This window comes from Apteryx rowi, unplaced genomic scaffold (genome assembly GCF_003343035.1).
Source record: "Apteryx rowi isolate R43461 unplaced genomic scaffold, aptRow1 scaffold_130, whole genome shotgun sequence".
Classification (NCBI taxonomy): domain Eukaryota; kingdom Metazoa; phylum Chordata; class Aves; order Apterygiformes; family Apterygidae; genus Apteryx; species Apteryx rowi.
In genome coordinates, this window is record NW_020447531.1 from 1,581,097 (window position 1) to 1,652,607 (window position 71,511).

Consider the following 71,511-nt stretch of genomic DNA (forward strand, 5'->3'; position numbering starts at 1 on the left):
TAGTACAATCACTTTTCCTTTTTGTGGTCAGGAAGCAGTTTCATGTGTTCTCAGTGGAAAGCAGGAGAGGTACTTTTCCTTTATTCTATCCAAAATTACTGGGTCCTCAGGAGTTTCAGAGATCAACACCCTCTGATAAACCCTACAGAGATTGTACAACTACCCCTAATTCCTCAACACTTCAAAAATTAGCACAAATAAACCATTCTGAGCTACACACTCACAACCTTGAGGGAGTATAAATTTGTCTATTAATAAAAGTCTGCTACTGTGAAGTCATTGTTGACAAAATAATATATACAAAATAATATATACAATATGAATAAACCCAGAACAGTCTTCTAGTGAAATTAAGTCTCAGTGGGGTTTGGCCATTTATAAGCAATGGTATTGACTGAATTAACAGATAATCCCAATTAGAAAAAAATATTTTCTTTTGTGGCACAGCACATCTTGAAAGGCTACTATTGAGCAAGTTGGCAAATAAATGAAAGAAACCTCCTGGAACAGTAAGTCTTTTCTAAAGAACAACTCACTAGGTATGAAATCGATCTCTATTGTGTCTTGTCAGTGCAAGTTCCCCCACATCTTAAATCCCTTTTAAGGTCCTACAGAACATCAGCATCACTATATACAGTGACTAGTGGAGCAAACTGACCCAAATAAGTAGTCCACAAACTGGGGCATGCTGAGAGGTACTAATTGTGAACCTGAAGATTCAGGAGCCCTTACAAAAGTGCACAAGGAATAGGTTTCAGATAGAAAGTCACCAGAATTTAAATGCCTACTGTGAGCCAGGTCAGCTTAAGCCTCCAGTTTAGTCAATGGAGACCTAGTCAATACAGTTAGTGAAGCCTAGAGAGAATTCAGCTGATCCTAAACTAAATAAACAAAAGGGACATTAACTTTCCTAAGTAGAGGTGCATCTAGAGCCATTTTAGTTGCTCTAGGATATCCAGGACAGCACCAGGAGTGGCTGGACACAGAACATGCAGAACATTTGTGCCTTTCAAGGGCAGCAAAAGGTTGCCAGATGAAATATCCTGGGACATCTAAACAGTCACTAGACATCTGATTAGGCAACTGAATCCCATCTGTACTAGCTAGTCAGTCAAACAGCCTGTTGAGTGTATGGACTAGACAGCTAGTGCACATATGCATTTACTCCTAAATTTGGGTAGATACCAAAATCCCACACATTGCATCAGTATCCATGGTTCCTACCTGTGAGACTGATGGCCGCACACTTCTGACTGCCTGAGGACACAGGGACACTGAAAACAGAGGCAAGGCTAATCTTAGGAGCAGTTACTTGTTGAACACCATACAACGATGACCACCAGAGAAGGTAAATATTGTAAGCGCTGACTAACTGGTAGTGACATTTCACTGGTTTAAACTTATGCGATGTTACTAGTCACACTGTCTTATCTATTTTTTCATTTCAAGCCAAAAAGCAACCACAGATCCCCAAGTCTATGACAAGAAGGCACTAATAGTCCATTTTCAGAAATAGGTGGGGGGGTTGCCAGTAAAAGTGTGATATAGATAGCAAAACAAATTGGGAATAGGATAAAGAATGACCATGGGAAGAAGCCAGTTTCTGGTTTATTTGCTAGGCTATTGTTAACTCAGACCAGCGAGCCCTATAGTAGCACAACACTTCTCCCATCTGCAAGTCAGGAGGAAAGGCTATTTCATGCTCACATTGCTGACCCAGACCTCTGGTCAAAAGAGAGTGATATTGATGCTCTCTGGAACAAGTTTATCTGACTCTTAATCAGAAAGCCATTAGCCTGACACAAGGGTCAAAGCAACAAGTATAAAATGCCCTGATATAGGAGGGATCCATGTGATTTCCAGAAAAGGCTTGGAAAAAGAGCATCTGTGGCGCTTCCTCTAATTATTTTTATTACCATGTTGGACTTCAAAACACAGCTTAGGAAAAGAAATGGCAAGGTAAAACTTTGACCCCATTGAAATCAAAGGCAATTTTATTACTGACTTCAATAGGACAAAAACTGACTTTACCCTAAGTTTAAAAAAGTGCCTGCTTGTTCTGAGCATCCAAGTGTTGCAAGATAGAGAGGGATTTCAGCGGGACTGAGAAGTCTCCCTCTGACTTTCTGTGCAATGCAGAGGCTGTCAAATCAAAAATTTTGTTTAGTTGTTTCCTTCTGGGCACACTCCCCTGGGATCTCTCAGGGCCCTGACTGCATTAATAGTCCTTAACTGTACCGAACAGCCTCACCTGGGACCCCCACCCACACCTCCTGCCCTTGGGCCCAGGAGCCCCATTTGAACCGGGGCACCTAGACCTGGCCTACGTTGTGGGCGTTCTTGTGGCTGTCCTGTTTCCTGCTGTTCTGGGTTATTGACTGGGTTTCCTGGATAGACCTTGGACTTTTGTTTAGGTAACTTTGTCTCCAGTCCTACTTCCAGCCCTGTATCCTAGATGGACATCAGACCTATGCTGTAGCCTTGTCTCTGGTCTTGTCTCCTCTTGTTCCTGACTGGTCTCTCTGGATAGACTTTGGACGTAAATCATTATCTTGCTTTGTCGGGGACTGTCAGTTAAAGTTGTCATCATCACCAACTTGACCCTGCTCAGGTCCTATAGGCTTGAGCTCTGCTTGGGAAGATCACTGCCAGTGCTGTGGTCACCCTCAGGTCCTGGCTCATCCTCCCTTGTGGAGCAGATCTGCTCCTGCCATTCCCTGGCAAAGTCCCCAGAACATGAATCACACAATTGAAGCAATGCCACTGAAGGTGGAAACACCACACTGGTAAGAAATCTGACATTCAAGATGGAAAATACAGTAAAGAAAAAATATTGTTAATTTTTTTCCTGATCTTTCTGTGTTTCATTACTGTTTCATAAACTGTGCCATGGTCAGTGGAATCTTGTTTTATTCCAGAGTCAGAGAGAAGATGGAAGCTATAGGCTTCTTTTCATATACAGTTGCTAAACTAGTGACCACTATATATTCTATATAGTGCATGTGAAAAATAACTGCTAGCTGGAAGCCTTTGATGACAATAAATTCATTTTAAATATTGAGTCGTATTGTTGGCGACCTTCCCTACTTAGAGCAATATATCTTCTTTGCGTTACTTAGGTCATTGTAATAACAAAGTAATTATCCCTAGGAAAATATAGAGGTTTGGGGGAAAGAAATAAACTTTTCAGGAAATGACTGCAGTAGCAAGCAAATATGTTCCTAGTCCAAGCTTTTTTGCTATCTGTTTTATGATTTAAAGGGATTTTAAAACCATATGTGGATGGAGGGTTGGAAGAGGGTAGGTCAGGGAACTGATTATTGCCTACAGAGATGCTTCATCATTCTTGTAGGCTAAAAACTACAAGTCTAGGTCAGGAGACTCCAATTTTTTTCAACTTCAATGCTCTTTAAATCACCAAATTGTCAGTGGGTGGTGTCAGTCCCACCATTCCATGGGCTATATCTGCATTTAGAGGCTTGTGCTGTGTTTCTGTATATGTAGTAGCCTACATCTGCCCACCATCTTCCTGCACATCCATGTTGGTGATTTGAAGACACTCTCACTCAAAAAAGTCTTTGCCTCACTTTAAGGCAGCATTTCTAGATAGGGTTCTGCTAAAGGTGGCTCAGTTTTTCAGAATTTCTTCAGTGCCAGCCCATAGTTCCCAGGGCTTATGTCTTCCCCTTGCTTCCTTTATGCATACTAGATCACCATTTAATTTACTAATTAACGACTTTTTCTGGTCAGCTTCTCCAAGTGGCCCTAGAAAATGCCTAAACAGTGCATGGCTCCCAGCTCTGATAAACACCTCCAGGTTCTGACTCATATTTGGTGTGAATATAGGAGGGAGTCTAGTTTAGAAGAAAACCCAAATACAGAACTTCTGGGTAATCCCCCAGGGAGGTTCATTGTGGTGGGGATGAAACAGATGGCTGTTTATTTCCAGGAGTGCCTTAAAAACCTACCATAAGATGAAGGATGACAGCTTGCTCCTAACATGATGAGTTTGACCAAAGTCATTGCCATGAACTCTGCAATGGAGACTCCAGTTCTGAATGACAGGTAAGAGCAGGCAGGAACAATATGATTTTCTTAATGGAGAAAAATGAGACAAGTGTAGCAGTGATGGAGATCCCATAGCAGAATGAGCAGAGTTAAGGAACAAACTCTGTCAGAAGAGGGCATGTAGCCTGTTCTGGGTTGTGCCACTTGCCAATGTCCTTGTTGTTACAGCCTGTTCTGAACAGGTCTAGGGGACAGCCTGAAGAGGAAACAGCATCACTTCCAGTGTGGCAACAGAGGATGAAGGACACTGCTGTCTGACTAAAACAATTATTGTTACAGAGGATGCTACAGAAAAGGGAAAGGTTTTCACTTTTGTGGAAGGCATAACTTCTCCATTCACCATTACTACAACCACATGTGATCAGGGTGTGCCATAAGATGAAGTTACACACATAACAAATGACAGCAGTGGCCTATTTTTGAAGGAGGGCAAGAGTAGTTATCACTGCTCTACTCTGCTGCTCTCTTAAATTTCTCTTTCTCTAGTAAAATACCAAGCGTTAGATTCAGGGGTGTCAGTTCAGCAACTGGAACTGAAGCATTCAAACCGTTGCTTTAAAAAAGACTTGTCTCCATTTGTTGTATATTTTGTTTTGCCATTCTTACATTGACAGTGTGGTAGGTGATTACCTGTCTTAAGTATCCTTAAAGCTGTTAGTGTGCTAGTAGCAATCCATTCTTATTAAAAGTTTAAAGGAATCATTAACAAATTACAACTGCATGCTTATTAAGATGTAGATCTCTGCATATGCAGTTTCTGGTCACAATGTAACACTGTAACAGCATATCAAAGATTATGGGATATAAATTTCAAGAGCTATATCATATGAGAAAGTCCACTACAGATGGCAGTACTTCTTCTCCAGGTCCTGTTCTTCTATACCATACACTTATGCAGGGAGCTGGCAGTAAGGATCTTCTAGACCGGTGGTGAGGAACTGGAGCAAACTCCTGACACAACTCTGTCTTTATTTTTAAGAACTCTAAGAACTTTTTTTCTGTGATTTTTGCCAAGTGGCTGTTTAAATCCACACAAGCTCTTAACAGGAAATACATCCTATGACAAGAGGTTTCACAGCATATAAAAATCTCTCCTTTTGTTTTGAAAATGGCATTTCTGTTTTAACTGATGTCTCCTACTTCTCATATCAGAAGAGATAGCAAATAATTACTCCCTCTTTGTCCTTTCCATATCAATAATTTCATAGACCTGCAGTATATCACCTTTCAGTTCACTCTTTTCTAGTCTGAAAAATTTTCGACCTATTTTGTCCTCTTTTGTAAGAAAGTTTTGGTATAGCTTTGATCATGGTGTCTTCATTTGAGTATCTTTTGTAATCATACTATATTCTTTTTTTGAGATGGGGAAATAAGAACTGTAGACAGTACTTGAGGTGGGAATATCGTGGAGTTGTAGAATGACACAGTATTTCTGCAAAAAGCAGTTCCTTCACAAAATGTTGAGAAATAAAATGATATCCCAGTCTGGAGTTCAAGTGCAGTTCTTCTGGCTTGAAGAGAGGCCAGGCCTACAGTTCATGTACCAAGGCAGGTGATTTATTTAGTGGAACAAGGAATTTTAAACAACTTAAAGTGGCGTCATTTAAATCATTATCCCATTCAGTCAAACAACAACTGATCAACTGTGATCAGAGGGAAGTCAAGTATTGGATAACAGGGCATCAAAATATTCTTCTCTCATAATTTAGGTAAATCCAAATCATTCAGCCCTTACTTATGTATCTAATTTTTACTGCTTATCTATGGATATGCTCAAGAATATAAACAAAAGACATGTGCATTTCCTTATTTCACACTCTAACCTGGATAAGTAATATCAATGCCACTTCTTTTACATTTGGTAACTTTTCTGCAAATTGTTAACATTCTAGTTTCTACTAGCTAAGGAAATGACCTAACATTTTTCAGACTAACACTAGTTAAATGAATATTCTGATTTACACTGGATAGGATGGGGTGAGGAAACATGCCATTACCTGTGTTGTAAATTTTTGTGGATAAAAAGGGAAATTCTATCTCTGGCACTGTTATCCTCCCATCTTTGCATGGAAAAAAAAATCCCTGGCAGTTAGAGGAGTAGGGAGTAGAATGGAGTGATACAAAATGTTGCTAAAAAAATTGAACTGTGAGCTGATTTTTTCCCTTTATTACATTCCTATCTTTAATAATCGCTTAGGCAGATAAGTCTCCAAAATGGAGAATACTTTCTTCTCAAACTGAACTTCTGACATTATTACCATGCAAGGAAATCATGTCATGCCCTGATGCCTATTTGAAAGAGATTGCAAACTCTTCTTAGTAATTCAGCTAAGAATGTGTTTCGAATGGAAACTGTCATTATCTAGGCACTGTTTTCATTTGGAAAACAATCAGCTTTATAATGAATGCTAGAACTTCTGATTAATAGTTTATGCATGAGGTAGATTAGTTGGTAGGCAACAGAGCAAGGATGACAAGGAAGGATTAGGAAAATGAAAAGCAGCCCCTCGTTTATGGTTGCTTATGCAGTAAACAATACTGCCCCTCCCAGCACAGCAACAACCATCTGTTTTCATAATATATGTGAATATTTTTGTGGTATTTTCGCTATCTTTGTTAGTATCGCGTTTGCTGTGTTGTTATACCAGAAGACAGCATTGCCAGAGCCACTCTCTTTGCAGGCAACTATACTGTCTGGAGCAACAGGCTTAGAATAACCAAGATAAAACAAACACAGATCACACCAAACATAAACTAGGCTATAAGAACATACAGTCAAGTTATAAAGAAGCAAGGCCAATGACTTTGGAGTCCTGAAGCTGCTGGCCTAAATCAGTCTGTTCATGTGGACTGGTAAAGCACTGTGGAGATATTTCAGCTATTTTAGCCACTTCTAAACAGTACTGTGTCAAAGCTAACAAGCTCTGTGGGCCCAAGTGGCTGGCTAAGCAGCTCTCCGCAGTTCGCTTCTCAGTGCCTCCCTCCACCTCCCTTTGCAAGGGATTTAGTGCTGGTCCCAGTCCCCTTGCCTTTGCAGCAGTTAGTCTGCAACTTGTACGGACCCCCACAAACAACAAAGATGTGACTATATAACCTTATTGTATATATGGTAAGTTACAGTATTGGCAATCTTAGGAGGGTCCTTTGGTATTAGAACAATACTTAAGCTACAATTTTTCACAAACAGCATAAATGAGGAAGACTACATCAGGCACTTCTATAAATATTTAGGTGTTGAAAGCCTTGTACATGCTACAGTTCTTTCTGGCAGTTGGGTCCATGTTATGTTTTTCAGTTTTAGCTAGAAACACTAAGTACTGTGGCCTGCTCAAGGGTCACAATGCTAGGACTTGCAGGCTTCTCATGTTGTGCTTCCTTTTTCAGGTTCTCCCAACTCAAAATTCCAAATCTTGACTATATCATATGATTTGTGACACTTACCATGTGACAATCTCTGGCAATAATTAAATGGAGAAAAAACTGTGTTTCTTACCTTGTTTTCCCTGGCTAGTCAAGATGTGTGTGATTATATTATATGACCAGAATGAAGTTTTTCAAATATTTTTAAATGCTGCTTTTCTATGGTTACATAAATTCCCCAAATGCCACCCCATTATAGGTGCTACAGCAACATTCATGGTTCAGAAGTCATGTTGCTGTCTGAAAACGCACTTGTTACCAGTAACGCTCAGAGACTGTCACCTCCAAAATTAGATTGTTTTACATGCTCCTATTTTTATTTGCTGACCCTGCAGTTGACTTGGTGCCACTTCTGTTTGTCCAGGTGTAGTATATGAACTTCTGAATGTCACAGGTGAGTTTTGTATCTGTTCAGATGAGTCACAAATTCAAGCACTCTTGCAAGTAGACCTAAGAATGGCTGACAGCACTAACTAGCATGTCCCAAAACAGTATGTGTTCTCCTCTCATCTTCACTTGCTGGTGCCCCAAATGACTCATCTGGATAGAAAGAAGAGAAATCATAACAGCGAGGAACAAAATTGTCGGGGCACATGTACAGCAATGGCATTTCAGTAGGCATTGGAAGAATGAGAGAGCATGTAGAGGTACAAAGGGGAAGGATAGGACCTGGGAAAAAAGATGACGAATATGAGGAAGCCGTGATATAGCAGAAGGGCAGAAAAGGCAGAACTACAAAATACCCTGGATAGGAAGGATGGGTGGAAAAGGCACTGCTGTGGTAAAATCCATGGAGCCCTACAAAGTCCCTGGAAAAGGTGGTGTATGGCATCTGGTGTAAAGAAAGGTGGTCTATAGGCCACAGCTCCTTATCTGGAAGAAGAGAGGAGGCTGCATTTCCTTATGTGTTGATGGAACAGTGGCACACTGAGGAAAAAATAGAGGCAGGAAAGTAGCCCCTGTAATAATCAGACCCCCAGAGTCAAGAAAACCATGCAACACTCAAATTATCTGTATTCAGATAAACTGCAGGGGTGAGGTGTAGTGGAAGGTAGCCACTGTTCCAGGTACTGCCTTTCCCTGCACCAGCACAACTGAGTGCCTCTTTGCAGGCATGAGCTGGGTATCATGGGACTGAGCAGAAGGGGCTCTAGGCTGGGACTAACCTGCCTCTCCTTCCTCTATCCCCCCTCCTCATCACCCCTTGGGCTATATCCCAGATCCTGTTGTCTTGTCCTCCCCATGCATGGATTTTCATGGCTGTTATACAGAGGTGCTTATCAGTAAAAACAGCAAGCAAAGAAGCATCAGGCAGACCTTCATAGCAAACGAAGGAATGCGAGTGGGCAAAGGGACAAGGTATGGGCAAGTCTCTTTGGAAATTATTTTCTAACTGCTTGCAATTTCAGGATGTACTACAATAAAAGGTGACCAAGGTGAGTGCTTTCTGTCTTCCCAACGCTACTCTCTGACTGCTAGATGATAGAACAGCGGTTAATTATACTAGCTGAGAACGTGCTTTCAGAGCTACCTAGTAGGAAGTGATAATTATTATTAATGAATTCCTATGGCCTCTAAGGCCCATTGGTGGAGATTTCAGTATTCTAAAATTTGTGAAACGGGCTTTTTTTTAACACCTATCAAGTTCTTGAGATTAGCTGCAGTAAACTACATCAGTAACCATGTTTTCTCCCTAATCTGCTACTAAGAAAACCAATTATTTTTAATAAAAATTCATATGGAGATCTTCAATAATGTGGAATTTTTGGCTCACTGTATGACTGCCTGATACATACTTAAGACACCACTGGCACAATATTTTTGGGACTTTCGTGGGTAGCAAATAAATCATTGCTTTTGACAATCACCTATTTGCACTTTTTATTGATAGATGAAAGCTGGAAGTGGAAAACTAGTATTTTACTGGGATTCTGTTGCTTTCCTCCTGTGTGGTTGAGCTGAGCAGATTCTGAAAATGTTTCGTTCCATCTTTTCTCGAGACACCCAAGTGTAAGCAGCCATTAAGCAACAAACAAAAGGGGTCACCCATTTCACATGTGGAGTTTGTTAACTGCTGAACCTCAGAAGCCCAGCCCTGTTCAGTGGGCAAAGAACAGTTAGTGCCCAGGCTTGTGATTTATTCATTTCTATTCTTCCATGCACAATCCCTCATTAGCAAAAAAATAATTTTTTTTGTGTTTTGTTTTTTCTTTCTGACTGAGAAAGGCCACACCCAGCCACTCCAATTATATTGCTAACTACATACATGTAAATATTATTTCTTTGGCTTGGAGAGCATAAAATAGAGAGGGTTTTTCTGGTTTTCATTTGTTTTTTCAAAGAGAGGCATAAATTAGCTACTGATAGCTACATCTGTTGCTCAAGTCTGATTAAAATTAAAGGCATTAAATCACTAATTATAATTTGATATTCATTTTTTCACACAATAGTTATTCTTGTTTGAAACTACCATGCTCATTTCTATTTTTACAAAACTCACCAGTGTTTAACAGACAACAGTAGAAATGGACACAAAACCTGAAAAATAACTTTGCTTATATTATGTTTTTTAAAAAGCTGTTGATTGTGGTAAGTGGTTGCCAAAGAACAAGCTCATTAGCCTATGCAAATTCTGACGGCATCATTTAAGAAGATGTTTTTAAGGGACTTTTTTCCATATTATGTGGCCTCGCTTGTTTTCCCTTGTGTTTATGTAACTGTGCCATTCAGCCTTGCTAGCTATAAGGTCACACTCAGTTAAGACCATGTCAGCAATGCCACAACTGAGAAACCAAGGAGAATTCTCTTGGGATAAGTTCCTTTCTCTCACTTTTCTTCTCAGCTGAGAAGGGTAATTATAGGGTAATATCAGCAATTTGTGCCTAAAACTACGTGCCTAAGCAAAACCCACAAGTTGATATGTATTTACCTTTAAAATACGWGAGATGGTTGCTTTCTTCACTGATGGTGCATTTCATATTCTGTTCAGAAATGGTCCAAAGGCTTTACTAAGGCAATCTGAAATGCTAAATGCAACCCATTACGCAGGAGAAGCCAAAGAGATTCAAAGGAGCTCAGCATCTCAGGAAAAATCTATATCTATAGGAGAAGCAAGATGTACTCCCATCATTCAGTTTTAAACTTTTAAATGGTTAAAATAGCCAACTAATATCCTTTTGCTCCCAAAACAGATAATTTGAAGAGAGACTATTGTTGACAATTTACTAAGGTTTTGTGATATGTCATAGAATTACTATACAAAAAGTGAGGTATGTCACCTAGTTTTACCTACCTAAATGATATCCTGTCAAAGCAAGCTGTCTACATTCCCTCTGTAGTCAGTGGGAAAGGTCACTTCAAGAGGGAGATTCATCCCATCCTGAATAAGTGGCAAGATAGACAGGATGACTGTCCTCTGGGAGTGATTTTTCTCTCCATTGACTATACAGGACCCTAGACAATTAAATCAAATTGGATGTGAAATTATCTATGGCAGAAAAGCAGTGAGATAAATCCCAGCATACAAGTAAGGGCACCAAAATCGCTGAGATAACGCTGCCACACACTTGCAATAATGGCAAAGCACAGCTTGGTGGCACAGCTGTATGAGGCATTGTTCGGTTGCTTTGGAGTACTGACAAAAGCAGCTGACGTGAGTAGGACTTAACCTTTTAAATCTAACTTTAGGAATGACTTTAGCCCGGCAAATCCCAGTCCAAAACAACTTGGAAGAGATCTATAATATGCAGTCTTTCTGCACTCAGTTGTACCTATTGTATGACACTATTTCCCAGAGTCCAGATTACAAAAATACACATTCTTGTCACTCTGCTCTTTCATCCAACTCAAGCAGTATAACAAAAACCTGATGGTTTACAAAGCTGTCAACAGAACATAATCTTGGTCACAACAGTGGCATGTATCTCTACACAGCATAACATAAACCAAGCAAACGCAGTACTTCTATCAGCTGAATCGTGCAGTATTCACTAAAAATGTCCATCATCTTGGGGGACATAGCTTTTGGAAAACTCCCAGACTTTGCATTATATGATGGTCCCACTATTCCTCTACCTTCAATCCCACATTACCCTTACTCTTCTTACAGTGGTCACTCCAGACACAGCTGTGACCTGAGCTGCCCCACAGGGCCCTGCTGCTGGCAGCCAATATTGTCTAAGCATCTCCCCCTACTCAAGTTCAAAAATCCATGATGTGTTCTGGAAAAATTATTTCTTTGTCATCTTTACAAGAAAACTGGTACTTTACAGGCATGTCAGCTATAGTAAACCAAAACTTGAATGGTTGCTAATATAGCTATAGCTGAGTTATAAAAAGCCAGTGATGTTTGCCTGAAGCCTCTCACACTTTTACATGAAGATCTAGCCAAATTATGATGACTAACCAGAACAGGTACCTCACCCTGTTATTTGCCATCAAAGAGCGTGAGTGGTTTTCTAGACTTTGGGCTGAATACTCATGGAAACTAATCTCTGTGAAGGAGGCAAGGCCCAAAAGAAGGCCGGAGGTGAACTTCATCTTTCAGTGAAAACTAAACACCCAGATGGGGAAGAACTGACAAGACAATGCTTCTGCACAAAAATTTGTGTTACAGTGCATTGAACATGAGCCACTAAATGTCACGATGTTGTAAAAAAAGACAAATGCTGTAATTATGATACAAAAATAGGAGTATAGCCTGTGGGCATAAGAAGTAATCCATCTGATATAATCATCAGCAGCAAAGCCTCAGCTATAGTACTGTATAAAATTACCAGTGCTGCACTTCAAGGAGGACATGGATCAACTCAAAGAGAAAGCAGCAATACTAATTGGCAGTCTCGAAGGCAGGACATACATGGAATGATTTAGTGGCTTGGTGTGCTTAGTCCACAGTGAAGACTGAGAACATGGTAACGATCATCAAATATGTAAAATGCTGCTTCCCAGAAGAAGGAACTCACCTGCTCTACAAGGCAGAGAGGACAAGAAGGGGCTCAGACTGCAGCAAGGAGGGTATACATAGGAGCTTCCTGACAGACAACACTATGAAGATCTGGGAGAGATTACCTGGGACACTGGGTTTTTCAGAACAAGTTAGAAAATTTCTGCCAGGAATGGCCCTGTTATAGGACAAACAAACTACAAAATGATGTCTGGGGTCCCTTTCTGCCCTATTATAGTACAACAGACATCAGGCTTCACCTAATGTGTAGAGTTCACTATGTCAGAGCAAAAAACTCCAGCTTGCTCTGTTCGTATTTACTATGCCTTCCTCTCCATCTTCATACTGGTTTCTTTGCAAGTGACCTTCAAACATGTAACTTTACCATTTTATTTCTTTATCACAGCACCCAGAAATTGTCCAGGGACATTAAACCCTTGATTTTCAGCAGTTGACCTACTCCCCACAGAATCAGAGAGGTAAACTTCTCTTTTCCAAGACATCTGTAGGCCCACATTGAAAAACGTGTTTAATGAGAGAGACTGAAGATCATTTTTAAGTGCTGAGCAGACAAAGCACAACAAAACTTTACAGCCAACTTCTTGTTGCATTCCAATTCTAATATTATGTATTGTTCTATGTATCATCATTCTAGTCACCTGGACAAAGTGCCAGTACTTACTAACAATAATAGTAACAATGATTAAGACCTTGTATTGAGATTTTTTTCTGAGGCATGAATGTGCACTTGAAACTCTTCCCATTCATTCCCATTAAGCTTTATCATTTACAGACATTTTTGCTGTGAAAAATAAAAATAATGTGCTGAAAATAGAAACATATAGAGAAACTAGATGCAACATACAATCATAGTAAGGTTTGTAGAGTTTGTAGTTTCAACGAGTATTAGCAGGTTAAGGTAAGCTTAAGGCATCGCTCGCTATCCCTGACATGCTGGTCTATGTTTCACTAAGCTAATGAATATAAGAACCTCACAGTGGGAATCTTCACTGTGACTTATATTTGTTATGATATATTATCCAATTGGAGGTGCAAATACTTTTTTTTTTTCTGGTGAAGATGGGTCCCAAAGGGTCATCCATGCTTCTTTCAAATATTGACTGTACAGTCCATCTACTTTGCTCTTCTTTTATTAAAAATCTGTAAAATGAAACTAAAGTGCTAGGAATTACAGAAGAGCACAATGAAGTAGAACAGGAAAATTCTTCAGTGAGAATAAATGACAACCACCTGTACTTCTTCAGGTTAAGTTTAAGATAAGTTGCTTAACCTCTTGAAGCTTATCTTCCTTTAGAAGAATATACACACACTGAAAAATTTGGGTAGGTAAGCCTTCAAGCTGTATGCATGCTTCTACACTTCATAATAAAAGTGAGAGATCTTGGTTCTGAAAGTGCCTTTGAGATGTAAGACTCCATGCTGGAAAAGAGAGCTGGTACTTTAAAGTCTAAATATACAAAGGTAAATGCCTGGGCTTGGGGATTTTAGAAAGAAATATATATGGTACCGCTAACAAGCAAGAGGTGGAACTCAGCACTCTGAAGGGTTAAAGTGAACTTAATCTTCCACTGATCACCCTCTGGTACTGTGTCTTCATAAATTTCCTCCGTTTATGGAGTGTTTTTGATGGCAGGCAATTCTTTGTTGAAAGTTAAGTGCTCTTTTATATGAATAAATAAAGAAGGCTTTGGTTTGAATGAATACATTATTTTGACAAATGTTTATTGGAAACCCAATTACGGCTTCATAAATCAGTGCTATCTGTGGTACATCAGGTGAGCTCACCAATGCCATCAAATGGCACATTGAATATTAGTAGAATAATTAAAACAATTCTGTAGAATGTTGTCCCTCTTACCCAGGTCCGACGGTAGTCAAAACAGGAAGAAATTGTTTCTTATTTTTATTTAACTTATTAAAATACTTCTTGTAAGATGTAATGGACATACTTAACAAATAAAGAAAAAAACCATTTGTTTTCAATTTGCAGTTAGATTAAAATGACAAGGTCAGGCACAATGCATGAACTGAGTGGCAGCTGAATTTTAAGAGTAGGCCAGGAACAAAAAGGATATGTATAAAATCTATTGTTTGAACTTTACACCTAGGTGAAGTGGGTGTTTGTTTGTTTTGTTTGACGTGGCCATTGGTGATGTGAAATGTGTCTGTAGTCAATGCATGTGCTTCCTTGTCTTTCATGCTCCCTGCTACAATGATTCTAAGTTAAAAAGAGCAAATGAATGAGAAGCCATTTTCATAACTATGAAAATGAAGAGAATCAAGTGAAAATCTTGAACTCAAGGTTAAGAAGAAAGGGAAGATATTAGAGTTGAAAATAAATAAATAAAAACCTGCAGGGGGCAAGCTAGTATTTTTAATGGGAATTTGCTTCTCTTGAAGGCCCTCTGATGATAGCAAAATGGAGAAGTTCACAGTATCAGTGGTAGGATACTGAAGATCTGATTAAACTTTATGAAAAAAAACCTGCATGTCTTCCCAAAGGACCAGTTCCCAGTTTCAGGATATGGCTAAATTTATATCCACCAGGACATATAAATAGGGATTGAAACTTAAGTAATTAGGTTTTGTGTGTATTTGTATTGGCGTGATATAAATAGTCACATAGATGCCTCTCTTACCCACTTAAGTATAATATCTGTATTTTCAGAGACACAGAAAAGGAAACAACGAGACATAAGAAGAATGCAAAAGGAGAATCACAAAATGCAACACAACAGACAGTTTTTCTCCCACAAAAGACAAGGAGCGTTAGAGTTAGCCAGAGAAATGGCAATAAAATACTTTTTTGTTGGAATTTGTCACTTCACTGAAATTAAAAGAAAAAAAAGTCACAAAGACAAATTTGGTTTGTTTCGCCAGAAACTAACCTTCCTCCAGAGCAAGTCAGGCTCTAGACTTCTGGCATCTGGCAGGCAGGCAGACACGCTGGAGGCCCCAGGGCCGAAACTCCGACACGCAGCCTTCTCAGAAGCTCATGTTTCCCCAGAGATCTGTTTCTCAGATAATGTAAAAAGATTGAGGTCTTCTTCCAAATAAGAATTAGACCAAATTTTGTAATTTTCTGCAAGATAGAAATAATATTCTCCCTTTTCCAGCCTACCTTGTCCTAGTCCCTTCTCAGGTTTTCAGTTAAATGAACTGTAAAAATGTGCAAAGTAATTAAGTGATTTTAGTCTTCACGGTTTAGGATCTTTTTTGTTTCTTGGTGTGTGTGGCAAACTAAGAGTAAATTCAGCCTAAAATCAGGCAGGCATTTTTCTGCCAAAGGCCCCATCACCAGCAATAAGTACTGTGTAGCTAAAGGAAGCAGAACTTGGACAACCACAGTGGGCAAAGCAGGATGCTCTTTCTCCTTTAAAAGTACCTATGCTGCCTTTGCAGGGCAAACAACGTAATCCCTTTTTCAGAGTAGCTAGAAATACAGGTGTTGTTTTATGTACTCATTTTAGGACAGCTATTGCTTGAGTCTCAGGGACTGTGCTATTCTATGTCTCAACTTCAGGTCCCACATCCTCATTACCCACAAGTGGAAATGAAGGGTTTTCCTGTCATCCTAGTAAATTATTTACTATGATGTTTTTTCATGCATATCCTCGGAAAGACAGAGCATTCAGTCCAAACTATGCTCCAGAAATTAATTTTCTTGGAAGGGGTTATGGAGATGAAACTGGTTGGCCTAGTAAAGAGAGCTGTGGAAACAATTTGTTTGATAATGCAACAAGAAACTTCACTGAGCTAGGATGAGGCTGGAAGTAAACAAGTAAAACGTAGTCTGCAGTCCGTGGACTTGACACAGGGCACAGGAAACAGCTCTGCTGCAGCCTGAGTATCAACCAAAGCATCAACCCTGCCCCCAAAGTTTCAGGGATGTCTGCTGTCAATCAGTAATGCTAACAGTTTTCATTACTGGCAAAGTAACTTATCTCTCATCTCTTTTGTCAAACTCTGTTTCCTCCCCTTGCCTGTGGCTATTCTAAATGCAAATGTGAGTTATTGGAAGGCGAAAGGTGGGGGGAAAAAGAGGCCTATTTTTTATAACTCAGATTTAAAATCCAGCAGCTCTAAAAGACTTCCCCTTAGCCTTTATTTCTGAAAAAGTTGTGGTTATGAACATTATTTCCTTGTACAGCATTTATTGTTGTTGACTGAGCATTTGAAAACTGGACTGAAAAGTTGTTTACTTTCACTCTGCCTTCTGCCAAAAAAATCTTGTGGGACAGGCTCGCTCTTCCGTCATTTCCCAGCCCTACCCAGCACTGGCCCTGCTAGAGCAATGTATCAGAACGGCTGCTTCTCTTTTCTCTAGGGACAAAGGCAAAAGAAGCTATACCGCAGCATACCTCACATATCTTCCCATTTCAGTGGAAATCTGCATTTAAAGTATTACATCTTAGAACTCAAAGGAGCAGAAAGCTTCCAGGGAGACTGTTCTTCCTCTATATGCGACACTCCTGTTGCTACCAATAAATCACTGAGATTGCTATTACAATCCGGAACAACAAGGTGGCATCACCCCTAAATGCAAAAAGGTGTGTGAAAGATTAGCAGAATAGAAACARTAAAGGAGTCATTAAAGCACCTAGAAGATAAAATGATTGCAATATCTCCCCAAATTTCCTTGTTGCAAGATGGTGATTGAGCCATAAATCAAAGCTATTCTTCTTCAGGGGATATTTAAGAAGGCAATAAGGATTGTAGCTACAGTCATCTAAAGAAGAACTGTAGCTCTTACACTAATGGGGTGAAACAGAGATAAGAGGTCACCGTCCCTGCTTATTGCGCTCCTCTTTCCATCCAGCAGGCAGAGAAAAGCAAGCCTTGTTTTGAGCAGAATCAACATAAATAAATAGAATATGTTATTGATGCTAGCTTTCATTTGCTTCACTTTTAGCTTCTCCTATGTTTTATTTGCATTGCTAAAAACTAAAACAGTGAATTGGGTTGGATGGATAGCTTACATTGCTCATTTTTCAAAAGTAACATTGACCAACATATAGAGAAATACTCATGTTAAAAAGGCTTTATACAACGTTACAGAAAACAACAATTATTCAGAGTCAGTAACTCTGGACCATTTACTTACTATTAACATTTACCTGTTACTTAGTGAAAATACTTAGTGAAAATACACAAGAAGCAACAACAGAAAAACAGACAGTCTAGCAAATATTTGCTTTGAAGTCTACACAAAAATCTATACTGTTCATTGCATTATGAAATTTTGAAATCTACCAGCTTCCACTCTGTCTTTTTCTCCTGTCACTCCATCAGCTTCATCTGAACATGTCTGTTGTCTGCAATAAACAGTGGGATGAAAATGCCTATAATAAACAATAAGAAAAATAATACCTAACACCAGACTGAGAATAGTTAAGAGGCCCACAATTGTAAAATATATTTCCTTGGTAACAAAAGGTTTCCAAAACAAATATACAAACAAAATACCTAGAGTTACAAGGGTGTGAGTAGCATAATAAATAGAAATGCAAACTTTTGTTTTTCTTCCCTTTATGTTAAAGAAGGTAAAAATTAGAATGATTCCAACAACAGTTCTATACAGATATTCCATCACCTTAGATTTGCAAAATGTTGTGTGTTGTTTCAAAGTCCAGCAGAAGCCACAGCTCCAAAGAAGTATCAGCAGAAATACAGAACTTCTGACACTTAGAAGAGTGATCAGTGAAATACTGAGCATCCAAGAAGTGATTGTAAGCAGTTTATAGAAGAGATATACTAACTTGGGTAGCACATGAAATTCATCTTTATCAGGCAGAGATTTTCGTAATGATATCTGATAATCAACTGTTGAAAAGGAGATGCCACAAAAAGACATGAAAATGGCAGCATCTAAACAAAACACAAGTATAAATATTAGTTCTAAGAAAAAGAAATTTATTTTACATTAAAATTTCTGAATGAAGGTTTGGACAACTTCCTCCTTTCTTTACACTTTCTTTATACTGTCTTTATATTTCCTTCATGTTCTTGGACAAGTAATCTTGGTTCAGATGCCTAAATCTAGGCATCTAGTGCCATCTGGGATGCCTATGTTATTCTGCCTGGCCTCCAGCTGCTGCTGGTCTTGCCAAAGTTGTGTGTCATATTTGCCAGCTCTATGCAGATGACTTGGAAACCCCAAGGTGTTGCAAATAGCCCATAAATACTTAGGTTCAGCAGGTGATATTGAGTCCAGGCTGTCTATAACGTAGAAATCCCTGTAAGAGATTCCCTTAGCGTGGTCATATTTAAGGGTCATCTGACTGTTTTATCTGAGTACATGTTAACTCCGTTGCTATGAAGAGACAGTAAACAACAATGCAAATCTCTGCGCTTGGTTTGATGAATTCCAGCCCATGAGTAAGCCAATGTATTGCCAATTCTGCTGCTGGTTTTAGGGCTGGAAATAGTATAGTTGCTGTCCAGCTTCTGAGAGTTGAACCAATATCCCTTCCTTGTACTGCATTCTACAATGTTGAATTATCCTTAGTTTTTTTACAACTCTCCCCATCATCTTTAAAATGTGGATGATGGTAGTCACAAGGCTGCTTTAAATATATTACAGATTTCAAGATGCTCAGTTGGTAGTTTAAAAAGAAACAGTAAGCCAACACACACAAAACAGACTGCTCTGAAATTGATACACTAATCATATTCAATAACTTATTTTCAAATGAGGTATCATTATGTTTATATTAAATATTATGACTTGCTACAGTGAAGCCTTAGCAAAACAGATATCTACTAGACAAAAATTATAACTAAATACACAGTAATCATACAGTGGAGTGTGACTTTAAAATGTTATTCAATAACATGAATTATCTATTTAAATAAGATACTCAGCTTCCAAAGTAAAGAGAAAGAAAGACTCACATTGACAGAAACTGTTTGTGTCATGTTCCATGAGGATGTAAATCTGGACAAAGAGCTGAGGTGTGGTCTCGAGAAAAGTCTTGAATACCTTGAGCATGCTAATATCAGTCATTATATCAATGGCTTGTTTATGAATGAAATTGGGACAGTCTGTTTCGGATACATCTCTACTGCTGTTTTGTTTAAATGCAGCCTGGCAGCCATATTTCAAAGCAAACCAATACCTATAGAAAAGGAAACTTGATTAGACAGTATTTTTGAAAAGTACAACTCCAAAAAATGATAGAGACTGAAGATCTTTCCCATTTTGTTCTCCATTCATATTTTATCTTTGAATGGAATCCAGCACCTTCTACTGAGATAAAATTTAATCTGATATGTGTCTGGTATCAGTGATATCAGATGATCTTTTAAGCCCCATGATACCAATGCAATATAAAAACTACTAGAACAGAATGAGGTTTGCCTGAATAAGATTACAAGCTTTATTTTGTTAAGTTCTTATTTATTTAAAAATACTACATATCTGAAAATTCCCTTTGCATCTTTTCTCATCTTCTCTTTAAAAGAGAAGGTATTTTATATTATTCATAAGTACACAGAGTACCCTTCTTAAGGGTATTAATGAATATCCAGCTATGAACATCCAACTCTATATCAGCATAATATAGATCCATAACACCCAAGGATAGTATCCGATGAACGGCAAATGTACAACAGGCTTTTTGCAAAAAAATATCCCTCAAGAGTTATTTTTGCTAAATAGGAAGACTTTTAATTCAGAAAATGACTCTCAAGACACATGGATTTCCTAGAATGACAGATTCTATTATCTGAGTGGTTTTACATGAACAAGGCATTTGACTTGGAAAACTAGCACGCATGAATGACTCTTTTAGAACCAGTCTATTTTCAAGACTAAATGAGCATTTCCCCTAAAAGAGCAGTAATGGAAAGATACACAGAATTAGTCATGAGTGATGCACATTCTGTGCGGTAAAGAACCTTTTCAAGATATCTCTAATGCCACTCTTAGAGATAAATAAAATCTAGCTTTTATTTCCATTTTCAAGGCCTTTGCTTTTCAGGCAAAGCACCTCTGCAGGGAGAGAACACTAAGTTTTAATCAAAAACCATTTTGATAATTAAGGAAGGAACAAATTCTGTTTAGCAAAATAGGATGGTGGCTACAACCTGATGTAAGACCAGAACTCCAGCTGGGGGGAATTACAGTAGTTCCCTTCTCCGTGATACAATCACCCTGTGGCAAATGATCATTCATGCTTTGGAAGCCAAGGGAGCAAGGTAATGCTCCTTTCTATAGTAGATGAAATGAGGCAATTCCAGCAGAACAGGTTCTCACAACTAATGATCTCTTTCCAGTTGAACTGTTCAGCAGCAAACAAAGAATCTAAGTAGCTGAGTAAATATGCATGTAAATCTTATTTACATGAAGCAAAAGCAGTGTTCTCTTCTGCTGGTTATTTGATTTCAGTTGGTTAGTAACACTGTGCAGATTGTAGACTGAGTCATGTAACTGGGTAGCCCTGTAACAGGAACTGCCATTGCTAGTGAAAGGCCATAAGCTTTGAACCGACTTTGCAAGGCCAAAGGACTGAGACTTGTCAGGCTTGCTCTGAAGTTTTTGTGACTTGCCTGCAACTTTGCTTTACTTGGTTTAGCTAAGCCACGCTTTTTTGTAGAAAAACTAGTCAATTTTTCTAATTGACCAGGTGGCTAATTTGTTTTAATGTTGTTTATTTTTGAATGGTACAACTAGACAGTAACAGTACAACTGGCAGCAGTAACAATCAGTTATTCTATGTAGAATGACATGTTTACGACAATGAAATAATGATGTACTAGAGACATAAAGGCCTGGTAGCATATCAGAGGCCTTGAAAAGTAGAGACACAGGACACAGTGTAGTGGAGTACATTCATGGGATAAGAGGTGGCTTGGCACTGGAGACCCCATGGCTATAAACTACATGGTCTGTTAAAGAAATGCAGACCTGGAGCTGGACAATACTGGTTTTAGGGGCAAAAAAAGAGAAAAACAAATGGTATCTAACATTTGTAAAAGGCACCATGTATAGTAAATTCGGATGTAACATGAAGTTGCAGATCAACGAACAGAGAGCAAAGTGTAAAAGTGTGTTAGCAAACATACAGAAAGGACCGCAAGCAGGGTGTGAGGAAGAAGAAATCATCAACATGAACTCCCAGCAAAAGACTCCAGATGCTAATAACACCCGTAGCAACCCACCACCAACACCAGAATGAAGCCACTGGCCTTAGGACCCAGAGGAGCAGAGGAGTGGTGAGCATAGCACCCGGAAAAGGGGTAGAAGCTAAGAAGTGTGTGTATAACAATGTTAACTGTATCATTATTACCAACACTTTTTCTGTATAGAAATATTCTTTCTTTTTCTGTATTAATGAGATCTGGACTAATAATGATTCTTGGATTAGACTATTAAGATTTCAATTATATTACCAATAAATTCTTGGCTTTATATGTAAGGTATGTTTGCCCATAAACAAGATTTTGAGCATAACCAGCCTTCAGTCATCACCTTCAAGCTTTGACTTATTCTGTTCCCAGATCTTTTGAACTTCCAATATCCTTCTCCAGTGAACCCATTTTGACTATATACAGCAGGAAAGGACAGCAAAAGCAGTCCTTCTCAAGAAAATTCTCTGTTATTCTGCCCACATTTCTGGCATTATAAACATTGCTGAATGTCTTCCCCCTTGACAGAAGAATTTAGTCATTCGGTCTATGAAGATGGCATTGTTCATTCAGAGCTACTTTTACAAGAAAGCAAGCAGAACACCACAGACCATCACTAGGTTATGTTAGGCTGTCCTGCAAGTCTGCTAATGTGCAGGCTGAGAAAGGCAAGGTCCCATGTCACTCTCTAAGGCCACTCTCTAAGGCTGCATCTAAGGTGATTTCAAGGTGCATGCTGAAGTGTCACAGTTTCCTGGTTCCCCAGCTGTCCACAGGATTGATGCACTACAGAAACCATAAAATCCAGGTGCTTGCATTTCCTTTACATGGAAACAAGGGGGCAGGAGATCATTAGACATCCAGATTTCATCCCACTGCTCATCCATGGCATTGGAACACAGTCTCCTGCAGCTTGCAATGGAAGTTCAGAAGTATTCCTGGTCCCCCCAGGTGCTAAAGTTTAACCTTCACCATCTTTAAAGACCAAATTCTTTGACCACAGAGGACACAGTATAAAGGGTTCTTCAGTAGCCACAAGTGACGATTTGCAGATCCTTTGCTAAGGGCATGTTAGAGGAATCATGACTTATTCCCCTATTCCCATGTTAGCCATGTGTTCTCCATACAAGGGATAACTCCCCAGGCTTGAAACGCGGAAGCATCAGTTGTAGGTGTGGAACAGCAATGCTACCATGCAGGGACCTTAGGGAAAGATCCTTTGCCCTTCTCCTTACAGAGGTTCATAGACTGCAGCTCTGCCTTTTAGGCCGTACATTGATTCTGTAAGTTGGCTGTAGCTTCATTATTTATTCTCAAAGGAGACTGTTTTCTTGTTTTATGTTGTTCTGTATTTATCTTACTATTTTCTGAGTAATCTCCCATAAGTAAGGAACTAAACTGTTTGGCAAAGCATCTATAGCTTTTTCAGTTTATAAAACAATTAGGAGTCCAAAACATCTGGTTCTTGCATCCAGGGTGTAAACATCTGGAGAATTTGCAGTGTTTTCAAGAAAAAAATATTAGAGTAGACCAATCTGTTACTTGTCCATACATTCATTCAACAAAGTCTGTGTTTGTTCAAGCAGCAAGAAGTGGAAACCAGCTGTACAAATTTCAAGCTCCAGAGCTCACAGCTGAGAAGGCAGATGATAAGTAAGGCAAACACCAGACATGTTGTAAAAGGAATATTTCAGTTGGATGCACACTTGATATCATATCAAAAACATACTGCTTCTAAACCTAGTATGTTACACTGTGTTTATATTGTTATAAGATGGTGTGCTAGTATTTTTCATTACTTGTAGCTACTTCAGTTAATCCACTTCTGACTTTGCATACTGTATAAAATACATTTTTTTCTAGAACAGTCTGAATGCTTCAGTTGCTCTTTGACTAAATCTGCATTACATGATGATAGTTAAGTGAGGTGGCATTCCCTGAGCTCCACAGCCTGTGTCGCTTACTGTAGCTAACTATGACAGACCTTTCCTCTTTTAAGAGCATTTTGAGCTTGTGCTACCATTCTAATCAGCCCATTGGCATGCAGTATTAGGACATTTTAGGAAGGGCCTATAACAGATTTTTAGGCTTAGCTTAGACAATTGCATTCACAGCCAAGAGGAAAGTTTAGTCTGTACTAAAGGATAGGTCAGACTCAAATTTTCTTATTTATCATGCCCACGGCTCACTTGAACACTGCGCCTGCTCTGAACCTATTATAATTATAGTAAAGTAGTAATATATATGTTACCATAATAGCTCACTGTTTTAATCTCATAAACAGAAAAAATTGCTTTTAAAAAGCAATTGGAATAAAAACTGCATTAATTAAAAATATTTGATTAGTTATGTATTTTAGGTAAATGTACATCTTAAACTGAAGGTGAAAGGGGTATGATAGTGTGTCATTAATACAGGCAAATATACGGTTGCCATTTGCTTTATGTTAATTCTCTTTAGAGCATGATGGGAGAAACTATCAGTTGGGGAACAGTCTTCCTGTACTCCCACAAGGTTTACAGCCATGCTTTCCTTTAGAGCTGAAAGCCTACTTCTAAGGGAGATCTTAACTGTTAAGGTTCTTCTTGTATTAGGAAGGAGATAGGGCTACCAAGTGGTATCTGTGAGCACTTTACAGGTGGAAAAGGAAACACACAGAGCGAAGGTCAGCACACTATCAGCAGTCTGCTTCTCACAGCCTGAAGTGGGCACTAGCTGTGTAAATGGGAATACACAAGACAAAAATGAAGATATAAGTAAGAGAAAATATCTTTGTTGTTACACCATTGCTCTGCATACTTTATCATACATGTAATGACTTTGTCGAAGAATGTCTCTGTCAGTCACTGTCATGGGTTCCTAAAGGAAAAGAGTTACAAACCAGAATTTTGTTTGCAGGTAGCAGGAATATCAAATCCCACCCAGATGTAGATGTGATGGACCCACTCAAGAAGTACAGAAAGAGGGTCTAAAGCACCTAGCCTTCTTATGCTGGAATACCCCCTGTTCCAGTGGGGAAGAATGGGAAGTTGAGTAATATTTCACTGTGCCCATCTTCTGCCTCGCATTGGAGAGGACATGGATGATGCAGCGCTCCTTGTGGGAATGCAGAAATACTAGTATACATTATCAATCTATATTGCCTTGTTTCTAGCCATTACATCTGCTTGTTCTTTATCTGCAGAAAATTTTTGTGTTGTTAAAATCCAAGAGCTTGGTCATACCCTACTTAAAAGAAAAAAAAAATGTTTAAGAGCAGAAATCCCTGCTCATTCCACTCAAAGAGTATGGTTATATCACCACATAAGGTATTAAGTCTAGCCTAGAAACAGGGTAAATTATATAACACTGAACTCAAAACTGCTGTGGTTAGACAGCCTCTGGTCCCTGAACCAGCTCATTTAAACATAGCTCAGGGGTCTCCTTGTTCTTGAGACATTTCTACAGCTTCATCATGTTTGCTCCTATCCTCACGTAAAATTGGGAAGGCTTTGGTTCTCTCTTTGTGACTGGAAATTCACAAATGTCACAGCTATTTGGTTTAGTTGTTTCATGGCTCCGCGGCCTTCACATTTCACAGGCAAGCCTTCTTGTCAGTGCTTCCATGTTATTTTCTTCCTCTTCAGATTTTCATTGAGGACTTTCTACTGCAATCCCAATACTACAGTACACATCCCATCATCAGACTACACTAACAAAGATTTGAGTGCTAGCTAGAAATTCACAGGTCCAAATTTCACCATATGAGTTCAGGGAAAAGCAAAAAAAAGAGTTTCAAAGAACAGAGCTGGACAAACAATACTTAAATTCAGAACCACACAGACTCTTATGTCAAAGCTGCAGGGAGGATGAGAGAGACACCTGGCAGCAACAATCACCCCCTCTAAATTCTAGTCACACCATCACAGTTAATATAAGCATTATATAAATCCTTAATCAAACAATTCTTCTCTGCTGCATGTTAAACCTAATTTCTACGGATCAAAAGGCTTGGATTAAGCCCATGAAACTGATGTGGCTAAGGCAATACCTGAGGACAGTAAATTTGTATTAAGAAAACATGAACAAGTACATATTATTATGTAACCTCTAACTCATTTAAGGTAGCATTATAAACCTCCCACTTTTCATTAACTCTCTGTCCATCACTGACTTGATATCTTAAATACCTTCCTAATATTTTCTCTTGTGGAGCTTCTTGGTATATGCATAAATTGCTAGAGGCTTGTTACCACCTTTGGTCCTCACTTTTTGATCCATCCTCAGTTTGGGTGTGACTTACCAGGTGCTAAGTCTGTAGCATTACCAACTAAATATCATCTACTTTGAACATCATCTATCTTGGCTCTGAATTTTCTCATCACCTTTTAAAACAACAAAAAAAGAAATAATCCCAGGTTCAATAGAACACTCACATTTACTCTGGTATCTCATAGATTTAGAATTCAGCTTCACAAATATGTAAAAAATCTTTTTTGTCTCCACTTGTTCAAAGAGGCAGAGCATCTTGATCTTAATTTTAAGCATCAAGGGACACAATAGCAGCTGCCAATATCACAATGGTAGCTTGGCAGTATGGCCTTCTATATTTATTACTTAGCACTGATAGTGTGAGAACCCAACCAGACTGAGTCCCATTGTGCTATGCACTGTACAAGCATAACACAAAAAAGTTCCCTGTCTCAAAGACAGAGGTATAAAAGATATATGAGAGATGAAAGAAATTGGAAAGGTATATGTATTCACATCTTATAATTTCAGGCATCCTAAGTTCACTGGTTAAGTCAGCATTTACTGGCTAGACCCCTAGTTCTCTCTACAGTGAGTGGAGGAGATAGGCTCCTGCCACAAATGACAGGCCCTCTCCCCAAATGAGACAGGCTCATTCCAGTCATTATGACCTGACTCCTGATGAAGTTTGTCTTTATCCATTGATTAAAGAGAGAAACCTGGGAGAGTCTTTGTCTAAGTCAGCTGAATAAATTAGATGACTAAGAGGGAGGACAGGAGGGAAGTGTACACCAAAGAAACCACAAGTGATACAAGCAAGAAAACAAATATAATAGGAGATATGTAATAGCTAATCCCAAATCGCAGATGTCACCTTGCTGTTATCAGTTTATAGTTTATAGTACATATTACCACACTGATGAATTTTGAGGAGTGGCTCAAAGAACTTTGTAGCTTGCGTATATCAACTGGAAGCTTTTGCCCAGCGTAAATGGCCACACAGAAAATACCATTTGTGCTATAGAGAACAGGTGACCAAGACTGCAACACCAACAGAGCAAAGAGCAACATTATCTTTACTAGATAACAAGCCACTCAGAGAAGGTGAGGCTCATTGTGGGAAGAAAGCTTTGAAAATTATAGAAATTCACAGTTTGAGGTATTTATTGGAAAGAATGAGAGTTAAAGTAAGTGAGAGAAATTTTTACATTGGCGTAAATATATCTTTCATCACTGTTCATTGATTAGTATAGGAAGTTAAAGGAGGCATTTTAAATAAGAACTTTTATTAAGTGACTCTGAATTCTACATTTGCTCATTTTTCTTGCCCATTATATACTCAAAACAATTAAAATTCAGGTCCACAGGACTTTTCAGCAAAATCTGAGTTTTAAATGTTTTAAAAAGTTTTAAATGGAAGTAAAAACTTAGCACAAATGTTCTCTGTAATGATGATGATAATTTTAAACCAAAGCCACCATGGAAGCTAAAGAAAAAATGTTAAACATACAGTATGGTAAACTATTCCTGGACATATTCTTTTCAGCAAAAAAAGGTTCCTGCCACCATTAACCCAGTCCCTGCAGTAAGTATTGCTGCAGACATTCTTACTAACTATTCAACTATTCATTTCATCTCAGTCTTGGTGTTTCTTCTATACAAATACAGTTAGACTCTCAGGTCCACAAATTACTGCTTACTTTAGCTGTCTCACCTACTTAGAATAACCAAATGAATTCTCTTAAAATCATTTTAGAAACTTATTTTTCTTTATTAATTGCAACAGTATTTACCTGTAAAGCAAGCATTTTTATTAAATACACCCTATCAAAGAGCGATGAATCAAATAAGGATAGGGTGTGATAGACAAAAATTATTACTGATAGGCAAAATGAAAGAAGAGCTACATTTTCATCAAAACCTGACATAATGTACCCCTGGTATAAGCAGACACAAATCCATTCACCTCTGTAGACGAGTAATTGTTGATGCCAGGGGTGGATTTGTCCCTGAAGCCATGTTAACATAACAAACTGGCACTGAAATTTCCCAAAAAGGCCAGTTAAAGCAATATGATTTCTCATTTAAAATTAAAAAAAATTGTGCTTACCTTATGAAAATTCCACAGTGAAAGAAATGAACTAGAAAGATCCATTTCAGCTTCTCAGGATCAGGATTTTCCCAGTCATTTTTAAACCACTCATAACTGAATAGCTGAGTTACTACTGATGAAAGACCTCTAAAACACAGAATTAATATACCCCAAGAATATTGTCCCTCACAGAAATATTTACTAGCTACCCAGAAATCCACTCCAATATCAACTACTTGAATTATAATTCCACCAACTAAAAAAATAAAATCCTGCTTAGTAAATTTCATCATGCATTAGATTGTCACTATTTTCATTCTGTCCTCATTTCACATGAAGAAAAGACAGAATAAATCTAAATACTTTCTTATAATGTAGTCTTTTTCCTAATGATACCACCTCTTCACACTGCTTCATACAAAGGAAAGCTGGAGTATGCATTTTAATTATGACAAGCAGAATCAAAATAAAGGGATTTCAATTTTTCTGTGTTCTTGGTTTAAATACTAAACTAACTTCATTGGTACATCTATTCCAGAAAGCATAAATGTAAGCTGCCTTTTAAATTGGTGGAGTCATTCTTCCTAGCTGCTGGCTCCTAAAAAAAGAACAAGAAGAAGAAAAAGAAAGATCATAAGTAACACTAATGATTTTTTTTAAATATCATACAGCAATTTGCATGATCACTTAAACAAGGAAGTATAAAAGAATGTAGGACATACTGGGGATATCTGTGAACAGTCGATCCAGGGAAAAGCTACACCTCTGAACCTGCAGGTCACTCACTCTCCTAACCACAGTGATTCTGAACCTTAGTAAGCAGCAGCTGAGATAATTGTTAATAGATGAAATTCTAAGAAACAAGCTCACCTACCAGCTTTTAAAACTCCAATTATGGGAAAAAAACATCAAGTCCTTCCCAGAGCCTTCTTAACTTCTGAGATATTCTTCCTTACTGTGTACAAAAGGTTGAGAAAACTGTCTTGAATACACATGATTATATTAGAGTACACATCATTATAGTTTCCAACTGTGTGATTGGGTTTGTGTCCGCGCATCTAGTGGTTTCATCATTTGTTCATATGCAAGGACAACAGTGATGAATAGGATTATGGCTCTCCCCGTTAGAGATGTGTAATGAACTAAGCATGCCTCAGTTTATATCTTTTTGAGAAATGTCTCTCTAACTACATGAGGAGTAGCTACACACAGATTACCTAACCACACTATCATCTACTGCATATGGAATTCATTCATAGTCAGAACTATGTTTAGATTGCCTAACACTGTAAAGATTCTTTGGATCTATTTAAGTAGTCCTTATATTTCTTTGTATCTTTGATATTTGCCCGGGGAAACAGAAAAGCTATAAGGAACTACATTCTTTGCCTCATTCAGTTCCATCTCTGCTAAGCTATAAACATTAAAATTGCAACATCCCTTTGCATTTCGTAGGAAAAGATCGCTGGCAGCAATCCAAAATAATGGAATGCAAGGATATGCCAAAGTCCCAAGTTCACACTACCACCAAGCAGTAGCAGACAATACCCTGAGAATAGCTGCGGCCAGGGAATGCCAGGCAGGGGGAAGGGCATGCTGAGGCAGCTCTGGTTTGGATTTTTGTGAATTTAGGCACACAGCCACCAAGAGCTGAAGTGAGACGATTGGTTGATATCACATGAACTCTCTGAAAGGTAACGACTATTCTTAGCTCACGTTGACTGGGCTATTCTATATTGTGACCTAGCTACAAATTCAAAAAGAGAATCTAAACTCTTAATTTCTATTGAAGACAGTGGGAAACTAACAGCCTAAATAGGAGCTGGGCATCTTAACACTATTTTTTTGGATCTAGGCCTTCGCTATTTCTAGCTTCTTCTTCTATCTCCGACTTAGGTTTCATGTCCAGGCCCAGACGAGGTCAGCAAAATCTGGTGATCTCATGACTGGGATAGCTGGAATCCTTTCATTGTCCTTTCCTACCATCCCCGAAAGAATACCACTATCTCATTCAAATCACTAACGCAATTTATATGCAATTTACAGTCAGTTTCAGGGAAGTGGACTTTGGTACACACTCCAGCATAAACTGAACTTTGTGTTTACAAATGTTTCATAATCCGGAAACTTGTGTAAGAACAAACTTAAGAGTATATTAGTAGGGTTCATTCGGGAGAATTCCAAAAAACTGTGTTTAGTCTGTATAAGAACATGTCATTCTCCAACTTGATGTACCACTTTTGTCAGGCTTTATCCTATTTGTGACAAGAAAATTATGCATGGTTTTTAGAACAGAGAATGAAAAAAACTAAGTTCACTATCTGACCACTACAGGAAACATAACAGCAAAGGTAAGTGAATGATTGGATCCAAAGAGAAAGTTCTCTGGATAGGCAATGTATGACTGAAACATGCCAATACACCAAGATTCACATTTAATGAGTAATACTGTATCGGATATTTAAGTGGCAAAGAGTAGTGTCTAATTTTTCACTTGAAATGAATAAATAGGGTACTTTGACTTCTCCCTGCTTACAACCTCCCCATCGTTTTTTTATCTAAGCACTTCACAAACATGAATTAATTTATCTTTGAATTAATTATCTTTTAAGCTTCTCTAATAAGCAAGGAAGTTTTACAGGCAATGTCCAGACTGCTCTGAAAAAAACAGTATGAAGAGTAGCTATCAGCTAGGTTAGTTCTACTTTCTACATATACCCTGTCTAGACAGCCGCCACGCAGGCAGTCCGCAGACCTGTCTGGACATACCTGGTGGTATATGAAGCCATCAGGTATGCTGAGAGACATGAGCAGCTACATGTTATCAAGCAGGCTTTCTGTCACCCATGCCATCTTGCTCACAGTACCATAATTATCTTGAAGAGTGAATCCAGTTTTGAAAGAACCTTGCAGTGGCTATTAAGGCAAAGGTTTTCTATTTTGCTCATGGTAACCTAAAAAGTCTATCAAAGACTCACAAATCTGTATCCCGGATACTCTAGTTCAGAGTCTTTTTTCCAAGACCAAGCACAAATGCCTGTTGGCAGGTGCACATGAAATATCTGTTGAAGATTTCAGCCCTTAATAGCCACTCTATTTTATTCATAATATCATTCCAAAGAGCAGCATGTTCACATACACCAGGTGGGATACAAGTAGGTGCTGCTGGGAGAGAATGACTTGCATCACACAGAATTATCTGGTCCCTGGTTTTATTAAAAGTACAAGGTTTAATATAACAGGAGTGAGAAAAGTACAGTGTCTATCAGGCATCATAAATACGTCTTCTCTAACAATTAAGATACTTTTACAGAGTCATTTTGCAATAAAGTAGAAACAGGAAAATGTTATTAACTAAGCCTTCACTTCTCATGATACTTTTCAAATGCTATTACAAAATACAGACTTACCTTGATACCTGCTGGGGATAAATACAGATTTTTCATTAAAAAATTTGTGTAGTTTTGCTTATTTGCTGGTTTCCCATACTTGGCTTTGCAAAACTTACAATCTAAGAAAAGTCAAAGAGCTTACCAGCATAACAAACTGAAACTAAAATCATATGCTAACCACATGACACAGTTAATAATTTGCTGCTTGTCAAGAACTGTCATTCTTTTGAATATGCTATTAAAAAAATCTATTCTAAAGATTCTGTTTAGAAGTCTCTGTCTATAGTTATTACATATAAAGTAAAAAAAAAATTACCACTTTGCCTCTGTAGGAGTGTGTATCTGTGTATGTGTATTTGAACCTACAATTTAGTTTCTTAGACCTGTTGAGCAAAAGCCAATAAATATTTATGGAAACATATATATGTGTGTGTTTATATATATGTGTGTGTGTGTGTGTGTGTGTGTGTATTGTGTGTGTGTATGTATATGTATATTTATATCTGAAAGATTTATGAACAACAATTTTTATGGCTATAGTTGAAAACTGTAGTAAAAGGCACTTTAAAATATATATAAAAAGCTTTTTATACAATGATATGTGAAGAGACAACATGCGTCCAGGTACTTTAGATAGACAAGTGATTAAAATTGTTTTCCACTGGTAAAACTGTAGGTGTTTGCACAGTCTGTTCCAACTGTGCCATCAGCACTCAACACACAACTTTTATGCTATTGAGGAAACCCAGAGCATGTTTAAAAGAGCTGCAGGGTACAATGAAGAGGTGCCAGGATTGAGTCTCTATGACTGCGCTGCACAGGATGATGTATGACCTTCGCTAGAGTAGTTTAGCTTTTCTAGCTCTTATGACAGGAGATAGAGTCCATAGGATCATGATTGCCTTTTCTTGTGTTCCCTCCCCCTTAACAGGTTAGAAATATCTCAGTCCTAAGCAGGTCTCACAATGCCTGAAATATCAGTATTCTCATGTCACCACTTAAAGAATGGAATCAACTGATCAAGTCAATCTTCCAAGGCTAGAAGAAACAGTGGCTGAATCCAGAGCAGGACTCAGGAGTTCCTGGTTCAATAGCACACGATTATCCCTGGACCACAACACATTAGGACATCAGTGGGGCCAATGAAATATCTATAAAGATGAAAAGATGCAGCAGAGGCCTTGCTGCCTCTTTTAAGTGCCTGTGATGATTCAAAGGCCCAGTGCATGCATGGTCAACATGCACGCCAACAAGCTCTTTGTAATGGCTCTGGTGTAATGAATGTACTAATTTAAAATGTAGTTGTATTTTATTGCTCCACAATAAAATCCTGATGACTTCAGAAAAGTAGCAGCTCAATAATTACAGTGATACCTGTAAAAACAACCACATTAATACAAGCACTCTGTTGGTGTATAGATTTTGTGGACAATATTTCCTTCAACATTGGACTAAGCTACTGTGCACTTTTGAATCAAATTAAAAGTCTGGTATCATCACAAACCTATGTAAACTTTACCAAGAAAGACAAAAATGAATGCATCATGCTTGTCCTCTTTTGTGTTCCCTTGACTCAATGTTCTACTCGCATAAATTCACTGGAGTGCACTGGTCCACTGATTCTTCATAACCTCCACTTCACTGGGAACTCGATGGATGAGATTTTAAAAGTGGCCAAGTTCAGCTGTGGACAAGACAAGACTGCGCCAAACTGACTGTGGACTAGACTATCTACATTTAGCAGCTTTTACCAAGACTATTCCTCTCTCCATGGATCTTGGACAGATCTGAAAAGCAGCTGCCTCCCCATACAGCTTAGACTTTTTTTAATCCTGAAAAATCTCCAGTGGTCTTAGTCAATTATTAATATCATTCCTTTATCTACTAAAGGATTTTGGTATTTTGGATGTGCATTCTCCCTGAATAATAAAAATATACATAATTTAGCAGCATAGCAATAAATATATGATGAGTTTGGTATACAGTTTTAAATTCTTATAGCTCCACCTCAGCTTTTTAAAATTTCTAAATGAGGCTTTGCAAGCTATTTGCCCAAATGGTAACTAAACTCCTCTGGCTTTAAGTGAAGGCATCTTAAATCAGCCGAGTCACGAACTCACTGCTGTAACTTTTGTTATTATTACTCAAACAACACAAACTCTACAGTACAGAGAGAGAAGGTTTGCGTATCTGATTGTTGGACCGTAAACCAAGGAACTCATGAACTAAATTACTGGCTGGGTGATTTATTTGTTTTCTAGCTAGACTTGGCACTGAAGAAAACACATCCTTATATTGTGACAAAAGTCCTGTGGTGTTCAGCACACTCTTGCTATTTGCTTCCAAATGGAGTAGGAAGGACCCTTTTTCTCTGCTTGATTAGTGCTAACAGGACACTGGATCTATCTTTGGAGTAGTTGACTTATTCCAGGCATTGGGAATTAAGGTCCTCACTAGGACTAGCATAGAAATAAATAGAATGAAAACACTGATCTGAACAATCCCAAGATTTCTGAAGGTATATTGTATAATTCTCTCTTTATGTTTGATACCCAAGCTTTGCAGTCAACGAATGGGGGGTTTTTTGCCATTGATATTAATGGAAGTTACAGAAGAAAATGTATGGCTTGAATGACTTTACCTCAGTGTAATAGCTTCCGCTCCTTCTTCATGAACTACTCCAATATACTTGCACAAGCTGTCAGCAGTATGCTACCACTGCTGCTACGTGATACCCAGAACCCCAGAACCCCCAGTCATGTCGAATGAGCCCAGAAGTGAAACTCACATGGAATATTTACACTCTGAACAGCATTAATATAGAGAGACTTTTAGGAAAATCTCCTACAAGCCAGCCACCTGTGACACCCTTTTACATCCTCTACTCAAGCTGATGTAAAGATGTGTTGCTTACTGAGGTAGGATTCTACCATGCAGCCTAAGTTCCCTCTGTGAAATCTGCTTTCATTCATTTTGGTTTAAGGTCTTTTTACTTATCTCTGTAGCAGGTAACAAGGGTAAAAAAAATAAAAGGACTGAAAGAAAACTTCTGCAAGTCGCAAGAAATATATGCATATCTTTTAAAAAATGTTTTATAGATAGCAGCAAGAATGCGTATTAAAGTAACAACAGGAAAACCTACCAAACAAAAACGTCTCAATGATACTTTCACAGAGCAGTGTCTATGAAAATGATACAAGTATCTGAAGAAACTTTCTATGTAAAATTCAATGGAGGCTATCTAATTATCACAGAATTACATTTTTGCACTTAGATAATAATAGGCTATTATTAAGCCACAGTGGAAAGGCATTTACCCTCAACAATTTATGCCTATTAACTCCTGTCTTATAAGAGAAAGAACAAACTTTTTAAACTGATGGGCTTATGCAGGAAATGAAGATGAGTATCTTAATGAAAGAAAGAACCTGTAATTAGTTCTCCAAAGGCACCCACTGCTACCATCTACAGACGAAAAGGATTCACAGCTCCTACCTAATATTAGAAAATGCATTATTTTTACTACAACACAGCAATAATAGTAGTAATTATTCTCTGAGGAACAAGACTACAGTTCCCCAAACAATTCTTAATTTAGACAAGCACAAACTGGTGATGTTAAATACAACTGGCACTTTATGTCATAAGCTTCTAAAATTAGAGTTATTAACAGCATTTAAATCTTCAGGCAAATCATGAGAGTTTTTAGAAATCTTGTCTAAAATTACAGAATAATCATAGAAACAGTAAACCTCTGAAATACACAACTTGCCTTTGTATAGGTAGGTACTTTTTTTTTAACCGCACAGCAGCTAAACTTTGCCTAGGGACTGAAGGTGGGTTGAACGTACCACATATGCACTACAAAAATCAGCATAATAGGGTACTTCCTTACTGAGTAATTCCAAGTCTATTCACAGTTTCTTATAAAACAGTAGACAGGAGAATGATATGGAAAGAGACTGCTTACTGCTTACTCTAGCAGCATACATGTGCACAAAAAAGCTTCTTTCCTTTGACCTGAAACATCCTTTTCCTGTTTATCTGTAGTTCCTGCTTTGATAAGCTTGGAAATAAAAAATAAATGTAATGTTTTGGCAGAAATAACAATTCGGATAAATCAAAGAAATTGGCTTGAAGGCCTAAGCGTAGGGATGGACCACATCTGTACGATCGTCCAATTTTTGTCTGTGGCTTTTCTGATGCTTGACAATTAATGTCTGCAGTCAAAGTCTATGCCCAGGAACAGATTTTTTGATTGCTGTCATGTAGGCCTGTCTCTTGTGCACCACAGAGGAAACTGTTTGGCTGAATGGGTGACTGCAAGGCAGTGCATACTGTTTGTGAAGCTGAAGGGTTCGCACTTTCTGTGTGCTAACACATAGGTAAATTAGCATGGATTAAGCAGCCCAGAGGCAAAGCGTGCTGTTGGTCCCTGGATAGCTGAGATGCAGTGCCTGCTCTCTGACCAACCAGGCAGCTGAAAGGCGCCAGCTGTTCTCTGACCTTGGAGGACAGTTGCAGACCTTGAGCTGTGCGTTGACACTTGCAACATGTGTGGCATGGCCAGGCAGGTGGCAGGGCCATCTTCTGAGCCGCCTCCCTGCCTAGTGCCATCCTCTGCTTTACCACAGACCCGCAAGCCAAACAATGCAGGGAGATTTGTGGGAGGGCCAGAGTCGGCAACGGCGGAAGAAGCCAAGGGGCAGTACCCTTCCAGCTGGTTTGTCCTAGGTGGAAAGATGAAAACCTTTGTCAGTATGTTAAAGTCTTTAATAGCTCATCCCCTGGCACATATCACGGCATTATTTGCCTGCATCAGAGTTTAATCAGATCAAAGCTTTTAAATTTTGAAGTTTTATGAAGTTCTGTTGAAGCCATGTAGCTTTGTTTTTCGGTTCCACGCCTTACTGAGCCGTTTGTATCTAACAAGCTTTTTGGAAGTTTGCCTCTCAAGTGTGTTTGGGGATTTATGCCCCTGCAGAAGACAGCAGGAATCTGTCCTGTTTACCCATGTAAATCCTAGAAATGGCTCATGATCACACACAAGGATTGCAACTCTATTTTCATATAATGAGCACTTAGAAAACCATTTAAATGGTTATAAAACCAAAAAAATGTGCTACCACAGAACCCTTTTTGTGCTGGATGTTTCTATTACTACTTTATGAATTCACTGATGCTGTCAGGATTTTTGTAGGTAAAAAGCAATCAAGTAAACAATATTTGAAAGCAAAACTTTAAATTCCAATACTGCAGAAGGTTGTCTGACCACAAGAATATTAGCTACTTCAAAGGTAGTTTAAATTGCCCTTATTCTGCATTTACAGATACTTTAAAGGGGGAACTCTTCTGTTGTGGCATCTCTAGGAATGAGAGTTGAAAGATGATTAACAGGACTTTCAGGGAGGACACTGCGGAGCCAAACAGGCGAATTACAGCGCTTTGCGGGCTCCAGAGGGCCCGGCAACCACGCCAGCGCGAACGCAGCAGCGCCTGGCGGGCCGCGACGGCATCCGCTGGGAATTTACTCCTTCGTCACCACGCACAGGAGGCGCGACCGCAGCTCCCGTGAACCCCTTCCTGCCTCATCGAGGGGAACAGGCGACTCTCTTCTGCTTAACTACCACGCACGCTGTTCCTGGAGGCAATTTTCCGCTAAAACGTAGCTGTGATCCCCACACACGCCCCCCGAGAGGCCGCCAGGCCCCCCCCCGCGGCGGGCGCCCGCCCTAGTCGGCAGCCGCGCGGGGCGGAGCCGTTGGTCCCGCGGGGGGCGGGGCGAAGGGCGGCCGTTGTTTCCGCCTCGCCTCGCCGCCGGGGCCGGGCGGGGGGTCGCCAGCGGAGATGGCGTCGCTGCTGCCCCGCATGGAGCGGCTCTCGTCGCGCGTGGTGCGCGTGCTGGGCTGCAACCCGGGCCCCATGACGCTGCAGGGCACCAACACCTACCTGGTGGGCACCGGGCCGAGGTAACGGCCCGGCTCGCGCGGGCCCCGCCGCCGCCTCCCCGGGGGTTGCCGGGCGGCTCCGCAGTTGCCCTCGTTCCCCGCCGTCTTAAGCAGAAACGAGGAGGAAAGAAATCCCTCTTTTTTTTCCTGATCCGGTCACCGGAGGCGACGTGGGAAAGCGTTGCGCGCTGCGGCTCCCAGCCGGCCCGCGCGGAGCCGCCGGCGGGCGGCGCGTGCCGCTCCTGGCGCTGAGGGCCGTGAGGGAGGGCAGGCGGCGCCGCGCCGCAGCGCTCTGCCCTGCGCGGCGGCACGAGGCCTTCCGCGCTTCTTAGCGAAGCCCGCTGCGTTCCGCGGTTTTTCTCAGCGGTGGCCTGCGTTTGTCCCTGCTTGCAGTGTCGAGTGCGCAGGGTTCAAAGAAAAATAATGATTCTAACTACTGAAAACAAAACAAGCCTTAAACGGGGGAAGGGAAGAGATGGGTGTACTATGAATCTAGTTGCCCTGTCAAAGCTACAAGGAAGTTTGCTATTATCAAAGGAAAAAAACTTAAAATAAATAATTTATAAGACTTGGTTTGTTTACATGTTTTTGGAAGTCTACCCATAGTCAATTACAGAAGGACTTTAAATGATAGTTCCTGCAGCTTGTCCAAAATTGCAAATTTGTGGATTTGTGTATTAGCTGCTTTGTTAACTCTTCTGTCATTGGAGAGAATGTCATAGAAGAAAGAGATATAAGATATATATCTTATATCTCAAGTGTAGCAAGTTTCCCATTAAGGAATATTAACTTTGTAAGTCTGTTAGTAGATTTGGGGGAAAAAAATATAGCCCGGGATAGTGTGCCTACTTGGACCCCATGTGATTCTTTGTGGAGTAACCCAAGGATCTGTAATATCCTGCTCATTCCAGGAAATTAGTTCAAAGTCCCTGGATTTGTTTTGCATTAAACTAGTTGAAAATAGCAAAACATTGATTTGCGTTCTGTGATGTGTGAAAGCAGGGTTGTTTCTGTCCACAGCTGAGCTGTGCCTAAAAGCAATATTTGAATGGTATTGCACCTAATTTAGAAAGATACTGGAGCCAAGATAGTTCTATATATGTTATGGAAATAATCTATAATCAGAATAATTCATACAGACAGTACTGAGTATGTGCGAAAATTATTGTTTATATGGCATTTGGTTGGTTTAATGATTAAAACCTGACATAGAAAGTAAAACTTAGCAGCAAACACCCATTATTACTACATTTATATGTTTGAATGCAATGTTGGGGGGGAGTTAAACGTACTTTAACTGTCACATGAGTGCTTTTAAATTCTGTTTTTTCTCCCTTTTTTGGTCTATATGTAGAAGGATCCTTATTGACACTGGGGAGCCAGCTATTCCTGAATATATTGGCTGCTTAAAACAGGCACTGTCAGAGTTCAACATCTCAATTCAAGAAATCTTAGTGACTCACTGGCATCGTGATCATACTGGTGGAATACCCGATATCTGTAAAAACATCCCAAATGGTAGGCCAGAGATTTCAGATATTGCTGAAAATGTATTAGATATGTGGCAAGAAACAACTCTTACTGGGTGCTCATATGTAACAGTCAGCTGGATTATTTTTTTGGAATCTCCATATAAACTGCATGTAATTTCATGATACCATTGCAATGTATAGAATGAGATCAGTGAATAATCTGAGTATTATAGCTGTAGTACTACAGTTTAATACCTGTGTATAATTTCATACTGAATTTTTCTTGTTTGAATGATGAGAGAGAACCTAGTTTACCATCAGCAGTTTACACAACATGAAGAAAGAGATACGAGAAAAGCTTGATACTTGTTCCTCTCTACAATGACAGTAGTAACAAATTTACTTTTATTTTCACTTCAGTAAAAGCAGTAAAGAACTTAATAACTTCCTTTTGGAAAAGGAAAAACAACTTTAAGATTCCTTACAGTAGACCATTGGTAATTGTTGATTAAATTCTAGGCCTCAAGTCATGAGGGGAAGGGGGTGAGGGAGCTTTCAAGTAAATTCTAATCTAAGATATGTATTTCATGTTGGTACACAGTAAGTGACATTTCTTCTTAAATATCTGAGAAGAGAATAAGCATCATGGATAATGCTGTTCCTTCCTTGTTTTGTCAGACTTTGTCACAGGCTGCAGCTTTATCAGATTTTGTAACGTTGGCAGGTGCTTATCTCCAAAGAAGCCTGGATGCTACTGAAAACAGTATTGGTTTCAGTGAGGATTTTGATCTTGTCAGTCCTTAAGGATGGCTATCAAGCCCTGCAAGGGTTATACAGTTACCTGATATCTAGGTTGCTATCCATAGCATCCTTGGCTATTCCAGTGAAGATATTCAAAGAATGTGCACAGTTTAGACCTGTAGATACTGAGGGAAGTTCAGGTCAAAAAGGGAGTCATCCAGCTTTAGGCAGATGCTGAATGGTGCTTTTATGAATCATAAGTCAGACTTGAGTGCAGAAATCTCTGTGCTGCTTTAGAAACTTGGTTTGGGGGTTTTGTCAAGAGTCAAGAAGAAACATTATCTGTAAAATGTAATAAATCAATAGTTGAAGTTTCTTTACTAATTTGGCTTTTGCTTTTCCATCTTCAAAATTGCTGCTGGTACACTATACAGTTGTATTCAGATTCAGAGGTTTTTCTCTATTCGGTGTTTGTGGCTCTGGAATAAAGTTGCTTTATAAACATAATATTACTGTGCAGAATTCCTTATTTTTAATTTTGCATTCATATAATGTAATGATTAATTGTGCTTCTACAAAAAGTACTCTTGCTGTGGAAACAGCTTTGATAGTGACATTTAAAATGTGAACCTCTTTTTTTTTTTTTTTGCTTTCTTTAAATAGACTCTGAATATCGCATTAGTAAGCTTCCACGTGTCCCTCATTGCGAAGAAATAATAGGAGAAGGGGAACATAAGTATTCATATCTTAAAGACGGAGATGTGTTACAGACAGAGGGAGCCACACTCAGGTAAATGTCAATCTCTGCAGGTTTGCTAGATCACTTTTTCCCCTCAGAATTCTGACTTTTCTATGTACCTTAATTTTTAATGATTGACAATCCATACATCTGATGCTGCCAATACTTACTCTCACAGGTAAACTTCCTATCATGATCCAGGAGGGATTTATTTACTGTTTTTTTGAATGCATTCAGGAATTAGCCTGTAGTCTTTGGCCTCTCCAAAGAAGTTAAGAACATTTACCTTGAAAAATATTATTCCTTTAAGGAAAATCAAACAGGATTTTACACGCGTCATCATTGCTGTTAGATGAGTAATTATTTTTTATGGGGAAATTTACAATACTCTATATGGACGATTTAGCATGCCTCTCTTTTTACTATAAAAATACATCCCAAGGAGTCAATTTTGTTTAATTTTAATCCTTTTAGCTGTCAGGTTCTTGCAGAGTGTTAGTTTAGGAGGACTTCTTCCCAAGAGCACATTGCCTGTCTTGTTAGCATGAATGAATCTGAAACAAAAAGCAACTCCCTGTCACCCCAAAAAAGAAAAAGGCCGACCATTCTCTCTCTAGAATTCTTTCATCAACAAGGCAGGATCTGTCTGTTTGCCTCATTGCTTAGGACTAATCTTGCTGTTTTCCTCTGTTAGATGTGAAGTATATCCCACTTCTAGAATATGTCAGCTGGCTGACTGGAAGAAAACCTATAAACAATAAAGGCTATCACTGATAAAAAGCATTTTATTTTATGAGTTTAAAAAAATACATGAAGAGATCCAGGGAAGATTGAACACTTATCACTACCATGAGTGGCCCATGTTTGGACAAAATAAGAGATGAAATACAGCTTGTTAAAATCGAGTCCAAGCAAGACAGGGGTGGCACATTTTGAAGTTTGCAGTTATGCAACCAAACTTTTAATGTTTCATTAAAAGCATGAATAGCTTGATTTGGTCGGTATTTTAAAGGTACTCTTAGATTCCCCACTGGTTCTAAAACAATAGTATCCACATATTACATTTTTAGTTAGCAACCTTCAAGTTTTCAAGGAGGTGTGCCAGGCTGTATTTTTGTCCATGTTGGTGGTTAAGCTTCCTGGTCAATTTTCATCTGGAGCTAGAATGTAACACTTCCTACAAAACCAAGATACAATCCAACAACTTGATTTTATGTTGCCTCTGCAGGGTGATGGCTCACCTACTTTCTGCTGAACTCAGTATTCAGTAAGAGCTAGGAGCCATTGCATCAGACACCTCTGTGTTTCTGGCCTCCCAGCCCTGCCCTGACTTGTCTGGGTGCTGTTTCGAATTGGCCTGTACACCATGTTTGGCACCAGCTCTGTAAGCTCCTGATCACTGCTTTGATGCATCTGCAGTGGACAAGAAGATTCTAATGAATTGCAGCAGTGATGCTGCTCTGCGTTGCATAATTTCAATTCAAATCAGTCTCAGTGTGAAGCCTTCTGCCTTTCAAAAATCTTAGTGAAAGGACACTGCAGTGCAGCTTCTTAGGAGCTCAAGTTACTATATACATATCAACTGTCCTTTCACCCTTTGCTGCATTTTAATGCAGTATTCATTCAAGCTGTGGGGTCCTAAATTCTTACCTTTAAGATGTTTAATGACCTGCATATAGAACAGCTAAAAGATCATCATTCCATGTTGTATTTGGCAGCTCCACTCCACTGTGCCATGGGGCTTTGGGGCAAAAATAAAATTCAAAAGATAGAATTTTCTCTGGGTTGGGGCCAGAAGTATATAATGAATTTCTAAAAGGATCAGCAACATCATCCTTACCTTCTTCTGCTAAGTGCAAGTGTATGTCGTTAACTTTACTTTTTTCAATCTGCAAATAATGTGTCAGTTTTCCTTTTCTAAAGCTTCAGAGTAAAGCCTTCTGTAACAGAAATTCTACATGGCTAGCCAGCTCCCTTGATAAACTATTAAAAAATGTACAGATGTTACTTATGATGTGCCATGTAAATAAAAGCATTTTGAGACAATGATCTGTGTGGTTCTCTACATGGTACAGGAAAATGGACTGGGGTTAGACAAAATGGTATCCTCTTGACATTTCAAGTTTTTTCAATACTATTCTTTGCTAATTTTTGTATACTCCTTTATAAATGTAAGGCTGTATTATTATTTGTTTCTAGCTTCTGAAAATGATGCATATATGACTCCTATATGAAAAATATATGCTTTCTTTTTTGGGGGTTCCTTAAACAGAGTTTTATATACGCCTGGGCACACTGATGATCATATGGCTTTACATCTAGAAGAAGAAAATGCTTTATTTTCCGGTGACTGTATTTTAGGAGAAGGAACAACAATAATTGAAGACCTGTATGAATACATGAAAACTTTGAAAAGATTATTACAAATGCAACCAGATTTAATATATCCAGGTTAGTAATTCTATTGTAATTGCATAATTAAATGCACTATATAATTTTTAAATATCTCCTCTAAGGATTTGAGAACTCTTATTACAATCAAACATTATTATTAATGTAACAATTCAAGTTCATTACTTAATATGTGTCCAGTGTAAAGCCATTAAGATAACTTTACGGCATGGAGGTTGCAGGACCATAAAATCTCTCATTGATAGATGACTTTCTCTCATGAGGTTTTGGGGGTTTTTTTTGTTTTGTTTTGTTTTGTTTTCATTTCAGGATGAGTCTTGCGCTTTTGAAGGGTTTTGTACCAAAAGCCTAGAGACTATTGTAGAAAGCATGGAGCACATTTGGTTTTCTTATATTACTCTATCCATGCATCTTAATACTATCCTGGAAGGAAACAACAGTCCTTTTGGTCCTTTGCATCTGCGTACCCTGCCAGTATGGGTAACATAGTAATGTTTTTTGAGAGCAGCTTCTGTCCTGTACATCACAGATAAACCACAAGCTCATCTTGGAAGGCTGCGGAACTGTAAGATGGTTATCTTAGTTAATGACTTAGCTTGAATTTGAACAAGAGCCAAGAGGTCAAACATGCTGTTTTAATAATAACTTGCTGATTCATTCAGTCAGTGAATTTGCTTTTCTTTTTTTTTTCCCTCTATCTCCACTAAATCTTGGGAATGCATTTAATTTTCATATAAGCCATGTGTCTGTTTGTCAAGATTGGATTTTAAGAATTCATTATGTAACTAATGTTTAAGCTCCTCGTTTTCTTTTTCAGAGCTATGTTTCAGGGCTTTTCGTCACTTTCTTGTTTCATCTTTTTCACACTAGTCATCTTGAGTGACTATATCTACATTCTTATTTCTGTCTTCTTCCATAACCTTCTATGTTTAGCCTACATAACCAAATCCCTTTTGTCTTCATTCTTAAAATATGCTTCTTTTGAAGTAAATGCTCTTAAATAGCATTTTTATGCATAGATCTTAAAGGAAAATGTCATTATATATATTTCTGGATGAGGAAGCTGACACAGACAGAAATAGTGACTTACTCGTGATTATTTACTTCACTACTAGTAAAATTAAGAATATTTTAGGCTCTTGAATCTCAATCTACTGCTCAATCAAATGTTATTTTTTCTTTCTTAAATACCTACAAAACACAATCTTCTTCTTTAATTAAATTTCTGCCTTCCAAAAACATATATGCTAAATTCTGTTATGGTCATCAGTTTTATCTATTGTATTTAGGTCTCTTCTTAATTATTGTTTATCTAGATTACACATTCACTAAGGTTGAATGTTTGTCCCACTTATTTGTAACTGTTTTACTACACTGCTGTAAATATGTTTATGCTGTACTTGCATTTAGGAAGACAATAGAGTAGTCTGTTTTCAGTGATGAGTAGCTACATATTGAGCTGGTTTAGAACTAATTAATATAGTAAGATAACTACTGCCCGGTTAAAACAATTATTTATATTATTGGTAGCTATTATAGTAAAATGGTAACTATAACAGAAGGTACTTTGTTTTACCTGTACATCCTGTGTAACCTGGGTCCATTGACCTTAGTATAGTTTTAAGTTTTCATAATTCTTGTACTGTTTCTCTCTCCCCTGCCTGTGCTTTAGCACTTACATTAGGGGAGCATGATGAATTTTTGTAACAACTTGACTGCTTGCTGAGTAGCTGAATTTGGCCAATGCTTTTCTTTCCGTTTTTTTTTTTAATTTTTTTTACTTTTTATTTAATGTGGAAGGGACTTTGGGCAGAATATGCATTACAGCCCATTTACAGCTAATACTTTATAAGAATCCTTGAGAACAGAAAAAGGGTGTTTTAGCCAGCAGAGGGCTCCCATTCCTATAATAATATACAGTGCTATTTGATAAGGTAGAAAAAATGATACTGTGTGCAAGATTTTATGAGCTAATAGTGCAAATCCACACTTAGATGTAGTTCCAAGCTTTCTGATATCATTTTAAAGTCTTTGTGTGCATATGCAATGGCTACAGATTATGTGGTATGGTGGATATGAAATTTCTTTAACCTTGCAAAAGAGGGGTTCCATTGCAGATACTGACATTGGTTTTACAGTCCACCTAAGTAAATTAAATAATCTGGAAGTGCAGGGACTGGTTTTAGGACTGTCTTGTGATTCCATGTACAGACCTTTATTTTGAATACTTTCATGTGACTTCTGTCATCAGAGAATGTAAAAGAATGGACAGTTACCATTATAGTTTCTGCTCTGCATATCTTAATGTTATTTTTATAAATGTAAAATTGCATTTTTACAAAGAGTAACGTATTTCCTGAGATACTGTTATATTCCTAACTTATTTTGCAAAGAAATAGAGCTTCAGATTAAATGTATTTGAAATTATTAAATATGTGCATATGGCAGCATAGTTTATACTGACATATTGCATATCATTTATTTATAACACTATCTTTACATAAGATAAGCTTCAATGTATATTTTAATTCCTAGCTCATCTGAAGTCAGTATTTAAGTTGAGATATTCATAAATGGTTTTGACTCTTGCTGAAGGATAGTTTCCTTTGACGCTACTTTTTATTTCACAAATATTCAAAACTTGAAGTAGTTGCTCTTCTTCTGTAAGCTGCTGTCCACAGGCAAAATAAGCTTTAAATTAGAAAGTCTTAAAACTAAAACCCCATTTAGTCAGTTAACAACCCAAAAGTACAAGTAAAGAATATGATGTTGGCAGGGATGGGAGGGGGGGTGTTTGTTTCTAAAGTCAATCTCAAAAGAAACTTTGATTTGGACGATACCCAATAACTTAAAAAAAAAAAAAAAAAAAGAAAGAAAGAAAAAAAAGAAAAAAAAGAAAAGTTACTTTTACAGTAGTCTCCTAGTCTCACTATTTTATAAATGACTTGGACTTTAACCTGACAGAGCTGGAATTTGCAGCTGCTTTTGCTTGTGAGGTATACAAGCACAGCTATTGGAAACCTCACTATAAAGAGCATATAAGAAATATTCATACAACACTGCAAGTAACATACAGTTTAATTTGTGCACACATAACTCCTGTGTGAAAAATATTTTGATTTCATCTATCATTTTAGTGTATCATGAGGCAGTATTTAACTTTCCACAAAGCTTAATGGTTTATCAATAGGAATAGCAACTGAGCCTTTTTCTAATTTGATTCAAAGACCTTTCAGTAAGTCTAGCATTACTGATCTGCCATGATAAATCCAGGGGGGAAAAAAAAGTATGTTACGTTTATTTACTTAAATTCAGCCAGACTTAAAATGACCCACATAAAACCTTTCTTGTGCATTGTTTATTCCTGCCTCCACGTATCAAGATTGGTTCATTGATTTTTCTTCTATTTGTATTTTTAAGCATGCAGATGAAAATATGTACTTGGGGAGCAGTATGTGAATGAGTTCTGAAGATCAGTCCTGGAAGATTTAACTCCCACAGTTAAACATGTTACTTCTCTCTCCTCTCTCTTTGCTAGGGTTATTTACCCCCATAACAGGCACAGTAGACTAGAACACAAGTCTTTGCCTCAGCCATGACTGTACTCAGTCCAGTATCAGTTTAAATCATCAATATCAGTATCCCAGGGTGAGAAAGGCAGACAGAGGTAATAAAATAATCTGAAACTTATCTTTCAAACCCTTTTAAGTAGTGAACTCTTTTATCCTTTTTTTTAAAAAGCAGACTGAAGTAGTCTTTCCTTCCTTTCTTTACTCTATCAGAAGTATTACTTTTCCCTATTCAGACTTTAGATCTATTTCCTTTTCTCTCTCTTCCCGTCTTTATCCTTATTGATTGCACGCTATGATGCAGACATTGAAATTTAATTTTGGCCTATTTATATTTAAAAAAAAAAAACATGCAAAGAACCTGTTATAATGTAATATCAAGCATACTCTGTCAGGGTGTTACGTACACAGATACTGCTCCTTCCATAAGACTTCCAAGTCCACCAGAGCTTAACATCAGAATGAGTCAGTTATCTGATAGCATACTTAATTCTACTTTGAAATAATAGAAGTCTGGTACATGGTACATGTGTTTCAATTTAGGTCATGGCCCAGTAGTGCATGATGCAAATGCTAGAATTCAAGGATACATTTCTCACCGAAATGCACGTGAACAGCAAATTCTGAGTGTTTTCCAGAAGAATGCCGGAAAATCATATACATCCTCGGAGCTTGTAAAGATAGTATACCAGGTAATAACTGATTAAAAAAAAAAAGTTTTTGGATCCAACTAAAAAAAATGGAGGTTATGTTCACAAACTTAAATGCTGACTATGATGGCTTTTTAAAAAAGATTTCTGCATGTTCAAAACACGTGTGACTGCATTTAAATAGTATTGTTTAAGCAGTTTATCGGATTGGAGCCCAGATGATTCTTACTGACTTCCTGCTTCACTAACTAAATGGTGCTAAGCTTGGTTTTATAGGATCAAACAAAAATAAAGTTGTAGTGTTTCGGTCAGAGTGGAAAATATGAGATGACTGTTTATTGCTGTTTTTCTTTCACTCTATATGTTAACAAGAAAGATAATATGTCAAAGTTTGTTTGGGGTCTCTTAAAAGATTGGCTAGAACATCTAGTTCCAGATTCATCAGCCTGCAGGAGGGTGCAGGTGCACTGCTATTTGACAGGAGCTGGATATTGCATTCAGAAGTTTGGTAGTTCATGTGTGTCATTACGCAGGTGTAAGAATACATTTTTGCTGCTCCATTGATCTTCACATAACCTCAGTAATTTGTACATGTGGTACAAATCAAATGTACATGTGTACTTTCGGTACAAAAGCACAAACAGCTTCTCCTGTCACTATTTGATAAGATTTTTCTCCATACTACTAAAGATTTGATATAAAAAAGTGTGATTGTAGTCTTTTTACAGATTTTTAGAAGCTTCACAATTCATCAAACCATTTTTTAGGGAATTTTTTTCTGCCAGACTCATGTACTCATGCATTATTTGGAAAAGAACCTTTTTAATTTTTTAGAAAAAGACATTACTTTTAGGAAGATAGTACTGAAGAAGGGAATTTTGAGAAATACTACTGATTTTTACCTAATCAGCACTGGAAAATTTTAAGATACACTTCACTCCCTTGAAGCTGTTGGGTTTTTTAGTTGTTTAATCATTTACAGATATTAATTGTTAAAACTATTTAAACCCATGCAAATATTATCATGGAATAGAAGTAATAGGTATCTATGGAGAAATGCATCTTTGAACTGGTCATTAAGATCTGTGGAAAAAATGCTTAGCTACATACAGACCAAGTTCAGAAGAGCAGTCTTAGTGTTAACCAAAGTCTGCATAACGCAAAAAATAAGCAAAGTAAGCAAAAACGTGTTATTAGGCTACTAGTTTAGCTGGTGTAAGCTTTGATTTACTTATTTAATATTTTTCTTACTATGTAACTGTGTATTGAACACAGATTCTCTTCTTCTGAATTACCATGTTAATAAACTGTGGTTTCTGTATCAAAATAATTGGGAGACATTTAAACAAATATAAAACATATATTTGTGTTTCCATTAGGACATTCCCGAGAATTTACTTAAAGCAGCAGAAAATAATCTCATAGTCCACTTGAAGAAGTTGGAAAAAGAAGGAAAAGTGTGTAAGTTGTGGATGGAGGGGTGGAAGGAGGGTCATTCTGATTTTTCTGTGTATTGTTTCTCATAATATTTTAGTGCATTGATTCCTGGAAAAAAAAATGCAATTAATTTGTGACACAGTTCTTGTAGGTGTCATTCAGACAATTAAAAGTAGAATTTGGTGTAAAAAGCCTATGATTATGAAGTATATCTAAATTTTTAGAAAATATTTTATAAAGCATTTCTGATATTCTGGGAGCACAAATTGCTGCAATGCATATACCTTTAAACTTTGATTTAAAGCATATCCTGGAATATATTCCTAATGCTAGCATTTATGCTTTTTTTAATATTTTTTGAAATGCATACCTAAGTATACACGTATATGGTATTTATGGAAATTCATTTTATGCTTCTGCCTTCTCTAAATACATATTGTCGTGTATTTGTGTCTAGAGATGGTTATATCATGCAGTGTTCCTTTTTATAAATTCAGTACAAGTTACAGTATTTAAGTAGTGCAGCTATATTTAGTTGACTGGTTTTATATTTAATTCTATTTCTGTAATAACATGAGCAATTGGAAACATTATTCAGCCAGAGGCTAAGGAATGTATTTCTTTCTGTAGATTAAATAAGTATACCCTGGCCCGTCTATTCACTAGTGAATAATCACATGAATGTTTAAAAATGTTTATGTTTTCAGTATTTGCCAATTTAATGACATCAAGTTACTGTATTTTTTCCAACTTGGATCCTCTGTTTGTTTTAATCATAAATCAGCTATTAAGTTCAGTATTATTTGAACATGCAAGACTTGATTTTTATTTTAAGAACATAGGCTAGAATCACTCAAATACAGTTGTTACTGAGGTTCAGAAAATGAGGTCTTCAAACATACTTTGTGCAGAATGCCATGGGAACTTATTTAAATGACCCATTCGCTTCCTGCACCAGCTTTTAAGTGTGATCTCAATTCTTCATTATTAACATACATGATTGAACTTAGTCCTACAAGTTTCTTCAATTTTGCTTTGCAAGATTTCTTTGGGCTATCAGATGCTGTTGACTAAACTTGCTCCTTCCCTTTCACAATAAGAATAATTCCTAAAGTAGCTGTAATAACAGCATTCTGTGTGTAGATAAAGTAGTGGATAAATTAACTTTCTCTTTTGAGGAAGACTTGCAACCTTCCCTACAAAAAACTCTGTGTATGCATCTTAAATATTGTGGAATTAATTTGTTGGATTGAGTAGGCTTGTAACTTTCAAACAATCATCTATTAAGCCAGTTCTTTTCAAAACATTTTTCATGCTTGCTGGACGTAAATATCTCCATTTTCCTCAGAAATCACCTTTGATTTTTAAAGAGACAGCAGATACGGAACTTCAGTCAGATATCTGTGTGCTTCACAAAGTAGCAACTGCTTGAAATTATTGGAAAGTTTTAATAACTAGAGGGGTAATAATCAGAGTAATTCTTGCAACTCTTTTGCTCCAGTTGAAGATCCTTGATCCAACTGTCTATTCCTGCTTTCCAAGAACCACAAGAAGTGCCTTTAAAAATTTTTTTTTGCTTCATATTTGATTTGTGCTCGCATAGAAAGAGGAAGGCAGTCTGATGAGAACATTTATTTTTTATGTGCTGATCTGTACAGTGTTGAAACATTTGCTAAATTTTTAAATGCAAACTAGAACCTGGATCTGTGATGCACAAGGAACATCACATGACCTTTGTCAGTTTTTCAGTTCAAATTAAGGACATCTGTTAAGGTAAATTGATTACATTGGTCCTAGGCATTTAGCACACAAGTACTTGCATACTTGCATTATTTGTTCGTTTGGCTTTGATATGATGTCCTTTCTGCATAGCTTGAGTTGCAGTTTTTCAGGTTTTGTTTTCATTATGGAAGACGAGTTGCAGTCATAACACTGTTCACTTAATTTTCACAAAATATTTTTCCAAAGAAACATTTTGTCAGTATCAGTAATGAATACAATGGGCACATTCTGCTCTTACCGGAGAGCTAGTCCATGCAGGATATGGCCATAAGCTGTCTGCTGGATTCACTAATTCACCACTTCATTCTAGGGGCTGCAGTTTATTTGTTACATAACTTTTATAACTTCAGTCAGGAGTGATACTACCTTTATTGATGCATATATCCTAGTTGTTTTTCACATTTTTTTTAGACACAGCTGCTGTGAAGAGATCAAAATAATTTGGGTTTTTTTTCTGCTTTATACCAATGATTATGTTCTTAATCTAGCAGAACAGATTTTTTCCTCTAAAGTTCATAAATTTCAAAAATGCAGCAAATGCTCTGCCACAAATTTCTTAATATCTAGAAAGGTTAATGTTCTGACCTTTAAATAACTGTAGGATAATTCAACCCTTTTTTTATTAATCATGCTTTATATCTCTAGAAGTTAAATTGTGAGACAGTTTTTGAAAATCAGTTTCCATTAAAACAGAACACTGTCCTGAAGGAAAATATTCCAAAAGGCAGCCTAGTGATCTTTAACAAAAAATGTTATGTATGTACTTATGTACACATGTACATGTTTGAGGTTGAGATATAGTCTGATGTTTATATATAGCATCTAAGTATTAGTTTGTGACTATTTTTTTTTCTTAGCAGTACACGAGGCCAACTTCAGATGGAGAAGCAATTTGTAAATTACCCAAGATTGCTCAAGGATTTTCTCAATCTGCACAGTAGCTACATGAAGAATTAGAGTAATCCAGATAATATGTAAAATTAAAACTAATTATTCTTTCATCAAAAATAAAGCACTCACACAATTTTAAGGCAGTGTTACTGTCAGTTAACTAATATTTTTCATGTTGTACTTCATGGGAATTTTAAAAATAACTTGACAGGTACTGAGTTAATAAAATGAAATTAGTGTGAAAAACTGCATGTTACCTCTGTTACAAAATACTCAGCTTTATCATCAGAGGCAGAAGACAAATAGCAAGGCCTGTAATATTATAAAGTTAGTAAATCAGTGATGTAAAAAATCTGTAGTAAAAAATATTTGATTTTAAACCTATTTTTATTTGCTTGTGCTTTTCAAAAAGTGGTTTTCTAACAAGTTATCTATAAATTCTAAAAAACAAGTAATTTTTTGTTAACAGGGGTAAATACTATTTTATATTCCTTTTTTAATCTAGCTGCCTGTGTACAGCTTTGCTGTTTAATCAGTGCGAGAACTAAGATATGTTTGTACAAATGCTGAAAGTAATTCCAGATTTTTGTATTTTCTCATGGAAACACCATTTCTATGGAATTCATTCTAAGGATTTGTCAGTTTAACTAACCAATGTCAAAAATGCAGAAAGGTAAGGCACAATCTTAAATTCTTATTTTCTAAGATTCTACAAGAATGTGATAAAAGCAGTATATAAATTGATATGTATTGTACATGATCCAAGGCTTGTGTGTATCACTTTTTAACTAGCAAGCAACAGATTTTGCTAGCAGCTTTCTATTAACTTCATTTAAACTACAAAGATTATAACTAAAGGTTGTTTTTTATTGTAAGATACTGTGTTGTATGTTTAAAATATAGTGTGTTTTAAGTGAAGATGAATTTGAACTTCACCCCTAAGGGTGAAATAGGGGAAATATTAACTTCCTGCTCTATAAAATGAAAGATGCATTTTGCAAACTTCATTGGTCTGGTTTGAAGTCACATCATGACTCTTGCTCACACTTAACTTTCTGCACATTGCCATTTTGGGCTCTTCTTCAGGTTGGCTGCTCCTAATTTTTCTTACTGTTTTCTGTTTACTTGCAGTGTTCTGGTTCAGCCACCTTTTTTTTTTCCCCACTCAGGCCTTGTTTTTCTCCTTTTGTCTCTGTATTATTCTCTGTATTCTCCTCCTCTCCTTCTCCGTATTATTACTCAGAAGCTTTCATGTGGACTTCCTGCTACTAATAATATTTTTTTCCTGTAGGTATTTCATGAATTTATGCTTACTCTTTCTCCTGTTATGAATGAAAAGTTACTTAATCATCACTTTTTTCCCTTTTGAAAAACTTAATTTGCTTCTTCTGAATTACAACTTTTTGCGTCAGGAAAAAAGAAAGATTAGTGAAATGGTACAGTCTTCTGCCATGATGGGAAGCATGAGAATCTAAAATACTAGGTTAGAGCTGATATTGGAAGTCTGTTATGAAATGGTAATGTTTCATTACCTTCCCGAGCTAGACAAGAAAACTACTGGCAGGCGAAAGGTCACTGAAGCATTTTCTGCTGTTTTACTATACTTCATTTAAAATATGTCAGATTGGCTTTAGAAGTGAGTTGTCATCCTTTGGAATCTGCAGACAGTGAAGAAAGAGGTATGATACAATTCAGAGAATTACACGTTCCTTCTTGTGCTGCAGCAAGCACAGAAAATGCTTAGGAGAAATAGCAGTTTAACCAGACTTAAGTTGTCATTAATGATCATATGTAGTGTCTCTGAAATATTAAAAGCAGAGATTGCATTATGATTTATATACAGTGAAGAATACTTATCTGTTATGATGTGTTGTAACAGTCTTAGACTCCTTGTTGACTATGAGATTTTAAATCAGAAGGAATGTTTATTTAAAAATGTAATAGTAATGTAAGCCATGTGACATGGATATATAAAAATGGGGATTAGCCTATTTGCATTCAGTGCATTGAATGCATTCATCTGTGCAGAACATGTTAAAGATGAAGAATAAAACCAGAAGTCTCATCAAGATGGAAGGGCAAATTTGGTCCAATGCCTTAACTGTCCAAACAGCTGGGGATGGAAGTTGAAAGGAGCATGGACTAGGTTTCCAGGTACTTCACACCCCGCTAGCTAATTTTAAGATCTTGTCCCAAGAAATAGCATACAAAAGGTAGGTAGAATCATTTATTAGATTTAAGAGCTAGGAAAGAAGTTCAATGGTAGGTAAAACCGTTTTATTTTGTTTTGTTTCTTTCTAACTTACTGGTTTCTTTTTTGTTTTGTTTCTTTTTGTTTTACCTCATTCTTAGTTATGTCTTTAGGCATAGTTGGTGATGAGTGAATTCAGAAAAGGTCAGCCAACAGGAGGGGCATTGGTCTGTATGTATCTGTTGCTCTAGTGTAGTGATGTGCTTCCTGACAAATCCTCCAGGGTCTTGTTGCAACCTGATACAGATTTCAGGCTATCAGAAACCTCCTTCCTAAATGACAGGATCATTTTTGAAACCTAGTCTTTCTAAACACTGAAATCTGTAAAGAAACTTAGCAAGCATAGACCAGCACCTAAACAAGAAGCAGACTGGATTGACAGCTGACAGTCTCAGGCATTTTACATCATTACACTAGGCCTAAAGAGCCAAAAGAAACATCATGTGGCACAAGAGGGAACTGCAGCAAAAGGAAGGTTTGGAAACTTCAGGTGAGGCAACAGGTGGCCCTGTTTCCCTTTCTCAGTGCAGCAGTTTATATTGTATCATCAGGATGAACACAAAAGTTGAAACCAAGAAGCTGTGTGTGTCTGTATGAGAGGAATATAGGCAGATGCTCAAGGCATTTACTGATTATAGCTTGAGAAAAGGATGTTCCATCTCAGTCTGTTAGTTAAATCCTGTGCGTTACATTTTGTGGAGATGACCTGATTTTTTTTTTTTTAGGTTGAGGTGGGGAATGGATTCAAGGCTGTATTGCAAAAAGGCTTTTAATTTTTATCCCATCCCAACCAAATGTATTTCACTTCTGCAGTATATTACATCTATATCTATATGGTATGCAGGTAGGGATATACTTCTATCATCATTGTTGAAATGGTGTTCTTTTTACTTTAGAGTTACAAAATACTGGTGTAGCCAATACCAATATTGGAGGGATTGGAGGGAGGGATTTCTAGGGTGTAAAACATCTTGGTATTGAAATCTGAATGCTTGTTCAAAATCAACTTCTCTTTCTTTAAATTAAATATATATGCAGCTTTGGAGGGAAAATTTCCAGTCCTTTTTGGTACCCTAGATCATCTCCAGATACCAAGAATCCCTATTTTCCTCACTTAATAAATTTCCACAGTATTTCCTGAGCATCTTCGCAGCTAGCTTTATTCATCGCAGTATACCTGTGGTTCAGAACATTCTTAATTTAATGTTTGAGCCTGATTGTAAATCTGGCTTTTATTGACAAGTCTCGTTCAAACTCCTGACCTGCATGCCAGCTTCAGAACCATTATTCCTGTGTATTGTATGTTTTTAAATTATTTTCATTTTCCTTTTTTATATATGAAAGATACTGCAGCTGTAAATTAACAATCCGCACAGCTCCCAGATTAAGGGATGTTACGATTTTAAACCTGAGTTTCAAATTTAGCAGCAATTAGTCATTTCAATATGTTGTCTTATACTATAGTTCTGTTCTCAAGGAACCGTGTCATTTTGTTCTTTTAACACAGTGAATTCTCTCTCCTCTTCTGCCCATATTGATCACTTTATTCCCTCATATCATTTACTGCATTTCTCAATTCTTACCTTTCTCAGTTCTTCCTTTCCTGCTTGTTTAATGCAGTTCATTCTAAACAGAGAAATTTTGATCGTCACCCACTAATTCTAAAACCCTAGCCTACTTACCATTAAAAAGCCACAGATTGTTGAACATTTATGTTATACATATTTTTTAATTTACAGTTAATAGGTGTTAAGGAAAGTTACTTTCAGGAGCAAGAGGCTCTGAGGCATTTTTGTCCTACTTCTGTGTCTTCATTCCTACACACAACACAACATTTGGTCTAGTATTCTAATAAAAGCAATACAGCAGGGACAAATTAGGGAGATAGCAGTTTGATGGCCAGTGTTATAAAGCAGATGAACTTCTAGAAGCCTTCTAGAAAAACAAACTTCTTGTTAGTTTTACATGTAGGAATATAAAGGCAATAGTCCACACCGAAGGTTACAGAGACAATGTTGCTAAAACGTTACTGGAAAAATTAAGAACACTTTGAATACTTTTAGGATTTTTTTTTCTTACCGTACCTCTTAATTTAAGGAAATGATGCATGGCAAGATGCATTTTAAGTTACTCATTACCTGTTATTTTCTCATCAGCAGTGATGGTGATTTTAGATTGTGATTTCATCTAAGATGCTTCTTTTCTACATTTGTGGTATTTTTTACTATAAGACTTAAGAGCTATGTTAATGTTACTTAAAGACTTACTAAAATACTGCATTTATACATGTAGTGTTACTTCTATGCACATCTTTTAGTAAAGTGAAATAAGTAATTCTAAAATGTATCTCCTTAAAGTACTGCTAAAGGGGGAGTTCTCTTCTTTCTAAATACAGTCAGTTGTTATTCATGAATTCAGTTTTTAGGCACGTCAGAATAGATGAAACACTTACCAAGTCATACACTAATCAGTCTGCTGCATAAGTCACTGATCCGTACAGTTAAAAAGAAACCAACCCGTTGCTAACGGTTCACAGTGTATGTGGTGCATACTCTCCTCTACATTTTGGCAAGGCCAAGCCGTACGCAGCAGTTCCAGCTTAACCAACCTCTTGGCCTCCCGGCAGCAAATCCATTCGGACAGTGCTTTAACTGCAGCTGTAAATTACTGTTTTTCTAGAGCGTGGTCTTTCTTCTCCATATATCCATCAGGAGTATCTGTCTTTAATAAACAAAAGTAGCATGAATTTGTGAGATTCTGGGGACAGCTTAATCTGGCCTGGATGTTTTCTGCCCTTGGGCTGATTTCTCAGCCTTTTTCCTTCATCCGTTTCAATGTAACAACAGCCTGCTATTTTATTATCCCTGGCTCGAGTCCCTTTTAATGTCTCTTCTTCCTTCTGTACTTCCCCTCTAGCCTTTCTTCCTTTGTACCTGGGTAACTTTTCTTACTGGATTTTTTGTCATTGTTTCTAGGGTAACTTCTTCTGGTTATTTCTGCATGAGAATTTAAACACACGGGGCTGTAAGGCACGAGGCTGCTCGCGCCGCAAAAGCTACACTTTGTGGCTGCCCGTTGGCCGCGACGATAATGACCCTGATGAGCATAGCTGCCTAATTGCACCCTTTCCGAGCTCAACTTCCAGCTGCCGAGAGCCTAAAAGAAAAATCCTGGCCCTGGAGCCACCCGTCTGCTCCGATAACCCACGGGAAAGCGGGCGCCCCGGGCCCAGTTCGCGCCGCGGCGCCTACTGGCAAGGCCAGGCCAGGCCAGGCCCGGCCAGGCCCGGCCCGGCCCGGCCCGGCCCGGCCCTATGCGGCCGCCGCCGCCGCCGCCGGGCGGGAGCTCCGCCGGCCCCGCCCCCTTGCCCCGCGGGGGCGGGAGCAGCGAGGCGCCGCGCCGCCATTGGCCGGTTTGAATTGCCGGGCCGTGCCAGGCCCCGCCCCTCCGCGGGCGCCCCGCCTCCCCCCGCCGGGGCGGGCGCCGCCGGCCGGCAGGGGGCGCTGCAGGGCGCCGCGGCCCGCCGAGGGGCTGCTCTCTGCGGCCGGGCGGGAGAGGAAGCGGCGCTGGCGCCGCGGGCGGGCGGGGCGGCGCGGCGGCGGCTGCCATTCCTTTGCTCCGCGGCCGCCTCCGCCCCTTCCTAACCGCGGCGAGAGGAGCTGTGCTGGCAGTAGCGGCGCCCAGCTCGCTGCCCGCCATGGCGATCCGCAAGAAGAGCAACAAGAACCCGCCCGTACTCAGCCATGAGTTCATCGTGCAGAATCACGCGGACATCGTGTCCTGCGTGGCTATGATCTTCCTGCTGGGGCTCATGTTTGAGGTGAGGCGCCCGGGGGCCCCGCGGCATCGCCTGCGCTGTGCGTGTGCCCGATGCGGGCGGGCAGAGGAGCGCTTCGGCCCCTCTGCCCGTGTCTCCGGGCGCACCTGCCCGTTAGCCCACGCCCTCCGCGGGCTGTGAGGCCTCGGCCCCCCCGCGCCCTGGCATGCGGGCGCAGGGCCTGGCCCAGCGCGGGCGTCGGGCCCCTTCTCCGTGGCTTCTCCGCGGTGCCGCGGCCCGGCCGCTCCGGGGACGCCCTCTTCTCCTGTTGTGCCCGGTGGGAGCCCGGCTGCCCCGGGGCGCCGCGAGGAGCGGGCGTCCAGCGCGCTCGCCCCCTCGGAGTTCGCGACGGAAGGCCGCGGCTGGCGGGAGCCGCGGAGCGGAGAATAGCGCTTCCTCCCCCGGCCTCGGCCGCGGCGGGCAGTTCCTGCAGGCGGCGGGGTTACGTGGCAGTCGGAGCGCGGCGGCGGCCGGCGGGGAGGGGGAGGAGTGTGCGGCCGCACTCGGACCTGGGCGAGCGCCGGGGGGAAGGGGGAGGCGAGGCCCTGCCGCGAAAGACGATCCCTGCTCTTTGTGTGCTGCCCAGCTGGCCCGCGGCGGCACTACAAGTCCCGTGAGGCCTTGCAGCGGCGCGGTCCCGGCCTCCCCCCCCGCCCTCGGCGCGGGGAAGGGAAACAAACGGTGACGTGTACACAAAGCCCCCCGCGCGCGCGCACCTGGGAGCGAAGGCGGGGCGGGGAGGGGGTGGCCGCGCGCCGGGGGCGAGGCGCGCGACGGCCCCCTCCCCCCCACCCCGGCCGCCGCCGAGCCGGCGCCTCAGGGAGGCGGCGCGCTGCCTCACGGCGCTCTCCGGTGATAAAAGTCGTTTTTTGTCGTTAGCCCCCCTCGCCCGGTCCTGAGGGAGGCGGCGGCGCGGTGCCGGAGGTGCGTGGGGGGAGTGCGGCTCCGTGGCGGGCCCGGGCCTGGCGCCGCCGTGGCCGGGCGCGCTGCGCGGGCCCGGCGCCCCTCGTGGGCCCCTGGTGTGGTGTGCGCGAGCTGAAGCTCTTCCTACGTGACCCTAAAAGTCGGTGAACTGACAGGAAAAATAAGAAAAAGCTGAGCTTGATTGCTGAAGTAAAACGTTCCTTTTTGGCTCTTTTCAGTTACTTACTGAGGGAACCCAAAAGGTAATTATGGGTGTGTTTTCCGAAATGCCCTTAGTGGTATCTCATCAAAGCCAGACGCTTCTGTTTTTGCTACTCAAGTGTTTCTGGTAGGCTGTCATTACCTGTAGGCATTTCCGTATTTTAGCCATTGGGCTAAAGAGTTGTGGATGTTTTTCAGGGTAATTTTATCCAGGTTTTGGTACTGTTCAGCATTAGAGGGCAGTGGACTTTTTTGTTTTGTTTTAACAATAGTTGAAATATACAGAGAGAAAATAACAAGCAGGCCAGACTAAGAAAGCTGTTGTGCTTGTGTTTTATTATCAAAAATCACCAAGACAGCCCTTATAAGGTGGTTTTCTGGGAAATGAGACCTCATGAGCTTAAGCTTTTACATTTTATTTACTTGTGTCTTACAATGCATACTAATTGTGGTAATATTGAAGTTTTGGGAGGGGTTCTACCCATGCATGAAATCTATTCTGGTAGAAGGGGCATATTTTTGGTGGTACATATATGCTCTGGCTGAACAGATTGTTGTGATTTTTGAAACGTTTTGATATAGGACTAGGAAATTACCCACTGTGCTTAACGTTGGCATGGTATTTATACTGCCTGACTTATGGACTGAATTAGGACCCTGTGCATAGTTTACAGAGCCTTCAAATGGCAATTTGGAATCAACTAAGTGCTTTGGCTTGTCTTCTGAAGGCTCCCTTGACCGTATAGGAAGCCCTAGGCAGCTTAAGTAATTCAGGCAAACTAGTTGGATTCTGTGAAGTTATATGGAATGAACACTGTATATTCAGAGAAATCCGAGATGGAGAAATCTGGGGCTTGTTTACAAAGCACTAAGAAAAAAAAAGAAGTAAAACCTCATTTCTTGTAGATGATAGCAAATGCAGGTAGTAACCTAGAAATTACCTTCAGATATCCAAATTATTCTTTCAAGATTCCTAAGGATATTTCTTGTCAATTCTATAAATACAGCAAGGATGCTAGTTTTATATAGCAATGAGAAACAGGTCAGATCATAAATATTGGAGATCTTGGGGGTTTTTTATCTTCTCTGATAAGACATGTTGATTTGTGATATTCATTAGGATTCCCCAAAGCTGTTTTAAACTTGAAAATTAATTGATACTTACTGACAGATAGGAACTTGTGCTGCTGCTTATTTATTGGGGGTTTTATAGTATCAATTATAAGTAATTTTAAATGAAGTTTATTCTGAGACCCTGCTGTGTCCGTCATGGTCCAAGTATTACAGGCTATTGTTCGTGCTGTTAATAGATTAGTAGTGTGCATTGGAGAAAGAATTGCAGTGAATTGCATAGAATTGCATATCATTTTAATGTTGTGGTAAAGACTGTCCGTAAATAGAATTTTTGATGATATTTTGTTCAGGAGAATGTAGGTCTGTAAACAAACCTATAGAGATTGTGCAGTCTGTTCTACCTTTAGAAGGTCAGATGAGTGATGTGATAATGGGAGTTGTTTGTTAGGGGGGGAAGGCAGGCTGGGGAAGGGTACTAAGACCAAGGGCAAATGTTTTCAGTTTAATATAGTTTATTTCAGTGAAATAACACTGTTGTTTCTTTTTCAGATTACAGCAAAAGCAGCTGTCATTTTTGTTACACTTCAGTATAATGTTACCATTCCTGCCACAGGTATGTGTCTTGCAGGAGTTTAGTCATGCAGTTTAGCTGTATTTTCTAAATGGAGGGTCAGATGAATTACTTCGTTTGAATAGATATTAAGTAGTTTTCAAGGATTTCACTTTAAACTATTTCCAGTAAAACTCTGTTTTAACAAAATCAGTTTAGTGAAAATGTTTCTATTCTGTTGGATTCATCATTAGAACTAAAACCCTATCTGACTGCTATATAAGTTCATGTTAATTCTTATTTTGGTTTTGCAAGTGACCATATTTACTAGTCAAAGGGGTGAATGTGTGCGATAATTTAACATAATTTTATAGTCCCATTTCAATGCACTTGGACAAGCTGCCAAAGTGCAATTAAGTTTTCATTTTTATAGTACATCTTTCCAGAAACAAGTTTAGTTTGTGATGTGATGGAGAAGATTACAGTAAGCTTTGTCCAGTGACCTAGCTCATGGTGCTGGTTTAATTTGACTTCAGTTTGTTGTCAGCAGAACAGGTATCTTCTGTCTGAAAGATTTCAGTTTGAGAAACAAACTTATTAGTGATTAAACTGTGTCAGCACCTGACAGTTAAATCTGTTTTTTTCTTTTAGAAGAACAATCTGCAGAAACAATCTCTCTCTATCATTATGGCATCAAGGATTTGGCTACAATTTTCTTTTACATGCTTGTAGCAATAATCATACATGCTATTATTCAGGAGTATGTGCTGGATGTAAGTACAAAATATTAATTTCATTACAATAATTGTCAGGTTTTAATTAGATTTTATGACTGTTAGAAGTAAACTTGCATTAAAACTTTTAGCTGTTAAAACATACATTGACGCTTTTAACTGTATTAGAACTTTTAACTGTTAAATGCTAAAGCATATAAATAACATTGGATTTTCATTTTAGAAAATTAACAGGAAAATGCACTTTTCAAAAACAAAGCATAGCAAGTTCAATGAATCTGGGCAACTTAGCGCATTCTACCTTTTCTCCTGTGTTTGGGGCACAAGTATTCTTGTCTCTGTAAGTATACTCTCTCTTGTGTTTATAGTATAATATTTTAAAAGTTACATTTATTTATGATAATGACTTACTTGTTTTTCAGCTCTCTTTTAGTATTAGATTAGAGACAAGATGCAAAATTCTGTTTAATTCTTCATCATAACTGAGTATAAAACCTGAGCTGTCACTGTTGTTTAGCTTGATTTAATTGGGTTTCCCATTCAAACAAATTATTAATAAAGTTAAACATGACTTTATTATCATATGTCTATTATGGTACTTCATTCTCTGTAGTTGTTCTGTGTTGGTTTATTATCATAAAAAGTTAAAAAAAAAAAAAATCATGCACAGAGTTTGGTAGCCTAGGGAATGGGTGCATGGGCAGGTTGCTATAGGTTAAGGTGACTGAACTTTCAGGTTACATACTCTTCTCTAGTGGCTGTATGTGTATGAGCTTACCCCATGGTGTAAATGCAAGGAGACTTTCTGCTCTCAGTGGGAAAGGGGTAAGCCATCTCATGTCCCCACATGCATAGATACTTGTTGAGGGGGGGTACCTGATTCGCTGTAAGCTAATAACTTTTTTTTTTCCCTTGTAGTAACTTGCTATTTAACTCAGACTTCATTTTCTACTGATGATGGAAGTTTGAGTTTCAAAAAAGGGAAGAATGTGAATTTTTCTGCATCATAATGACTTTTTTTTCTGAAAAACTTTCTTCCTCTTAGTTTTACTCTAAGCTTATTGACAGTTTACAAGGGAAAACTTGCAGCTGTAGTGATGCTGAAATAACCTCCATCTCATAAGGACACTCTTTTCTTGAATGAGCATGTGTTTTGTTTGGGTCTTTTTTTAAGCCAATTCATCTGTTCTTTTGTAAATGGAATAGACCTTGGTCTGCAGCTTTTACTTGTGTGTTTGCGTGCGTGTGTGTGTGTATATATACTTTCATTATTTATGACTAGGAAATAGGAACATTGTGTGTTTGGGGTTTTTTTTTGACTTTTGGTTTTTGTTTTGCTTTTTCAGGAGAACTATATATCAGATCCTACCTCTCTGTGGAGGGACTACCCACACACTCTGGTTCCGTAAGGCCCCTTCTTTAAAGGATTGGTGGGGGTGGGGAGGTGTCAGACATTTTAAACATAGGGTTTATCATGTGCAATCTGCATAGACTAAGTAGTCTGTGAAACTAGTCACTGGTATATTTTTGTTTGTATTGATGGAGATTGATTATCTATCAATTTGTAGCTTACAAAGTCTGCTTTCTTTAGGCCGTTATTTAAAGATGAGGTTTTTACAAGTTTTATTTATTTCTCTTAATTACTTTATTTTTTGGAAATCTTACTTTTGAGAATAGTGTTGGCTGGCAGTAAAGATCTGTATTATTCCTTCCTTAGAGATAGTGATTAAATATGTTTACTGGAAAGCTTCTGAAACATGTTGAATTCATTTATAAAAGGTAGTATTTTTCAATTCTTGCTTTATTGTACAGGTTTCAAATGAAGTTTTTCTACATCTCACAGTTGGCATACTGGTTTCATGCTTTTCCAGAACTGTACTTCCAGAAAACCAAAAAAGTAAGTTCAAAATGTAAACTGAAAACTCTAAAGAATTCAACTCTAGCAGCAAAAAGAGTTCATTTCTTTTGGACTTTCAGAGTAATATGTGACCTTAGATTTCCTATCCTGTTCTTATTCATGTACTTACATTGTCCTTGAAGGATTTTTGAGTGCTCATATTTCCGTGGAGAAGAATGGCTTTTTTCTGTTCAGTTAAATCATTACTTCTAATTGCAGTAAAATGCCTACATATCTATTGTGTAAATAAAACTTACTAGCATTTCTCATTTACTATAAGAGAGTTTGGATTTTCCTTTGAACAACTGAATGTGAGGTTTAGTTTAAACTTTTTTTTCTTGTAATTAAGAGTCTGAATAATCTCATTGAAGTACAGTACTGTTTCATGGATGATGCATGGGTGATGCAGAATATAGGCAGTGAATAATTTTCTACCTCCAAGGAATATTACTCTTCAGAATTTGTTGTAAAGACAGTTATCCTCATCAGAAGTTCTGGTTAATTGTGTATTGAGTTTTTTTGGTTTTTTTTCCTTTCATGCTGAGTTTTCAACAGCACATTCATCCTAAAGAGATTTTCCTGTTGGCGTTCTCAATGTTATTGTTAATGTTGAGTTTGCTCTAGACTTTTGTAGCAAATCTTTAGCCTTCCTTGACTGACCTAAACTGTATTTTTGCATGTTCTTTTCTCAGGTTCATTTTGCATATCAAATTTCCTTTTTAAACTCTTCTCTTGTTACTCTGTGACTAGATTGAGTCTCTGCTGTCAGAGTTCTGCTTTAATCAAGAAAGTATAAGTGTTATGTAGTCGTAGGTCCTTGTTGTTCAAGAGCCTATAGCAGGCTTGAGAGAATAATACTGAGATGCTTTGTTTTCATGCTGATCAGAATCAGCTTAAACACTACCGTTTTGCAGGCATCCTGAATCTAAAAACACAGCTCAGCTGATGCTCCCAGATTCTGCTAGTGACATCACTGGAATTTGACTTGATATCCAAGTGTTTTTTCTTCAGCATAACTTTAAGAAAGATGTCACAAGTGGTAGAAATGCTCTATACTGAGTAGTAGTGTTTTACTGGGCCTCTACTTGGAGCTTTGGCCTATACCTTATAGAAAAAGTTTTGAGAGAATAATAGTTCATTTATTTTAGCAAGTTTATAGTTAATATTTATTTATCACAATTTAATCTCTCTCACCTTGGCTCCACTACCTTATTCCTCATTTTCATAAACTGCCTTCTTTCGCTCGGGTCTATTTGTCCGTATTGCTGACATAGACAACAAGGAAAAATGTTCTTATCTCAGCTTTCTGTATAGTAGCATGTGCCTCCACCTGAGTTACCCCAATAGGTCTTCAGTCTCTAAAAGTTACTCTAAGCAGGGATGCAAGGGCTATTTAAATGTTACCTCAGTTTTGAAGATAAAATGCAAAAAGCTTGTCCTAGTAGTAGTTAGAAAAACTGAGGATCTGAACTGACTACTCTGTAATTTGTCTAATAGAGCTTGTTTCTTATTTTCTTTCAGAGCATTTAGAGTAGGTCATTCTCTGTCCGTTTTCTGTGCATGTGTGTTGCTAGGTGTTTTGGCAAGTGTTTGATTCTGTACTTCTGTTGGCTTTGAGATAGTATTGTATAACTTAGCATATATCTTACAAGGTGAACTTCTTAAACTTTATTATTATTATTTCATATAGCCAAGATAAGTCTGAAGCCCCGTATCTGAAGTTTAGGGAATCTTTCCAGAAAGTCGGAGCTTCTTGAGCGCTTTTGAATATGCCCTATATACCATTTCAAGACCACGGTTATTATTGTGGTCTTGTGTACTTTGGTGATTGTTCTGTTCACAAGTGGAATCTTCTGCTTTCAGAGCACATTGTATCCATGGTCTAGTTCATGTCTCTTCACTATTTAGTTTCTATGAAGCGCAATCAAATGTGGCTGGCTAAAACCTTCCTTGAAGTGTGACCATGTAGTCTGACATCTCTGCTTAATAACATTGTTCTTTATATTTGCCAGTAACAGTGTGCCGGCATCTTGGATGACCTTGTATTTTTAAAATAGATGTCAGCACTTGCAAATCTTTTCATGTTGGTTCATAGATTCTGTTCTGTTATTTCTCTAGCAATTTGACAGAATCTGATGTGCAACAGACTTGTAGAACTGTAGATTAATTGAAGATACAGTAATACATACTAATCAAGTATTGTAAAAGCTAGTACAAATTCCCAGAAGTCATATCTGAGAAAGACATCAAAATGATGCTTTTTAAAAGGGCATAACTCTATCTTAGGCATACACTATTCTGAGGAAATACAATAAATGTTATTGTCAAATAAGCAATAAGCATCGTGTGGAATTACAAGATTTGGGTTAAGTGATGACCTGTATTATGGCAGCTGAGTAGGCAAAAAGAGTTTCCAAGACTAGGAGATACGAAACATTGTATGTAATGTTTAATTAATTTTTTCCTCTTTAATAGGAGGATATCTTTCGTCAAATTGTCTACATTGGACTTTATCTCTTTCATATTGCTGGAGCCTATCTTCTAAAGTAAGTCAGCTCTAAACTTTTTTTGGCTTTGCTCTTAACCATCTTAACAAAATGTTTGAATGTTTGTTTGGTTTGTTTTGATAGTCTGACCCATCTTGGACTTGTTCTTCTGGTATTGCATTACTTTGTTGAATTTCTTTTCCACATATCCCGACTTTTCTACTTCAGTGATGAAAGATATCAGAAAGGGTAAGTAGCTATTATCTTTTAATTCCTGTAATTTCTGTTATGTCTCACAAGGCTTGTGTATTTAATAACTAGAAGCCAAAATTAAAAACAAGTTCACACAGTGTTTGCTTAGAAGCCAGAGCTCTCCAAACTAATCTTAGTATTTATATCTATAAAACATTGACTTTTTTAACCTTATTCAGCTATTCAAGTAAATATTTATAGTTATAAGAAATGAAATAAAATTTTGCACTTCTTATTAATACAGTAAAAAACATTTTGAGATGTAGCTCTCAGTATAGAGGAAGGAACAACATAGATTGCTCTTGCAGTCAATTTTGTAGAAACTAAAAACATGCTTGTGTTCGAGTTCAGCTGAAATTTGTTTTTAGGACATACTTCTGGCTTGTAGAAAAAGATTGTGAGGCAAGGGTTTTCTTGCTCTTTGCCTTCTATGAATACTAGAAATACAAGATTACTGTAGGATGGGTGCAAAATAATGAATTTGGTTAAGTTCTTAAATCTCAAATGCTTTCTTGAATTCACACAGTAAAAAGTAAACGTTAAACATTCATATTGTGAATTTGTATTGTGAACTAATCCAGAGAATTGATTTAGTTTGTGGTGTTTTTCTTTGTAGGTTTTCACTGTGGGCAGTTCTCTTTGTTTTGGGAAGACTTCTCACCTTGATTCTTTCTGTCCTCACTTTTGGTTTTGGACTGGCAAGAGCAGAAGATCAGCAGCTGAATTTCAGTACTGGAAACTTTAATATCCTGGCTGTTAGGTACAACAAACTTGGAATGTTTAAGCACAAGCTGTAAACTTGTGTTAAATTTAAATACACAGTAGGAACTGTGCAATATTAATGCTGGTAATACTGAATTGTTAGGAGTTTTCATACAACTCATGGGATCAATAGGTATAGCTTCTGTAAAGAAGTTGCAAGGCACAGTGAAAAGAAATGAAGAATTTACAGTCTACAGTTGAGGAATTTATAATTGATTACTCATTTTTACTGGAAGATTCAGAATTAAAAGGATTGTCCAGTTATAGAGATTCCTTTCAACTGTTTAAGAATTAAGTCAATTGAATTCTAGATGTAAGTGCAACTCCACAAAGAAACCTTAAAAATTTCAGTGAATCTGTATAGGTCGGCATTATGTCCAGAGCATCTTTGATGCTGGCTGATAGTTCTCACCTCTTTCCCTGCCTTTATTACAGCTCCTATTGCTGTCATATGGTGCAGAATGCTCAGCCAGCCACCTGGTCTTTTTATGAATTAAATCCAGAAAATGAAGTTGTAGAAACATTCCCAATGTCAGCATTATCTTCTAGATACTCATAACTGCCAGACTTTCTTTTACCCTATTTCCAGCTGTAACCACCTGGTACCTTGAGAGTAACTCTGAGAAGGAGAAAGCAAGAAATAAATCTATTGCTTCTCAGTTTTGATGGAAGTGCAAAGTCTTTACTGTCACTGCATCTCTATTTTTGTTTGGGTGTGCTAAGCCCAATTGCTGTATGTGAGCTAACTCTTGCATCTCTGAAAAATGAGAAAATGGATGTCACTAGTGAGAGGCAAAAAAATCGGTTTTTCTTAACTTTACAGATTCATGTCATCTTGAAGGAATCACTTAAATGCGTTTGAGGAACCTGAGTTAAAAAGCAGTTTCTGAAATACGAAAAGTTGTGTGAGGCAAGATGGTTCTTTTCTTTCCTGTTTGGATAACTAGATAAACTTGCTGCTAAACCTTTAACTGTGTTTTCTTTCTAGAATCAGTGTGCTGGCCTCCATCTGTATGGCTCAAGCGTTTATGATGTGGAAGTTCATTAATTTCCAGCTTCGCAGGTGGAGAGAACATTCTTCTCAGCCTCAGTCAGTGAAAAAGAAGTTTGTAACAGCTAAAGGAAAGACCTCCAGAAAAGAAAGAGGTTTGTATTTACATATTTACAGGTTTCCTGTTGCCTTGACTTCTCAAAAAGAACTTAAGGTAAAGGAAAGCCTTTTTTTGATATAATTGCTTAAAAAAAAAAGAATTATGTTTCAGTCTCGAGAGACTCAATTACAGAACCCCCCCCCTTTTTTTTTAAACGAAAAGGTTTTACAAAAAAGACAGTTTACATATAAATTAATTGTTTGGCTTTCTCTTCTAATTGACTGAAGGAATTACTGTTTCTAGGGTTAATATGACATGAGACTTAGGTCTAATTTTATTACTTGAGCAAAATATATCATGATTTGTTCAGTTATAAAAAGGGAACAGACACATTTTTAGTTCAAATTTCATAATCAATTACCTCAATTTTTCTTATGATGAATTTCAAGTATGTTTCTTCAGTGCCACTAGACTTTGGGTCTTCAGGGTGAGGGGAAGGTTGGATGATCCAGCAAATCAGAAAGCTTATATTGGACTGTCTTTACTAAAAATAGTTTTGATGCTTCTTTTAAGGGGAATTAATAACTACTCACTACTGTCAACCTACACAAAAGTTTTTGGAAATGAATTAATGGCTCCAGGTTTGGTCTTTTGATAATGTTAAACCTTTTTTATGGAAGGCACATAAAAGATGAACAGAATACTTTTTCCTCTAAGGAAAACAATGTGCTACATTAAAAAAAATTAAATATTTCTATTGTACCAACAGTTAAACTTCCATGTAGTTGTTACTAGCTTGAATAATTTCCAACTGAGTGATTTCTGCTTGAGTCATTTCAAAGCTTATTACAACATGATCCTGTGCTACTAATCACTTATCACCAGCCTGTTTCAGTTTCTGATATGCTGACCTTGAGTGTGTAGAGAAAACAAAGATAAGGTTTGCACTGAGAACTGAGATTTATAATCACAGATAACTGATTTATTTTCAAGTTTTTTCTTTCTTAAAATCATGTATTTTAGAGTCTTTCTCTAGATTCCCTTTTGGCTGTTCTTAACTAACCGCAACTTGGGTTTTTTTTTTTTCCCCTTCCCCTAAAGCTAACATGCAAGGGGGGAGGTGTCAGTCTGGTTTTTAGAAGTTAAGAACACTAAAAAATTCAGTTGGACTTTTGTTTTTAATTGAGTGAAGTTATTTTCCTCTGTAAGTGTCTTACTGAATCAGAGCTTCATATTCATTATATCTTGCTACATTTTTGTGGAATTAAATCTTCAAATATTCTTAAAACAAAAACTTATCACATTTAAATCAATGAGTCAAAAGTGTAGTAGCTTTTAAATCCCTTAAACTATTTAATTCATGTAATTTGGTGAATTTGCTGTTCTTTGCCTAACTTAAATGGAATGATAAAAGCACTTAATTTGAATTGTGGATTAATTCACAAAATAATTGAGATAGGTCTGTCTCTGGGGAGTCTTCCACCTAATATTTTAAATGCAAGGAGAAAAGCACTTTTAAAATTGCAAAGATAAGTGTCATCTCAGATTTTTCTGCTGTGCAGATAGTCTGGTGCTGTTTGAACACTTGTACAGGATGCAGCAAGCCCAAGTTTCTGAAAGAGTAATACATGTAATTAAACTGTGTTAAAATAGTCCTTATCTTTTGTGTCTGGCTGGATTTTGGGTACCAGAGTCCAGTAAAATGTGTTACTTATCCACTGTGCTGAAGACAAGAAATGACATGGTAGGAAAAATCTTCATGGTGCAGTAGCTTTGGTACCTGGACACATGCTGGTTCTTGTTTGTTATTTTGTTTTGGTTTTACTTGTTTTGACTTAACTGAAATCTTACTGTCTTAAACTGTTAACTGGCTTGGGTCTTGCTCATTGATAGTAAGCTGCTTAAATTGAGAACAACCCAACCTTTTGAGAAGGATCCAAGGATCACCTTACATAGGCTTCCAATGATGGTGTGTCATTTGCAACCAAATACATTTGGACAGAGTCTGAATGTTCTTATAGGAGTAACTGGGCCTATCTGCTACTTTTATTACTTATTTTGTTGCTTATTTGCATAAATGGTAGTGTTTGTGTGTAGTGGTGGAGAGAGGATGATAAGCAGTTGTTTTGTGGATTGGCCATTCTCTACTGGTAATCTGCAGTACATCTTGAAAACATCAGTTGGAAAACAATCATCACATCAATTTAACCAGTTACTTGTGCAAAAGAATATAACTGTTGCTTGAAATGAGAATGATATTTTTAAGTCTTTTGAGCAAAGATTTAAGCAGGAAGCATTAGAGCTGGCTGTGGATGTCAGTCTTCAGATTTGGGATACCTTAGTTCATAGTGGTATTGTGTTGCTCCCTTTTTCTGTACGTTGCATGCATTGTAAACGCCTAGATTGTGGGTCATTTTTTGTTCTAGGGCAGACTTCTGCTATTGAATAGTCTCTGTGGCACTTGTGCAGATTAAAGCTCTTGAGACCTTTAAGGTGCCCTAAAAGTGGGTATAGAAATGGAGAGGTGCAGCTGGTAAGAAGTTCTTGCTTTGTATTCTTAGTTGGGTGCCCAGTTTTGTGCTTGAACTCTTTCCCATGTTTGGGATTTGGGATGCTCCTCCCAACTCTTACTACTATTTTACTTCGTCCGTCTTATCTATGTAAATACTTTCCCCAGAACATAAAGTGGAAGACTAACATATGTTAAAAGTGTGTGTGCTTACATGTATATAAAAAAAAGCTGTCATAACTATATGAAAAGTTTGTAAAGGTAAGTGAAGGAGTGCAATTTTAGCAAAAATTAAAGTGAGAAATATGTGGGCAAAACAATAAAGAACTATACTGGGGAGTTATGTGTATGCTATGTGACTCCAAAATTTCAAATGACTGTCCTATCTGTAGGTTGAATATCTTACTTTCAAGAGAATATCTGTCTAAAATATTACAGCTGATCTTGTTTTTCAGTCTAGGTCTGGCCATGTCAGGAAACTGGACAGTTTGCTGTCATGGAAAGTGTCTTGTCATGTCATTTTAGTTATCTTAGTAAACTTAAAACCTTGCACTCTTTAAAAATGTCTTCATTATACTATTGCATTATAAAGATAATGATGGGATTTAACAAAGAAGATATATCAGAAAAGAAGTTAAAAGACTATTTGCTTAGGACCTAATTAAAAGTAATAAAATACAAAGCATCTCAATCTCTTTGAAAAATGCATTTTCTTTTTCTTTTTCTTTTTTTCCTAGAAAATGGAATAAATGGAACAGTGACCTCAAATGGAGCAGACTCGCCTCGTAGCAGGAAGGAAAAGTCCTCGTAAAACTGGGTTTTATTAAGTTAATTGACTAATGTCCCCAAAGAATCTGCTTTTTACATGGAAGGCCCTTCAGCACTAGAGATGTTACAGATTAAAGAAAATACAATTCATATTTTTTGATTATTGCTATTGTTTTGTGAAACTTTTTTTAAAAGCCATTTTGACTAAGGAAGGGTTTATCTGTCTTCAAATACTTGGGGAGGGGGGTGCAACACTTTTTAAATAACATTGACACTTTTTTAAACATTTATTGTGATGAAATAACTTCACTTAATGAGGATCACTGATGCAATGTATTATTTCCTTTCAGTTTTTGTAATCTTGGTGATATATACCGTTCTACCAACATCACTTTTTCCAAGAAGTATTGCAAAATTGAAGTAAAAACTTAGTATAGATATCATAGCTTTTCAGTATATTACCTTGATTCAAATTTACAGTTCAAATTGGATTTCTAAGACCACACAAAAAACCTCTTTATTTTGTAGTTGTTAGCTACAATATCTGTTCTAAGAATTGCCCCATATCATTAAACAAAACTGAACTGATTGGAAATGTTGCGGAGTCTTATTGTCTATGTTGGTTAGAAATCTCTTATAAGGAATAAAAACCTTTCTGAGATACAGCTTTAGCACTTGAAAATTAGAAGGGAGAGTGTATGTCATAGAGTTGATTCGAGTAGCACTATTAACTCCTGTCTGTGCTTTTACACTGTACATATCTCAGAATTAGTGTGCATTGGACCTTCTTTGAAAACTTGTTTGTCTGATTTTAGAGGGTGGAGGTTCTTGCTGTGTGTTGTTGTGTTTGTTTTAGGAGGCATGTAATGCTTCCATGAAGAGGGAATTTGTTAGATAAATGGATCGAGTTATGACAAACATTCCTTTATTCTATCTACTTTGCTTTGTTTCACCTCTGTTAGGAAATAGTTTGATTCCTTCTATATATATTTTTATGAAAAAATATTTAAAAGCTACAACTTCTTAAAATTGATTTATTGTGCCCTTTGCTACAACTGGAAAAATCTTAATTTAAAATTTTTTTCCATATCTATCTTTCATAGTTGTATTAAATGTGAAGCTTTGTCCAGTTAATTTTCCAGTTTAATATGCAGTTAATGTTTTCATCTGTATCCTTTTGTAATGGCTATAATTCATCCCGTTTCACTTAGGAATGAGTTAAGAACTGAATTCACTCTTCAGAAGAAGTTGCTAAAT

The 71,511-nt window shown here is 38.1% G+C and overlaps 3 protein-coding genes across 6 annotated transcripts; 2 read left to right on the forward strand and 1 right to left on the reverse strand.

Moving 5' to 3' along the window:
- Nucleotides 1-17,443: 17,443 nt before the first annotated feature.
- On the reverse strand, nucleotides 17,444-36,029 carry XKR9 (XK related 9). Of its 2 annotated transcripts, XM_026056303.1 has the most exons (5): nucleotides 35,804-36,029; nucleotides 28,780-28,860; nucleotides 27,924-28,503; nucleotides 19,349-19,572; nucleotides 17,713-17,796 (listed from the first exon to the last, which is right to left on the reverse strand). In XM_026056303.1, exons 3-5 carry the CDS (start codon nucleotides 28,196-28,198, stop codon nucleotides 17,735-17,737), a joined length of 561 nt encoding a protein of 186 aa, XP_025912088.1. In that variant the 5' UTR covers nucleotides 28,199-28,503; nucleotides 28,780-28,860; nucleotides 35,804-36,029; the 3' UTR covers nucleotides 17,713-17,734. The 2 variants fall into 2 exon arrangements, with proteins under 2 accessions (XP_025912087.1, XP_025912088.1); XM_026056302.1 differs by lacking the exon at nucleotides 28,780-28,860 and having other exon boundaries at nucleotides 17,444-18,322.
- Nucleotides 36,030-37,074: 1,045 nt separating this feature from the next.
- Nucleotides 37,075-51,943, forward strand: LACTB2 (lactamase beta 2). Of its 2 annotated transcripts, none has more exons than XM_026056281.1 (7): nucleotides 37,075-37,266; nucleotides 38,600-38,763; nucleotides 40,122-40,248; nucleotides 42,470-42,648; nucleotides 46,722-46,870; nucleotides 48,208-48,289; nucleotides 50,905-51,943. In XM_026056281.1, the coding sequence occupies exons 1-7, from the start codon at nucleotides 37,145-37,147 to the stop codon at nucleotides 50,943-50,945; spliced, it is 864 nt and encodes a 287-aa protein (XP_025912066.1). In that variant the 5' UTR covers nucleotides 37,075-37,144; the 3' UTR covers nucleotides 50,946-51,943. The 2 variants fall into 2 exon arrangements, with proteins under 2 accessions (XP_025912066.1, XP_025912067.1); XM_026056282.1 differs by having other exon boundaries at nucleotides 37,076-37,266; nucleotides 50,908-51,943.
- Nucleotides 51,944-56,740: 4,797 nt separating this feature from the next.
- TRAM1 (translocation associated membrane protein 1) lies at nucleotides 56,741-70,849 on the forward strand. 2 transcript variants are annotated; one of them, XM_026056266.1, is made up of 11 exons: nucleotides 56,741-57,009; nucleotides 59,755-59,818; nucleotides 60,407-60,528; nucleotides 60,713-60,829; nucleotides 61,836-61,894; nucleotides 62,302-62,386; nucleotides 64,862-64,932; nucleotides 65,017-65,121; nucleotides 65,741-65,884; nucleotides 66,875-67,032; nucleotides 70,224-70,849. In XM_026056266.1, the coding sequence occupies exons 1-11, from the start codon at nucleotides 56,887-56,889 to the stop codon at nucleotides 70,295-70,297; spliced, it is 1,122 nt and encodes a 373-aa protein (XP_025912051.1). In that variant the 5' UTR covers nucleotides 56,741-56,886; the 3' UTR covers nucleotides 70,298-70,849. The 2 variants fall into 2 exon arrangements, with proteins under 2 accessions (XP_025912051.1, XP_025912052.1); XM_026056267.1 differs by lacking the exon at nucleotides 56,741-57,009 and adding an exon at nucleotides 57,997-58,172.
- The last annotated feature ends 662 nt before the right edge of the window (nucleotides 70,850-71,511 follow it).

Coding starts and splice junctions, on each gene's coding strand:
- XKR9 (XM_026056302.1), bottom strand. CDS start 28,198: ATGATGAAATTTACTAAGCAGGATTTTATTTTTTTAGTTGGTGGAATT. Junction 19,573..27,923: donor CACTGTGGAATTTTCATAAG/GTAAGCACAATT, acceptor CCTTTTCTATAG/GTATTGGTTTGCTTTGAAAT. Junction 18,323..19,348: donor CACAAACAGTTTCTGTCAAT/GTGAGTCTTTCT, acceptor TGTTTTGTTTAG/ATGCTGCCATTTTCATGTCT.
- LACTB2 (XM_026056281.1), top strand. CDS start 37,145: ATGGCGTCGCTGCTGCCCCGCATGGAGCGGCTCTCGTCGCGCGTGGTG. Junction 37,267..38,599: donor CTGGTGGGCACCGGGCCGAG/GTAACGGCCCGG, acceptor GTCTATATGTAG/AAGGATCCTTATTGACACTG. Junction 42,649..46,721: donor ACCAGATTTAATATATCCAG/GTTAGTAATTCT, acceptor GTTTCAATTTAG/GTCATGGCCCAGTAGTGCAT.
- TRAM1 (XM_026056266.1), top strand. CDS start 56,887: ATGGCGATCCGCAAGAAGAGCAACAAGAACCCGCCCGTACTCAGCCAT. Junction 59,819..60,406: donor TGTTACCATTCCTGCCACAG/GTATGTGTCTTG, acceptor TTTTTCTTTTAG/AAGAACAATCTGCAGAAACA. Junction 60,529..60,712: donor TTCAGGAGTATGTGCTGGAT/GTAAGTACAAAA, acceptor TTTTCATTTTAG/AAAATTAACAGGAAAATGCA.